Genomic DNA, 72089 nt, shown 5'->3' with positions numbered 1-72089 from the left:
AATTTAGGGGTCTCAGGGCATGAGCAGAAAAAGCAAAAGGTGTTGGCATGCAGGTCACTGGGAGCCTAGCACAGCGCCCCCTCTAGCCTGCAGCTCCTGGAAAGGGACTAACCCTAAACTGTAAGAACATGGCATGAAGCAGCAAATGGAACCTGCAGCCTCCTAGGATCCTAGGTCTCTGTATTTGTGTATGTTTAAGAAATAAATAGATTGGATTTTAGTTTAAAATAAACCTCTCTCCCCCCTTTAATTTGGAGAAAGTCCCTAGTGATTCACAAGGTTTAATTTTTGGGGTTTATGCAGCCCTGACTCAGGTCCTCAGTTTTGGGGTATCATTTCCATTTTAAGACAAACGGAAGGATTAGAAAATGAAAATGTGAATCCATTGAGAGTTGCTGACACTTCATTTCTGACCCCTGGAACATTCCTTGTTCTCAATAAAGTCTGCTTAAAAAAATTTTTTTGAGGCCATCTAAATTTGGCGGTTCTCTGCAGGCCTCCAGCAGACCCGCATACAGTGGCTCATAGCAGCACACATGGGCAGGAATGCATCTCGTTTGAAGTCTTTTTCTTGTTCTACGCCTGTATGGGAGATGCAATTATGTATTTTTTATATATATTTAAACTGAAGTCAAATTGAGTAAGACTTGGCAAAAACACCCAAATAAAAGAATTGTAGATTGGACTTGGAAGAAAACATCTTTATTAGGTATTAAAACTGTCATAATTGTTATTGACATACTCAGCACCGTGAATCAGCCAGGCAAGTCACAAACACAAGCCACCAGCACATCCCTCAGCCCCTATTGACTCACTAAACCCACCCACAGAGTAGCTGAGGAAGGGTGGTTCCATCTGTCCTAGGAAGAAGGCTTTACAGCTGCCCCCGGAGGACTCTCTTCTAAGGTTGGAACAAGGGGTGGGGATATTATGTAAGTTCGGTAGAAGGAAAGAGAAAATTATTTCTCTCCAGAGATAGGATAGGTGGATGGATTGTGTGTGTATGTGTTTGTGTGATTCAATACTTTCCGATAAATACCAGCAATAGATATAACTGTGTGAGAAAAATCTCCATTTATGTGTATATGAGCATATGCCTGCTGAGATATTACCCCTACTCCTAAATATTTATTTCTCTGGCTAAGGCTCAAGAGCCCACAAAAACTGTCCCCTTTCCCCACCCTGTGGGCAACAGGAATGTAGTGGTGATGGTCGGAATTTACCTTTGCCTTTGTTAAAAGTTCAGTTGCTTTTCTGCTTAGAGTTCTGGGCCTGGGCGGTCTCTGGCAGGGGAAAGAAGAATGTTACCAATTTTTCCTTTGATACATTTCTAAATCCATCTTAAAGCATCTGATACTGACTCCTTGAGAAACCTATGAGCGGCCATCACGATGAGGACCATAATGATGCTTTTCACAATGAGGACCATAATAATGGTGGTGTGTGTGAACGATGGCATGGGTCTTCAGAGCATATTCAGTCGGCAAACTGCCTCAAACATGTCCCATATTTTTTTTAAAAAATAGTTTTTCCTTTATTTAAGCCGTAGGTTGTAATTAGAGGGGCTCAATGGGTAGAGGTGAAGATATATCGAGAGTTAAAAGAAGACTTCACCTTCCAATACAGGGGGTGTAGGTTCCATCCCCAGTGGGGAGCCAAGATCCCATATGCCTCCCGGCCAAAAAACCCAAACAAAACAAAAGCAGTATTGTAACAAATACAGACTAAAAAAAAAATGCTTTGAAAGAGCAGAAATTGTTAGGTTTCTTACCTAGGTATCGCTAGGCATAAACAAGCCTCTAACAGAGCTGAAAGATGCCAGGACTGACCTTCACCCCACACCTCTATTTGGTGCACACAGAAGGGGCCTTGAAATTACCCAGGGGAAAGAGTGGTGTATTCATCGCTGCCATTTCAGCCATTAAAGCCCCCTCCATACAAACACATTTCATAATGAGACCTGGTGAATACTGGAAAAGCCCCAACAAACCCAGAACACTCCCCACACATAAGAGCTTTCTGGAACAAGAGTTTACATAAGTAATAAAATAAAGCATGCCCCTCCCTCCTAATGATCTGCAGCAGGAAGCCGGAAGGCCTGGTCCATGGTGCCTGCGGTTTAAACTCTCAGGGAGAAGCGTGTTAGGTTTCCACCTCAGAGGGACATTACTTGGGAAAGGCGTCTGGAGATGCTGGCAGCAGGCACATCAGCAGAGGGCACGGCCACATCTGATGGAATTACAGGGAAGCAATTAGGGAGATAAAGCTCATTTATGTGAACAACTGTGGGGTCGAGGGTTGGTCATCAGAGGCTTAAGATCAGCCCCAAAGAACTGTCAGAGCAGCCCTCAGAGGAAGGAGAGGAGAACCAAAGAGGGACTGTTTAGAGGGAGGACTATTTTGAAGGCAGTGGCTGCGGGCGCCTCTTAAGACAGCACTGGCTAAGGCTCAGGGGCCAGAGAAGCTGCTTTCTCTTCTGTCCTCCAGCCAGGCTGGCCTTCCGGGATCTGAAGGACAGCATTGCGCTTGCAGTTTGCATGATGTGGACTGCAGTCTCCTCTCTGCAGGGGTGAGCAGGTTCTGGTGCATTTCTGTCGGACCCAGAGAAGGTTCTGGAAGTGTCTAGATGGGGCACAGTGAACTTAATCTCACCTGACTCCAGACACTCCCTTAGGAGGGCAAAGGAAGAATCTAAGATACAACAATTACCCAATGATTGGCACATAGTAGGTACTACAAAAATATTCGGGAGGAAATAAGGCTAGGGGTCCATGAATACTAATTGACTGAGTGGGCTAGGCTGAGGCTTTGGCGATGAAAGAGCTCCTCAGCAAGTTTCAGCGGAGACTCTTAGGTTTTGCTTACTGTGTCAGGAATCAAATAAAATCCTCAGCATCCCTTATGGCCTTGGCCTTGTAGAGACAGGCCCCTGCCCAGGGCGGGGAAAAGGGATGATCATAGCAGCCTTCCTAGGTAGGAAGATCCAGTTCTTGGCCTCCTTTCTCTGCAGGGACCTGCCCCGCCTCCATTTTCTCCACCTGGAAATTAATGAGTTTAGGTCTCCACCATCCACTGGAGCTCAAGGTGGGGGTGGAGGCGGTTAAAACAGAGTTAGAAGTGGGATGGGGCTGTGCCTGTGGAGAGCAGGGGGATCCGTAGGACCAACTGCTGCTCTAGGTCTGGTGATGTAGAGGAGGCTGATTTGGGTAGCAGGTTCTTCAGGAGGAGGGCAGGTTAACCCTTTGCATTCCCTGAATGGCCTCTTTCAAAAATAATCTTTCCTCACGGCCCCTCCTGTACACATTCTGGTTTTCCTTCTGTTGAGATTTTTAAAAGGCATGAACCCTCCCCTCCTCAACCCTTGGGTCCAGGTAGGTTCCTGTACCTCTCCCCCTCATCATTTCCCGGATCTCTGCCTACAACTGCAATCACAGCCGCAAAGAGGAAGTGAGCGGCTCCCCAGAGTCCTGGCCAGACTTGCAGCTCTCCAGGAGTTTGATGCTTCCCCCCTCCCCCTGTATCTCGATGACTTCCTTAAGCTTGTAACTACAGCTCCACAGCAAAGGGGGACAAATCCCTTTCCTACTCCCTTCCAGCGGGCTCCCCTGCCCCCACCCCAAGAGCAAGCAGAACCCAATATATCTGCAGCCCCAGCCCTGGCACAATCTGCCAGTCTCCTGGATGCCCGGTTATTTGTTTAAAGGGTAAACCAAAAGCTAAAACCAGAGCAAAAAAGCAGCCGTGAAGGAAGGTGTCGACCCTCATACAATGCACCCGGAGCCCAGAGAAAAATCTGCACAGGAAGCACTCCGCAATGCGCTCACAGCATCCTCCCGCCCCATCTGTGCTTGCACAGAGCTGTGTTTCCGTCACAGAATCAGCTTCTGTTTCTCTGAGTTTGTTTGCATCTCTAAGCCCCTGTCTGTCACAAGCTACACACCTCCCCACCCCAAAGGCTTCGGTTGGGGCAGCCCAGCCGGCGCGAGCCCGCGACCCCCGCCCCCCCATTCACCCCCACCCCCTCCCGAAGCCGCGGCGCTGAGCTCTGCGGAGGACGACTGGGCTCTGTGGATCCTTCCTCGCAGGGCCCTCGCGGACCGACGGGTGCTCAGCCAGCCCCATTCTTGGCATTCACCGCGTGCCTTAATTGTATGGACATTTAAATCAAGGTCCGCTGTGAACACGGAGAGAGAGGCCTTTCTCCTGAGGAAGGAGAGGAGGAAGGAAGGAAAGGTGGAAGAAAGCAGGGGGGCGGGTGGGGAGAAGATGGAATGAGAAAACGGGAAAAACAAGTAAAAAGCGGCGCGTGTGCGTGCGCACTGACAGCGGGGAAAGGCGTGGGGGTGGGGGAGCGCCGGGAGGAAAGGACCACAGCATCCTCTCTACCGCAGCTCCCCCAGTCACACAGACAATGAGATAACAGCGACGTCTTGCAAAGGCTCTTTGTTCTCCCCCATCCTTTCGGATCCAGGCTTTTTCCTGCAAAGCGGAGGGAGTGGTGGGTTGAGGGGTGTGGGTGTAAGTGGGAGACGGAGGGGTGCCTCCCCCCGCTTTAATTACCCGATTCCCCGCGCCCCTTCCCCGCACCTCGCCTCCCCTGTAGCCCCAGACAATGAAAAAAAAGAACCAAAAACACCCCCACCAACCCCACCTCGCCTTAACGCAGCAAATCCTACCCACCCACTTCGCCCTCAGCTTTGCCCAGGAAACTGAGGGGGGCCGGGAGGGGGAAGACGAGGGGAAGGAACCCGCAGGGCAGCAGGCGCTCCGCTGCCGCCTTTACCTAGCTTGCTGAGTCCAGGCGCTACCCGGCCGGGCGTGCCGCAGGGGCGAGCTGCCGGGGTCCGGGGCCAGAATCTGGGGAATCAGCCTTCCAGAACTCGGTTGCTGCAGTCCTCTCGCTCAGGTCCCAAGTGGTGGAGGGGAAAAAGGAAAAGAAAAAAAAAAGAAAAAGAGGGGAAAAAAAAAAAAAAACCACCCATAAGACCAAGGCCCATCTGGCCTCTCAACAGCTTTGTCAAGTCTTGCATACGCTAAAATGCTAATGACCTAGATAGCTCATGCAAAATGCAGCAGGGAGGGAGGGAGCGAGGGAGGTGGGAGGGAGGAAGAGAAAGACAGGGGGGGGGGCACAGCGAGGGAGGAGGAGACGCAGGGGAGGGGGGGGGGAGGGAAGAAGAGAGGGAGGAGGCAGAGAGAGAGCGAAGGGGAGAGAGACTATATGTCTTCGAAACACCCCTACCACTCTCCCCACTCCACCCCACCCCCCCCCACCCCACCCCACCCCAAACTGTCAACGGGCTTTACCAGGTGAAGGGTGGGCACAGATATAAAAGGTCACTCTTGTCTAATGCGCTGGATCCCTGGGTCCAAAAAAAAAAAAAAAGAGCGGGGGGAGAGGATCAGAGGATGAGAGTCCCCAAAACCAAAGGATAATAAGACATTTTCAGCCTTTCCCTCTATACCCTCCTCTACCTCTCCACTCTGTTTACACACTCCTTAAGTGTGTACATGGACATACCAATTTTCCATCAATTTCTCAGATCTCCTATCAACAGACACCAGTATTCTCATCCCCAGCAAAACTCATCCTGTGAATCCAGAGAGGGGTTCAAAAAGACTCCTTCTTTTCGCAACCCTCCTCCACCTGGCCCATCCCTACTCACACTATCCCCTCAGCCCTCCGGCATCATCTTTGGGCTTCGACTCAGCTAAGCCTCCTGTTCCACAGTCTCCTCTTCAACGCCCAGATCTCGAGAGGGTGAGGCAGGGAGCAGCAAAGCCAAGTTAAGTCTATCCGATCTCCCACAGTTCCGCTCCCATACCCAGACAAACCAGCAAATGGAACCCCTCCCCAACAATGACACCGTTCAATCATACCAAGAGGCTAAATAAAATTCGAGTCCCCTCGGAGGTCCGCACGCCGGGCGGACCGGAGATCCCTCGTATTCCCGAGCTAGCGCTCCGGCTCGTCCCTTCTCGCCGAGCCCAAAGTGCTTTGTCCGGGGCGGGGGTGGGTGGGGGGGTCCACTCAGGTCTTCGTCTTTTTGTTCTTCTTCTTGAGGGACTGGTCTCAGTCCGCGGCGTTCCAACGAAAGGCAGTACATCTACTGGAATAAAAAGGGATCAAGAAAATGTACATGCACATGAATGAAGGAGGGATGCGGAGAGGCGAAGGATGTCCGCATGTAGGGAGCGGCCGCCAGGGCCCGGCCCTAGTGGCTGCCTTCGCTGGGGAAGGGGCGGGCGGAGAGAAGGCGCTGGTGGTCGCTCTCCCTGGCAGGAGGAAATGATAACCATGATAAGAAGCATCATGGTGATGATCATGAGCACGATAAAAAAAAAAAAAAATTCAGAATCTCCCTTTGGTGAGCCAGAGCATGCGTGCAGGAAGGAAGGTCTGCACTGCTGGCGGAGGCGGCGGCCGGGGGGAAGGAGAGGCGAGCCGAGTAGGAGGCAAAGGTTGCGGCGGCAGCACCCTCAGATGAATAATAATAACGCGCAGCGCAAGTTGCGGTTCAGCCTGGAAATCCAGCCCTCCGCGTGAACTCGCGTCGAGCGCGGATTGCAGGGGATGGGGAAGAAGAGAGGGGGAGGGGAGGGAGGAGGACGGAGGGGGAGGAGGGGAGAGAGGAAGGCAGAGAGGGACAGAGAGAATTTGGAGCTTTTTCATTTATCCTTACCAAGCCCTAATCTCGCTCGCCGTCCTCTTTGGGTGAGGTCGATCCCCCTTTTAAAAATTATTATTCCTTTAACGGATTATTCAGCTAAAAGAAGCCACATCTGCTGACTGTACCGAAAACAAGAGGATTAGGAGCCGGTCCACAGAGCCGGGCCCGCAGCCCCCCACCCCCTCTCTGCACCAGCACACGTCATTCTCACTGCCCCCGGGTACCTCCCTCTCCTTCTTGCTTGGGGAGAGCTGTGCCAAGGAAAATGCGGATTTGGGGAAAGTGAGAAGTGGGAGCGCTCGGAAGAGCGGGAAAGCCAAGTCGGGAGGTGGCGATTCGCACCCCCACATTCACACGCGCTTCCGTTTATCCGTTTCTATGCTGGGAGAAGGGGGCGCTTTTGCCGTGCCCACACGCGCGGCACCTGCAGTGGGCCGTGCCCTCCGCCTCCTTCGCGTAACCCCGGCCGCACGGGTTCCGGGACCGGCAGCAATCCTACACCCGGTCCCCAGCGCGGCTCCCCTTCCTCCGCCCCGCTGGCCGCCGCCCCGCGGTTGGTCCACCCCATGTCTCTCTAGCTTTGGCAAATGGAGTAGGGGGCTCAGGGCACCGCACGCCCTCTGCTTCTAACCCCAGGCAGGGGTCGCGGGACGAGGGTTTCCGCCCGCCGCGGCGCGGGCGAGGCACGAGGTGGGGTGGCTGCGGGGTGGGGGGGCCCTATGGAGGATGCGGTTGACATCACTGCGGAGACCGCGAGGCTGTCCCACGGCTGCTGCGACTGCAGCGCCTTTGCGCCTCCCCCCTCCCCGCAGCCGGAGCCGGCGTCAGGGCAGGACAGCGGCGGGGGTGGGGAGAGGGGTTGTCATCCGGGGGGAGGGAGTCCCATCCCCGCCCCCCTGCAGTCAAGGTGAACATGAAGGAGAGCGGGCGCGCGTGCCCGCGCTTCTGGGTACGTGCGCGCGCCCTTCCTGGCTCCCCCCGCATCGCGGCCCGCTGCGCCCTCCAGCCAGCCCGCCAGCCCGCGCCGCCGGGGCCAGATGGACGCCCGAGATTAGAGCGCACAGAAGTGCGTCCCCACGTCCGGCCGCCACCCGTCCCGCGAACGTTTAGACTCACTTCGGGAGGCTCCTTTTGTTGTGCTGCTGTGCCCGTGTGGAGTGTTTTTCGGGAGCTCTGGGTTAGCTTGGCCTTAAGGAAGGGCTCACAATGAATCTGCCCGTGAGAACAAAACCCAAAGACACCCCCACCCCGACCCCCAACAAGAAACCCAGCGCCAGCAAGGAGGAAACTTCGGTCTTTTCCCGGGAGCCGGTTCAGCAGCCGCGGGAGTCAACCCTCACCCCGGCGATGTCCGCACACGCAGGTCCCATCTGCTTCCCCTACTCCGGCTTTTCTTCTTTGATGACTTTAAAAGAAAAGAAAAGAAAAATCTAAGTGTCCCTTGGGCAGCGCTGGATTCAGAGCAACGAGCGATGGGTAGCAAGAACAAGCCCCTGACAGCTAAAAGCAGCTCCTTAAATCAGATGGCCCGCGCGCGGCGGCCGGGAGCGGTCCTGCGGGGTCGCAGCAGATGCGCGCCCACCGCGCGGGCACTGTCCCAATGCGTGGTGACCCTGGGCTCTGCCCGGTTCTTGCCAACTATTGGGTATTTGCCCCATTAAAAGAAGAATAGCACAACCTCTTAGCACTGGCTTTTTGCCTCTAGAAGCATAAAAATAAGCAGTTTTTGTAAATTCTAAAAAGCGGAAAGTTTGCTTAAAATCGAGAGAGACGCGGACAGGGAGAGACAGAGACAGAGAGAGGAGCGGAAAAGAATATAAAACATTCCTGTAGTAGATTTCTAATTTCTGAGGACTGTAGTTTGTAGGAAAGAGCCGTCATCTGTTATGTCTCTCCGGGGAAACTTACCATTCCGATAACGTTGCCCGCAAACTAAAATACTTTCGTGGTGGAAAAACTATATTGGCGGTCGCTTGGCTCAAGACTTCCACCATTTTGATGAGGGTTTTAGATTCAGAACTATGTGTTTCCTATATATACTAAGAATTCCTTTAAGCAAGCAGTTCCTGAAGCCCTGCAACGTGGAGGGATGGGGGCCGAGTTCCAGGTAACCCTGACTGAAGGGCAGCGGGACACACTGCTGTTGCCCTTCCCTTGGCTTTTCTTAAAGGCCTGGTTTTGTTTTACTTGAGAACGGTTTCAGTGCGGTCTTTCTGCGCCCGTTGCTGTCATGCAGGATATTTGCTCTCTCATCTTGCGGCATGGGGGGAGGGGAGCAGAGAGATGGTTTTGTAACAGGCTCTGCAGGCCTGAGTGGGAACGCCTTAAACGGTGAGCCCTGGTTTTAAAAAGAAAAGGAAAAAGAAGGAAAAAAAGAAAAAGCAGCTGATGCTGAAATAATAGTTAGAGCATATCCCTGGGGCTTTCTCCAATGAGGGGGTCATGAATCCTTTCCCCTCCCCCAGTCACAGATTTCGTATCTGTTTTTAAACAGTCTCATCAGATGCTGGGACATTTGTGATGGCTTCTTAAAACCTAAACCCTTGGGCTTAAGAGCTGTCTGTTCTCCTGATCAAACTCACCCCAAATACTAACACGTTAAGAAATTACATTGTAAAACCTCCCCAAATCCGATTGACGGGGCTGTTTGGGGCCCATATGGCTGGACAGCTGTGCAACTCCACGTGAAAAGACACCATTGCCCCTCGGATGGTATAAAGCGGGGGTTCCCCAGAGAGCTCAGACATGACCTAAGTATTAGCTTAGCCTGGGGTGAAGACTGAGTTAAATCTCTCTCTTCTTGGAGGTTAAAATAAAGACAGCAACAAAAATTACAAGAGGTGTACTTTTGAATGCATTGTAAATTGCATGCCTCCCGCTGGTCCCTCCAAAGGAAGGAAGAAGACCCTGAGAAATAAACTGTCTTTCCAGCTTACCACAAGCATGATCTTAGGCAAACTGAAGGCACAGGAGGTTGGAAAGAAATATATTATTTGCCAAGCGTTCCGTGTGTCAGTGACATTTGTGGTTCCCTGTTCAGAGAAGTGGGGTTCTGACCTCAGCCAAAGCCTCAGTGCTACCCATAAAGAACGGCCATCAGAGCGCAATTTCCATGGTGAGAAGCTGAAACCGTGCTTTAGAAAGGAAAGCCCATTATGAAATGCAGCCGGATTTAATTTTTAATATGATGGCGGATCCTCTAACGCATTCTTTGCTGGTGTTTGCATTCAGGACGAGTGATTCATCCTGTGGCAGAAATCAAAATAACTCTCTGCAGTACTTTGAAACGGGCGCCTCGTTTTTAAAAGTGTCCTGAAATAGAATATTCTATAACCTTCAAGTTGTGGTGGCTGGAGAAATTGAATATAAGACTCTGTCCCTACAGAAGTGTGCAGGCTAGATAAGAAACAGGCCTGTTCTTATCTATGTGTGCGTTCGTGTGCTGCGTCTTCTTCAGGCCTTAAATATTTTAAAATAAGAGAAAGGAAAAAAAAAAACACAGAAAATGCTCACAAATCAAACTGGAGAGTGAAATGGGAGAAGGGATACTGGTTAGAGGATTAGATTAATAAACTCTGAGTCCAAAGTCAGTCAACATTGTTTTGGAGAAATTATTTCAGTAGTAAAACTACATCTTGTGAAAGCCTTACATAGATTTAACAGATACTGAAGTGTTCCTTTAGTGTCAGTTCCCATCTTTGGAAATAGACCCAGATAGTTCTGCAGTGACTGCGGCTTTAAAAAAATTAAGCAATTTTGGAGATATTATTTTAGTGGCATAACTAATGATGGAACCCTGGAGATCATTTGGTTTCTTTCTTACTCGAATAGAAGAGGAAAACATGGCCTAGAGAGAAGGAGAAATTGCTTCTAGATATCATATGGATGGCTTGTAGCAAATTCAGCGATAAAGTTAAGAACAAAACCAGCTCATGTTTTGCCTGGATGTTTTTCTCATATCATACTTGAACTTTAGGTTTTCTTAGGATTTTGTAAGTAACAGCCCACCGATCCTAGCAAGTACCTTTTGTGTGTGGGTGGGATTTAATTTTGAAATTCAAGTTTTTCTCTTTAGATTCTCGAGTTTGATGGATATTTCAGAACAAATTTAGGAACACACACACTGCCAACCTCTTATGGCCCCGGAAGGACAGGCTAGAGTCACACAAAAGTTTCCGAGCATGTGGGAGAGTGAATTAAGCGCCACAACAGGCCTAGAAGATAATGACATAAAGCCGGAGCTGGAGGTTTTGCAGAAGGACCCTGGGACAGAGGTCTGGCAAACGACGTCCTTTCATAAGTATTTTGGAGAAAGGATAAGGCGTGTGACAAGTTTCCTGATACAGACCTAGTTTATCAGGTGGCAGTTCTGAAGTCAGTTTGTTTTGTTTCTGCATTATTTAATAAATTATTCATATTGTACAAAAAAAGGGATCTTTGGGGGAAAAAAAACCCGAAAGTGAAAGAAACTGGGGCGTGGTAAACTATGACCTTGGGTGAGTGAGTCACTCTATCATAGAGGATATGAAACCTTCAACAGGAGATACTTGGAGTAGATGGTTTCTAAAGTCCCTTTCAACACAAATAACATTTGATTCTGTTGTTTAAAAAGCAGAAAATCCACATATTCCCCAGTCTGGAAAATATTGTTTCCCTTTTAAGATCTTCTCTTAGATACCGTTCTTAAGATATCTTAAGATACCATTCAGGTCCTGAAAAGTTGAACCTAGAAAGCTTTAAGGAGGGTTGTATGTGTGTTTCAATGACATTCATCTGAAAGTACAACGCTCTTTATTCTTGATGACTCTCTGGGTCGGGAGAAGGTCCCTTCAGCAGGTGAAAGCATTTTTCTATAGCTCTGAGAATCCCTTGCCACAGTGGAACTGTCTGCCTGCTGTGCCTGCACATAAGCAGATCCAAGCTGAGCCCTGTAGCAGATTTAAAAGCCCTTCCCTTTAGCTCCATCCTGACCTAGATTGCCGGATGAAGACTAATGATTCATTTGCAATGCTTATGATGGGCATCCAGGCAGGGTCTTCCCTCCCCCTTGTTCGGAAAGAAGCCCTGTTATCCTTATCATATGATATTACCACAAGTAAATATTTTTGTTCAAATTGCTACATAGGGCATGAGGCTATTTCCTAATGAATTATCTGCCCCAGGGAGATCTATAACTTGCCAGTGCTTCAGGCAATTTTTAGCATGTGTCAGATTGTGTTTGCATTAGAGAATTTGGACTGGTTTTTTTTTTTTTTTGGTGCAGTCAAACTATTCGGTTTTTTCTTTCTGTCTTCCTACAGAGATACACAATTCAACATACCTTTACAAAGAAGAAAGCCTTGTTTGTATTTAATAAGAGTCTGACGGGAGCACGCATGTAAACGGTGTTCTTATACATAAAGGATCTGGTCGTGAAGAGGAAAGAATGTTGGTATTCATATGCCGGATACTGTTTTAATGCAAACTGGACAAGGCTTTCTTTGGGTTTCATTTCAAGGCAGCTACCCAGTAAGTTATGAAACCAGCGCGTTACCCTTGGAAAAATGGTCCTGACTAATAATGAGATGCCAATTGGTGTGTTCATTGCATATACAGATTTGAAGCAGAATTAGTAGAAATTACTGAAATGGAAATCGTGTCAATCACAACTGAGACAGCTGACAAGTCAGAAGGAAAAAAAAAAAGCGCCAAATGTGATTCATATCTTGTAGGATTCTGTCTGAGGATGATTTAAATAAATTTGGACATTAGGTGGTGACAAGATGAAAATGAAAAATAACATCCAATTGGGCAAAAAGACTGTAGTAGGCCTGGGGGAATGTGAAAAAAAAAAAGGAAAGGGGAAAGGGAAGATCGAGGGGGTCGTTTGGAGGATGGCTTGTTTGTAATGAATGAATGAATAGATGAAATTTAGAATATTTATTTCCCAGTAGCTGACACTCAGTAGACATTCAACTGTTGTTCATAAAATAAAATCAGTGTCCCTTCTGTGTTGAGCAGCATCAAACAGATTATCTGCATATGTAACTCTGCTGTGAGGCCACCGTATCCGCAGTGAGCAGTGTAGCACGGGCAAAGTCAGTTTACTACCCATCTTTAATTTCCAAATGCGGTGGACAGGCATTTAAAAAACAGTGTACAGAAAACAAAGGGCCGCTGCGTGCCAGGCAGCTACGGGCCAGGCACAGTGCTGTTCAGGTGTTTTCCTTGTGTGATCTAAACCTCACAGCCTTACTAACCCCATTTTAAAAGAAGAGGTAACTGCTTTCCCGAGTGGTTAAATGACTTTGTCAAGTGCATAGACTGGAATTGGAATCCAGTTAAGACCAGCCTCTAAGACTCCATGCTGCAGGCTTCCCAGAAGAAACAGGAACGACGGTATATAATGTAAAGCTGATACAGAGCGTTTGTCCTGCTTCCTGTACCAAGTTGAAGCCAGTAGCACGAGACTGACAGAGCAGATGAGAAACACCACTTAAGATAATTTCTCCTGCTAAACTCTGTTGTACACTATGCAAATATGATTGCAAAAGTGGAACATGAGCAACACTTTCATGCTAGTTATCTTTCAAAGATGATACTTGGAGCAATCAACATAAACTTAGTATACTGTATCCTAAATAATAAAAATGTTGGCCTGCATCATTCTGACATCTTAGTACAACCTGGGAAAGCCTATCTGGATGATATGTAGTGATAATAACCTCCATCCAGACAGCATCTTCACAGCCACAGCTTTTTGTCACCTGGGGTAGGGTGGGGGAGGGGAGCTGGAAAATAGAAAAGGACTTAGGGGCTCCCAGAATACCTGGGGGAATTCTTGGGGTGGAGGACTATAAATCAAGATGAATGTACTTCCATTTGGTTCTGGGAGGTCTCCTGCATCCTGTCTCCCTCAAGGCAGGACTGAAAAGCAAGAGCCTTGCTCCGCAGAGATGTTTCCTGTTTTCTGTGCGTGACTAGATACCCTGAGCTGGTCCTAAACAGCCACCACCACCAAAAAAGAAAGAAAGAAAGAAAAAGAATTAAGAAGAAAAAGCCAAACAAGGGTTGAAGCAAGTGATGGAAAAGGCAGAAGGTAAAAATAAACAAAAAAAATAGAATAAATAAAAAAGAGAAAAGGTAGGAGGGAATAAAAAAAAGGAATGATGGGAATTTAGTTTTTATGGGATTTGTTTCTCTGTTTACTATTTATTTTAAAACTATTGAGCTGCCTGGAACAGGGGCATTGCATTTCAAATTCCTTAACTTGTCGTATGTCAACGATATTACAGATCGTTGTTACGATATTACCAAGAGTTCCTGGTCTGGTAGAGGAGCCAGAGTGCCCACAGAATGCTGTCTGCGTGGGGTGGGCTACTGGTCTGGGAGCCAGGAGGCCAGGTTTCTGGGTTTGCTGCAGTGACCTTGGACAAGGCACTTTCCCCAGTGGGGATGCAGGAGGAGGACCTAGGGCTCCAGCCTGCATTTGTTCTGTTCCCCACTTCTCAGGGCTCCCTCCTGATGCTTGCAGGACAACGTTCCAACTCTGAAACCCTCACCTCACTACGTTTCTTATCCTCATGTGTGCATGCTAAGTCACTGCAGTCGTGTCTGACTCTTTGCAACCCTGTGGACTGTAGCCCATCAGGCTGCTCTGTCCATGGGATTTTCCAGGCAAGGATACTGGAGTGGGTTGCCATTTCCTTCTCCAGGGGATCTTCCCGATCCAGGGATCAAACCTGTGTCTCATGTCTCCTGCCTTGGCAGGCGGGTTCTTTACCACTAGCACCACCTGGGAAGTCCTTCGTCTCCTCAGGAGATTTTAGGAACCCCTGAGCCACTGAAGGATGGCTAGGGGAGACAGAGGAGGCTTTACTGGCATTTCTGAAATTGTACCGGCTTTGCATGGGTCCTTGTCTTCTTCCACCGTAGAGGGTGGACTCTCTCTCGGAGAACAAGCAGGAGTCTGGGGGTCCAGACAGATGCAAGACCACATACCAGCTCCACCACCTACTTGCTCTGTTACTTTGGCTAGTTTTTCACATGGAATATGGGAATGATGCTAAGGCAGACCTCACAGGGCTAGTGTTCACTGAGAGAACATCCTGTAAATGCCAGTTTTAGACTTCACTTTCTGTGTTCTCTCTAAAAGACAGGAGGGGGCCAGTGATGATCTCCGCTCCTGTCACCCCCTGTGCCTCCCCAGTAAAAGAGGATGCAGGGACGTGGGCAGGGAAAAATGCCATGGCCTGTGCTATGAGGTCCGTGGCTGGCCCCAGTCTGAGCAGAAGGGGGACCTGGGGAGGGTTGAGTTCACGACTCACATTCTGTAGTTGATCCACCATGCTCTCACTGAACAAGCAATTTGAAAACAGCACATTATGAAATAGGGAGAAATACAGCTATGAACTCCTCCTGAATCCTGGTGGGAACGTTTTGGAATCCTGAGGGTCTCAGAAGCTGCCACGTGAATGGAGCTGGAGCAGGTGGGGGTCATTGCCTTCTTGAGATGACCAGCCATCTTGGCCCCCACCCCCATTTTGTGTGGAGTGGTCAGAGATGGAAGAGAAATTCAGAGCTGGAGGAGTGAAGCACCTTCCCTTGGCTCCCTAGTTATCATTAGGTGACTGGAATCAAGGGACAGGGCTGCACAAGTGTGGGAAGGGGCAGAGGAGGGTACAGATGAGAAGAGTAGAATTCTATGCAGGGGGCAGGGCGGAGGTGATGTGGAGACCTGGGGACTTGTTTCCTCCCTGGGCCTGAGCACACCTCTGCAGAACTGCAAGCTTCTGAGGGTCTCTTTCAGGTGGGTAACAGCTATTCCTACCTCAGAGAGTGGTAATCAGGATAAAACGGCACAGTGTATGACAGACGCTTAACACAACGCCTCGTCAGAGTACGTGCTCAATCACATTAGCTGAAGACATTTTTTTTAACTAAAAAAAAAAGAAAGAAAGGCAGCCATGTTGCTATTCACCAAGGAAGACTGTTAGGTTATCGGCTTTCTTCTTAATGAAAAAGCCAGGGAAGTTCCCCAACTGCCCGTGGTAATGACATCACCATTAATGGCAGAGAAGGCCAATTGTAACTCCATTTTCCAAGGGTCTAAGTGACCCTCTTTCTTTCGGAGACCTGACTCTTAAAGTTAAGGTCTGTTTTCAAGAAATAGAGAGGCCTACAGTATCTACTCTGTCATCATTTCACTTGTAGTACTGTCTATTAGCAGGAACACAAGGAGACTTGGAAGACTTTAGCTGTGGATGTGAAGTTCTTTGGGGATATATGAGAGACACAAGATAAAATTCAGGACTTGTTTGGTGTGATGGAACAGCACAGACTAAGTGAGAGAAAGAGTCAATTTTTAACATCCTAAGGGCGGCGTTGTAAAAAGACATCTTCTTACATAGCAGGGTCCTAGACCCTTAATTTCTGGCAATAAGAAACCTGAAAACTTCATGAAAATTAGCACCTAAAAATCTTAGATAAGATATATGAATATTCTTTTAATTGCCTAGTAGAGTTTGAAGGAAATAAATACAACTGGACCAGAGATAAAATCCGCTGCTGCTGCTGCTAAGTCGCTTCAGTCGTGTCCGACTCTGTGCGACCCCATAGACAGCAGCCCACCAGGCTCCCTGGTCCCTGGGATTCTCCAGGCAAGAACACTGGAGTGGGTTGCCATTTCCTTCTCCAAGAGATAAAATCTAGCTATATATTATTCATAACAGTTGCATCCGAAACATGAAACAAAAAAGCTAAAAGGAGAAAGATGAGAAAAGAAATAGTAGGTAACTAATAACCAAAAGAAAACAGACGTAGTTTATTAATGTAATATAAAATAGACTTGAAGACAGATATTACTAGTGATAAAGATGGTCTTCACATGATGAACAATTTAAAAAGGACAATTAAGTAGAAGAATAGTTCTAACATTGTATGCCCCTAGAAACATGCTTCAAAATATAAAAACAAAAAGTGAAGCAATTTCAGGGAGAAAGTGATGAATTGGAAATGATATGAAAGCTTGCTTAGTCATGCCTGTCTCTGCGACCCCAAGGACTGCAGCCCGCCAGGCTCCACTGTCCATGGAATTTTCCAGGTAAGAATACTGGCGTGGGTTGCCATTTCCTCTTCCAGTGGAAGTAATAGTAAGATACTTTAATGCACCTTTCTCCATAACTGATAAAAACAGAAAGGATCATCTAGAAGGTGTGAACAAAACATTCTCAAGCTTGCTTTAATGGATATGGTTGGAAACCCCTTATTAATAATTAGAAAAATCACATTCTTTTTGTGCATATGTGGGACACTTAGAAAATCTGATCATGTACTAGCTCAGAAATGAAGTCCCAACAAATGCTGTGATATAATGTCATACAGATTGTATTATTTGACCACAGTATCATGTAGTGAGAAATCTTGGCAAAAAAAAAAAAAATCCACCTGCTTCTCTTCATACATTTGGGAGCGAGGGGAAAGGCATTTCTAAATTACTCACTGGTTCAAGAAGAAATCATATGATAGTTAATTAATGAATTAAAATTCTACTTATCAAGATTTCATGTCTTTCAATCACAGAAATAAGTAAAGGATAACACATAGGCTGAAAATGCTTATATTAGTAAAGAAAAAACACCAAAATTAATGATCTATGTCAAGTGGAGGAGGTGAAAAAAAAAGAAGAAAAACAGAGTAAGACCAAAGAAAGGAGAAGAAAAAAAAAATAATGGAGGAAAAGGTGATGAGATTCAGACTCTGATGACATCTGGAATAGGTTCATGGCTACTTTATGGTCGAGAAACATCATTCCATTGAAAATACCTGTCCCTTTTAGGATCATATAATCTCTCCCCACAAAGACCCTTCCCACTGAATCTGCACCATCTTTGCAATGGAGGGACTAAAATCATGTTTTGTTCATCTCTGTAGGCTTTATGTCTAGCATAGGTGCTCAGAATTCTATTCGATGACTTTTCCTTTGGAGTTATTTATTTACTCTCTTGGCTGGATTATAAACTCTGTGAGGCTGAAACTAGATCTTTCTCAACTCTGCTCCTCCACAGCCTGTAAGCTAGGATTTGTGAAAAGGAGCCACCTGATATTTAAACGTGTTTGAAGTTGTATTGAATTTGTAGAGAGAGCATTAGCTTATAGGCTGGAAGAGAAATGGAAGGAGGAAGGTGGAGTGATTTCTGATTCGTTCAGACTTGGGAATCTGATCATATTCAGAATAGGCTACTGATGACTTTCAGCACAGAAAGAAATTTTCTGATGCCTGGGCATGATTTTATGTCTTCTTAAGGAACTTGGAAAAAAATTACTAAACTCTCCATTGGGGAAGGAATATATACCTTTCTGATTCCTGTCTGTGGTGGGGATGAATGAGTGATTAGGTATAGAATGTTTTAGAGTTGGATGCTACTTAGCTTTAAGTTTCCCTTTACTTTTATTATGATGAGTAGATATCCGTATAAAACTTATCCCTTTGGCCATGTTAAACTGTACCATTCAGTGGCATTAAGTACATTCATAATGCTGTGCAACTGCCACTGTTACGTATTTCCAGAACTTTTCCAATAATGATCTCAAACAGAAACTTCATCCCCATTCCTTTTTAACTGTGCAATTTTGCTAGTTTCTTCATCTGAGAATCAGGGCTAATCATATTATCTATTGAATAGGATATTGTCCGGATTAAATGATGTAATGCATGAAAACTGCTCAGCACAGTGCCTGGCACTGTGTTTCATTGGGTAAGCAGTCAACAAATGTTATTATAGAAAAGAGCAAGGGGAGAGGAAAGTCACGTCCTCAAGAGCTGGGAGGGTGGCTTGAGGTAAGCATAGTTCAGGAAAGCATGCTGGACAAGGTCTTGATGGGGCTGCTCTAGAATCACACAAGTACCCTCTCCAGTCTCAAAGCTGCGGGACTAGAGGAGGTTATCTCCAAAACTCCTTCCACCAGCGTCGCACCTGGAGTGTCGCAGGACCTCAAGAAACGCGCAAGTGAATGAATGAAACATAGGCAAACATTTCACTGCTCCCTGGGAAGTAGAACTCGCTTAGTCTTAGTTGTCAGGTTATAAATCAGAAGACTGAGGCTCAGAAAAGTAAAGTGACTTGTTTCCAGATCACACAGTTTGGGGGAGAGCTGCGTTAAAAAAAAAAAAAAGCCAAAGTTCCTAAGCATATGGTGTAATCTTAACTTGAACCAGAACCCAGAAAAATAGGAGGAAAACCTGAGAAAACCCGAAAGGTCCAGGCAATGCCTAATTTTAGAGGCAAAGTCTCCAAATGTTCGGTGACATTTTCCTGCTCTGACTACATATCTGATCCAGAATGTTGCAGATAATTGCTTTTTGTTCAGGGGAGAACATTTCCTACCATTTCAGGGGCCATGGTCATTCTGGTAAGGAAGACCACAGAAAATAACTATTTTTAAAACCGTAATTCTTGGAAGAGCTAGGAATTTTTAAAAGACCCAAAAATAGCCTGCACATTTTCATCTCATCCAGCCTCAGTTTTACTTGTCAGGTATAAATAATAATACTAGAGACGCAGCAGTGAGAATTAAATGAGATAAAGAATGTCACGGTCGCTTTTGCAGTGCCTGGCATATGGATGCTGTTCAGCAAATATTTGTTGATGAAGCATACCCTCCATTCCTATCAGCAGCCCACTTGACCCTGCTGGGAAGATTTGCTGGTGCTGTAGACACTTTGTTTGCAGTGTGACCCAAAGAACAACCTAGAGGGGAGGAGGTAGCCATTAGGACTGAAGCAATTTGTAGCAAACAAGTGCTGCGTTTTTGCTTTTCTGCCCCAGGCTGCAGTTAGTCGGAAACTGCTTCCCATGTTTCCTGGAAACATCCAGAAGGGTTTCCGGGACTTGAAGGCTGTGCCTGTAGGTTTTCAGTCCATTCTCAGGGACAGAGGTCACTTGGCATAGAGGGGAGTCCTCTTATACCCAGACAGAGTGGTGGGAAGACTCCTGTCTTGGGAGCCAGGATGCTGGCTTCTAGACCTGGCCGCTTACTAGCTCTGTGACCTCAGGCAAAGGGCTTCACCTCTCTGAACCTCAGGCTCCTCTTCTGTGAACCAAGGGGCTTGGAGTACATGATTTCTGTGTCTCTCTCCATCTTGACCACACTACATTCTATTTATTTATTCTACTCACAGCTTTCCAAGTATTGCTGCTCACTGAAAATATGAATGTCCATGCATGTGTACAGTCACACACACACACACACACACACACACACACATCCTCTTGCATCCAGAATCGTCACCTAGGGAAACAGAGCAAAAACCTAACTGCCCAGTGAATAGCCATGTTACTCACCACCTTCAGAGTGACAAAGCCCAGCAGCTTCTGGACTAGAACCTCATCTTCCTTGTGACCCGGTACTTCTGCTGCCAAATGAGGTAGAAATGCTGCGATCTGATTTCTAACCCCTAGAGCAACTGCTGCTGTGGCTGCTGCAGCCGCCCGCCTTTTCGACCATGGATGCAGCACCAGCACAGAAATGCTGAGCACAGCACATTTCTCAGCATTGGGAGGCGGACTGGGTTGCTGCAGAGGAAACTGGGTTGCCATTCCTCCAAGGGCTATTTCTACCCTGTGAGTTTTGGTGGTGGGAGGATATTTCCTTTTAAACCTTGCACTCCTCAAAGGGATGACTGTGAAAAACCTTGGCTTTTGCTAAGATCAAGCCTCCCTTGTGGAGTCAGATTCAGTCATCAGGAGATTGTGATCTTGCTTCCTGCCCCAGACTTAGACTTAGAGATCTTGGTGTTTGTGGACGAGGATGGTGACAGGGTCTTTAAGCATCCTTAAATGCTAGGGGAAATGCCTGGCTTTTTTTCTAAAAGGGTAATATTTCTGTGGGCTTCCAGGGTTCCAGGAGACCTCATTCAGTCTGATAGGATGAGATATGCTTTGTGGTGCAGGCTTTCTTGGCATAATCTTTTGGGAACAGAACAGGGCAGAGCCTGGAACTCATTCGCTCTGGGGGTGGAGTTTGCTTATTAATTTCCACATATGTCTCCCTGAATTCCTCACTCAGCTTTTGGGGTGCAAGTTTCACTAGTGGCTAGTCTTTTTCAAAAAAATTTTGTTTATTTTTAACTGGAGGATAATTGCTTTACGATGCTGTGTTGGTTTCTGCCACACATCAACATGGATCAGCCATGGATCTATATCTGTCGCCTTTCTCTTGAGCCTCCCTCCCACCCCCACCCCATCCCACCCATCCTGGTTGTCACAGAGCACCAAATGGAACTCCCTGCCTCACACAGCAAATTCCCACTGGCTATCTATTTTACATATGGTAATGTATATGTTTCCATGCTACTCTCTCTGTTCGTCCCACTCCCTCCTTCCCCTGCTGTGTTCACAAGTCTGTTCTCAATGTCTGTGTCTCTATGGCTGCCCTACAAATAGATTCATCGTTGTCAATGGTGACTAGTTTTTGCTTCCCCATACATTCTGTAGCTGATGGGCTCTGGGAGTTTTTGTCATCCTGAATTTCAGTCTTCTCATCTGCAAAATAACACCACCCACAGGGTGATCAGGAAGTATTTACATGATTTATGGCAATGGTCTCCAAATCTTGAGTGTGCTCTCCATCAGTAAAAATTTATTTGCGAGTGTACCCCCAGTGTAGGTATGTTTATGTATTTGTAAATTATATAACACACATGCCATTAGCTAACACCTCAAGTCAAAATATACACTAAAGATGATGTTCCTTACTAATGGTAGTGGATGTTAAATGGTATTTCAAATGCTTGTGATAATTTCAAAAAACCTTGGCCAACTTCTTTTTTGGACCTGGATAAGTCACCATTATTTTGATCTTATATTCTGGTTATGAATATGGTTGTAGCATGGTTGATCTCTTACTAGGACTGAAGGTGTCAGCTTCACCTTTTCTCATTGCTTGTGTTGTTAGTATTCATCTCCATTTGGGATTTCTTCATGGGCATATTTCTAAACCAAGCATCCACTGTATGTGTGTGGGGTTAGTTTAAAACTAAGATGGTTTGGGTAGCCAACAAGGCCCTACTGTACAGCACAAGGAACTCTGTGTTCTGCCAGGCTCCTCTGTCCAAGGGATTCTCCAGGCAAGGATACTGGAGGGGGTTGCCATTTCCTTCTCCAGGGGGATCTTCTCAACCCAGGGATTGAACCCAGGTCTCCTGCATTGCAGGCGGAATCTTTACTATCTAAGCCGCCAGGGAGGCCCCAAGGAACTCTGCTCAAGGTTATTTGATAACATGGATGGGAAGGGAGTTTAGGGGGAGACTGGATACATGTATGTGTACGATGGAGCACTTTACTATTCCCCTGAAACTATCATAACATTTTAAATTGGCTATCCACCAATATAAAATAAAAAGTTTTAAAAAACAAAACAACTAAAATGGTTTGCTCTGCAACTCCACTTAACTCTTCTACATATGGAACTCTCACTCTCATGGACTCTATACAGTCCATGGGGTTGCAGAGTCAGACACGACTGAGCAACTTTCACTTTGCTTTACTTTTAACTTCTTTCTGACATTTAAGACAAAATAGACGTTCTCATATTGAAGAAGGAATTCATGGGGCCTGGACTCCATCTTAGGCCTGTTCATGCTGACCATGTTCAGCCACCTTTCCAATGGACTCTGAACTCTGTGTTTAGTGCCTATGAAAACAACAACAGAAGGATAAGACCCCCTTCCGACAGGGGAACCTTGAAGATCGTACCTAGGTTACTCATCGCCTAAGAGAAAACATACACTAATCATCCCTTCCTCCAGACAGGCCATAAATTTTTCTGTATCTATTGGAGTGTAACCTCGGGTTTATTGATTATTGGCTAATTGTTTGACTGTTTGAGCACATGAGCACATAGCACGTGAATGATGGGGTTATTGGGATTGTATTTTCCTTGGTTTAGGTAAGTCTCAAGGAATTTGGAGTGGTGGGTTCAGACACGTACTCATGGGGTATAAAAGATTTTCACAAATGCTGGTCGGGGTCCTTGGCTAAGAGGAGACTCTGCCTTGGGCCCGCCGGTGTAATAAACTGCACTCCACTATCTGCATTGTCCTGAGTGAGTTTGTTTCCCGGAACGTGTGGCTACAACAATATTCTTTCTCCTGCACTTCAGTGAATGGCTCTGCGTGTCTCCTGCGTGCTGCTCAGTTACTTCAGCCTTGTCTGTAGCCCCCGGTGTACCTATTTGTATCCTTGTTTGGAAATTCCTGAGTTCATGGATGTAAATGTGCCTTGTAAGCTGCCAAGAACAGACTACCTGAAAGCAGCAGTGAGGAGGCATTCTCAGGGAAGAATGTCTTCATAGGTAGAACTGTTGTTACCTAAAGCCCTAAGGATTTCTGAACACTATTCCAAGAAGGATGAACCCACTGGTGCTCACCAGTGAGAACAGACACACCCGGATCTTCTTGACCTCAGCTATGCTTCCTGCACAGAAGCACCTTAGCATAGATCCCAATTCCTTATTCGTTGGACTAGAGACCTAAGAGAATGCTCGGAATTGACTTGTGGACACAACAGGGGAAGGAGAGGGTGGGAGTTGACAGAGTAGCATTGAAATATACATATTACCATACGTAAACTAGCCAGTGGGAAGTTGCTGTTACAATATGGGGAGCTCAGCTGGGTGCTCTGTGATGACCTAGAGGGGTGAGGTGGGGCATGGGATGGAGGTTCAAAGGGAGGGTATGTGGCTGATTCATGTTGGTATATGGCAGAAATCAACATAACATTGTAAATTATTCTCCAATTAAAAATAAATTTTAAAAGTATTTCATAAATGAAAAAAAAAAGAATGCTCTGGAAGAAGGAAGTTTAGGGTGGCTATAGGATTATATTCTTTAAGCCTTTCAGCAGTGTTGGGTTTATTTGTCGCAGCACCGCAAAGCTAACCTTAATTCAATTACTGCTCGTGTGTACGTGTGCTCAGCTGTATCTGACTCTTTGCACCCTCATAGATTGTAGCCTGCCAGACTTCTCTGTCCATGGGATTTTCCTAGCAAGAATACTGGAGCAGGTTGATATTTCCTACCCAGGGATCAAACTTGCATCTCTTGTGTTGGCAGGTGGATTCTTTACCACTGCGCCACCTGGGAAGCCCAATCTCATTGAGCAGTGAGAAACAAAACCTGACCTGAGAACTAGAAGACCTGAATCTTATTATTATTTTTTTTTTTCAGGAGCTCTCTCTTTTTTTTTTTTTTTACTTTGAACTTCACCTTTCTTGACCCTAATCTTATCTGTAAAATGAAAGTGTTGGATTAGATCATGATCATTTTAAAGGTTTATTCCAACATTAATAATCTGTGTTATCTTCTTTCTTAAAAGTATCTCTTTATGAAGCTCTAGCGATATCCCCTGGTGGTTGTATTCGATGAAAATTTCCACCCAAGCAAAAGATTTGGAATGTGACCTTCACCATGACCTCTGTTTTGCTTCTCCTCCTTTCCCTTCTGCCCACACCACCTGTCCTCTCTTCCTTCCTGATTCATCTCATCCACCAGCCAGAGAGTAGGTCCAGAAAACCTCAGTCATTTCTTTGAGCTTAGCTGCTGCTGTATGCTTCCAGCTGAAATTCCATCTGGAGCTAATGTTTTAGGCCAACTCCCCCTGTGAGAGCTGTCTTTTTTTCTGTTGCGCCTCTCTGCCCTGCACCCCAGGGGTGGTTTGGGCAGAACTGGCCACTAAGGACGAACACTGTATTTTTTCTTCCCCAAGTCAGAGCTCTTTTGGAATCAGGATGCTCTTGATAACTCCCTCTGGGAATGTGAATCTGTGCTAGGCGCTGTATTCGGCAAGAAGGACCCGGCCTTGCCTTCATGGCACTTACATGCAAGCTTAGGTACTGCCACTCAGTTAGAAAATGGTTAAGCTTTTTATTTCACGGTGCTTTGAAGTCTAGGAAGTGTGTTTTTATGGTAACTCAATTCATCTCTAAAATAACTCAGTAAGAGACCCCCTGCCAGTCCAGCGGGTAAGACTCTGCACTTCAGACGTAGAGAGCAGACTTGTGGACACAGTGGGAGAAGATAAGGGTGGGATGAATAGAGAGACTAGCCTTGAGAAATATACACTACCATGTGTAAAATAGATGGCTAGCGGGAAGGTGCTGTATAACACAGGGAGTTCAGCCCCGGTATTCTGTGACAAGCCAGAGGGGTGGGATGGGGGATTGGGGGAGGTCAGAGGGAGGCTCAAGAGGGAGGGGATATATATTTATATATATGTGTAATTATATGTATATGTATATATGTGTATATACATACATGTATATGTAAATGTATATTTATGGCTGATTCACATTATTGTAAGGCAGAAAACAACACACTCTTGCAAAGCAATTATCCTCCAATTAAAATTTTTTAAAAAAATTTAAAAAGGACTGTTTCCAATGCAGGGGGCAAGGGTTTGATCCCTGGTCAGGGAACTAAGATCCCTCTTGCCACATGGCCAGGCTAAAATAGAATAAAATAGCTCAGTAAGTCTGATATTTTTCTTCTCCTGTGACAGGTGATTCTCCTAAGAAAACATCATAATGGGCAGAATTAGGGCTGGAATCCACATCTTCTAACCATGAAATCTACACTTTTTTCCTTTTCCCTTTCATTAATCTAATAAATATCTTCTCTAGATCCATGCCTAGATCCTTCAGGCAGGACTCTGCACACCCATGAAACTTGGCTCATGTGTTGGTGTATAAATGATTGGTTTGTAATATGCCACCCATCCTCCCAATTGGATTGGAAATGCATTGAGAATAGAGTCTGTTTCTGAGCCATCCTTATGACTAAATAAGTCTGGTTTATAAGTTAAGTGTGTTTTTTTCTATAGCACCAAAACCCTTCACATTGTGTCATGATAATAGTAACCAGGACCGGCTATCTGTTGAGATAGTAAGAAGTTGCTTTTGGGTGTGAAAACCTGGAGGACTCCCCTTTTCTTACTGCCTCCCAAATACCTTTCTTCATGATTAAAAGAAAAAAATTCGGCTGTCATGGGTCTTTGTTGCTGCATGCGGGCTCTCTCTAGTTGCGGCGAGCGGGAGCTATGCTTTGTGGCGGCGTGCCAGCTTCTCTCTGTGGTGGCCTCTTTTGTTGGGGAGCATGGGCTCCAGAGAGCAGTAGAGGCTTCGGTAGTTGTAGCATGCAGGCTTTAGGAGTTGTGGTGCACAGGCTTAGTTGCCCCAATGCATGTAAAATCTCCCCAGACAAGGGATCAAACCCATGTCCCTTGCATGGCAGGTGGATTCTTAACCACTGGACCACCGGGGAAGTCCCCAAAATACCTTTCTTAAGTGGTAGTGTAAACTTTCATTTCTAGGCATGTAAGATTTCAAATTAAGTCCCACACAGATGTGAATTCACTACTTTGTGAAAGATTTCTCCCAGACTCTCTTTCAAGATCAGGCCTGGGAAGCAGTTTGTGGAAGAGCTGCACTTGAGACAGGGTGAGGGAGAACCACAGAAAGAGAGAATGAGGACATGAAAAGTGGACTCATGCACTCAGGAGGTGCATGATCTGACCTGGCTGTTTGCCTGGTACTAGTCTTAAAACTTCAAAAAGCCCTTTTCTGGGCTTGCGAGAAGCTGGCTTGAGTGGTGAGAGTAAAAGTAAAGGTGGGCATTTAAGGCACTCTGGCCCAGATCTGAAACAGGCAATTCAAGGGCCGCATGACTCCAGAGTGAAATCAGATGCACAGCCTGGGCTGTCACCCTTGCTGCCTCTGCGAGTTCCCTGCGCCAGGCTGTGCTACTTCAGCACCGAAGACAGCGCCTCGGGAGCCCCTTGACTCTGAGCTGGGACTCTGTGGCTGTTTACATTGGGGACTTCTGTCTGTTTGGTTCAGTGTTCTTGGCAAGCTGTGCTGAAGATTGGGACCTGGGGAAGGCTCAGAATCCTAGGAACTAACCCAGATTCCCTTAAAGTACATTCTTTGGGCTCTCTTTTCTTTTTCCAGCTGCTTGAGGCATTTATCTAATCTTTTCTTCCCCATTCTATCAGAAAGAAAGAAGATAGAGTCCTATGGCATCTCTTTCCCCATCCCCATAACTAATCTGGTTCCTTCTGGTCTAAGTATGCTCTTTTTTTCCTTGGACCCCTTGCTGTTTTCCATGCAAGAGTTGTCTAAACTACCCTGGATTTTGGGGAAAGTATGGATAGGCACTAAGGTATAACTGACAAGACAGCAGCATGCCTATTTCTTTTCCACTTTCCCAGGTGGTACATGGACATTTTGCAGCGCCTTAGATCAATGGATATTCTCCCACTAGTAGGAATTTCAGGTTCAATTTCAGGCCACGGTAGAAGATAGTCTCCAAGAATCTTCAGGGCCTCAGAGATGCCACAAAGCATGCAGTAAAAGGCACATTGATATTCTACCTCTACAAGAGGCTGCCCTGGTTATAGTTCTAATTCTTCACCAACTGTGAAGATTAGAACAGGTCACTTAACTTCCTGGAGCCTCAGTTTCCTCAACTATAAAAAGAGGGTAACAACAAAAACCCATCTTGAGTAAAAATTAATGGGATCATTCATGAGAAATCCTGTTGTTGACTGCAGAGTACTACCCAATAATTAATAATAACAGTCCCTGCAAAACCACTGATAGGAAGATATCGGCATTTCTGGTTTCCAAACCCCAATGTGGGCTGTGAGAGGGTCAAACAATGCCTGTCAGAGAGACACAGATAGTGATGCCAGGACAATTCAAAAGGACACTTGTCATCCTACCTTGAGTTGGCCATTGTCTCTGAGCTTGGCTTTAGTCCCTTCTGTATCTGAATTTTTTTTCTTTCATTAACTTAATAAGCCAGGGACACTCACACTGACACCCTTGATTTATCAGACAGTCACAGTGCTGCTGGAGACAGCTAGTGACACATCCCTGCCTCCACCTCACTTCCCACTGGCAGTTATACATCCCAGAATCTTGCAGAAACCTATGGGTTTTTATTTGTCATTGCCCACATGCTCTCATCCACCCCTCGGCTACCTTCATGTCACTTCCACTCATTGCTGCCACATCTTTTAGATAATTTGACCTTCCTATGGAGTTCCTAGGGAGAAGGCAATGGCACCCCACTCCAATACTCTTGCCTGGAAAATCCCATGGACGGAGGAGCCTGGTAGGCTGCAGTCCATGGGGTTGCTACGAGTCGGACACGACTGAGCAAATTCACTTTCACTTTTCACTTTCATGCACTGGAGAAGGAAATGACAACCCACTCCAGTGTTCTTGCCTAGAGAATCCCAGGGACGGGGGAGCCTGGTGGGCTGCCATCAATGGGGTCGCACAGAGTCGGACACGACTGAAGCGACTTAGCAGCAGCAGCATGGAGTTCCTAAGAAAGACTACTTTGTGTTTTCTCTAAGAGAGGGTAAGCCCTAAGGCTGTGGACAATGCAATTCCTGCCTCTATGCTCACAGAGGCGTTCAGGCTTTGCCAGTCCTAGGGTGGTCTGTACAATGATCATGCTTGGTTATCTACACCGACTCCACTTCCCCTTCTTTTCTAACAGAGCTGCAACTGGGTTCATGTATCCTCCATTCCCCACGTAGCCATGTACCTGCAGAAAGCTGACCTTGTCCCCCAGCTCCAGAGTAAGCCTCTGTTGTCTCCCCTGTGCCAGCGGTTAGTGCTGTGAGGTCTCTGGAAAAGGCTTCCTTACCTCTAAGAGACGGTGACGTCTGGATGAGATGCTGAGAACTGTTGCTGCCAAACTGCTACTGGCCTAATATTAAAGCCAACATCGTGGATGACAGAGAAGTGAAAAGAACCTAGGTTCTTGGTCACATTGCTATGCTACCAAATCAATCAAGTCTGAAGCCTGCATTTCTTCTGGCCTTCCAGTTTTGTGAGATAGTCAAGTTCCGTGTTGATTGAGCAGGGGTTTCTGTTACTTGCAGCTAAAAGCATTCTTTTCTAATACACTCAGTTGCTGGTCAGGAGATGAGTCTAGGTCATTTGTAAAAGATACAGTGCACACTTGACCTGCTGTTGAGCTCCACAAACAGTACTCCAGATGAATTTACTGAGCTTAAACCAACAGCATTTCACTTACTCCTGCCAATCTCAGCCACATGTTTCCAATGATGTAAGCTGGCAGTTGTTAGGAGACATATTCTGCGTTTATGGATTCTGTTTTCTTAGATATTCAGATTTGTTCTTAATCATAGCTGATTCTATTTCTTCTGGATGTTAATCCTCATCTTCTAACTCAATTGCTTGATGTACATAGTTTTTTTTTGTTTGGGTAGGAGAGATATCCTCTGGTTAAACAGAACAAGAAGCCTACCAGGGTAGGAGATATTTGTCAAGTAGCAAGACTCTTTTCTCCTTAGAAGCCAGTTTGGGAGCCCAAGATTCTATATATAAAGGGTTTCTGGAGGCCATATTTGTTAATCTTCCTTGAAGGACCATATTAAGAGGGTATCATGCCCACCCTTCTAGGCAAGACTCTTCAGCTGACAATCTGTCAGTTACAATAATGATTTCTTCCTCTCAGCTCTGTGTGTTGTCTGACTCACGGGGGTGGTAGAAAGTGGAGGAAGCCATTAAAAAAATTTTTTTTTTTTGGCCATGCCTTGCAGCATGAGGGATCCTAGTTCCCTGACCAGGGATCGAACCTACATCCCCTGCATTGAAAGTGCAGAGTCCTAACCACTGGATCACCACGGAAGTCCTGGAGGAAGCCATTTTTAAAGACTGATTCTTTACACTCATAGATAGATGACTGATGAGCCACTAGATGGAAATCAGAAAAGAAAGACAAATGGGGAAACAGGGGGACACAGGAAGCTGTAAGGAAATTAGTTTGTCCTCCCAACAGATGCCATAATATAACCCGGTCAAAAAATCATATTGAGGGCCTCCGAAGTGCAAGTGTTGTTGAGAGGGAGCATTGAGATACTTTCTCTATCCTTGGGGTTTCATAGTCTAGCTGAAAGATGATATAAACAAGCAAAAAGTTACTTTTAGCTGTAAAACTAGCTGAATAGAAAATAGGAATTAAAAAAAAAAAAGAAAATAGGAACAATTGTTCTGGACAACAGAGCCATCACAAAAAGATAGATCACTAATTTTTCAATTTTTCCAAATGAAGTGTATAGATATCAATTGAGAAGAAAGGGAATTTTGGGCTACAATGACTAAGAAACTATGAAGGATATGAGAATACTTTCAATATCATCCCTATCATAATCACTATGACTACTGCTGCTCCGACAATAAGATATTCTGTAACTTGAGCATCTACTGTAAGGCGATACTTGGCATTTCACTATAATCACTTAGTGTCTGCATTAGCATTTTAAGGTATTGTCCTCATTTTGTAATAATGAAACTGGGAATTAGATGCCTAGGAATTTTAAGAAAGTTTCATTGAGGTGTAGTTCACATTCCATACAATTCACTCATTTAAAGTATACAATTCAATGCTTTTTAGAATACTCACCATAATGCAACCATCACCACAATTTTTGAACATTTTCATCACTGCAAAAAGAAACCACAAGTCCATTCTCCCCAGATTCCTGAGACTTTTGCTTAAGGATTAAAAAAAAAAAAATCTTTTGGCCACACCCCATGGCATATGGGATCTTAGATCCTTAATCGGGAATCATGTGGTATCTTAGCTCCCCAATCAGGGATCGAACCCACAACCCCCTGCATTGGCAGCATGGAACTTTAGTCAATAGACTACCAGTGAAGTCTCTTGCTTAAGGATTTTGAACTCAGGCCTATTGGGCACTGAAGGATTTGTTAATGCTTGCAACTCTGGCATGAATAGAATATTACTTGGCCTCCCAAGTCCTACTAACTTTGAGACTAATTCTGACAAGACAAGGAAGTAGATAGTTCAGTTTAAATATGAGGATGAATTCCTGAATGAATGCTTTCTAAATAGTGCCTAGAGGGTTCGATTTTCCAATGTACTGAGATATTGGAAGTTCTAGAACTGCATTTTTGTCCATTTCTCTCTTCTATGTTTATGTGCTGCCCAAGGCTGAGACTGTTGGAAATTTCAAATAAAATTTCCTTGGCAGTGTGGGCTGAGAGCTGAGAAAGATGATTCATAGATGACTAAACAAACAGCGCTTAACACCCTTGGCCTTACCTTCAAGCAAGGAAATTGGTTACTGAATAGCATGCTCTACGAAGGCAAGGGCTCTGTCTCTTCTCTCATCCCTGAGTGGTTTAACCAAGTTAGAAATCTCTAACCAAGTTAGAAATTGATCTGTCGGGAGTTCTGAACTCCCGACAGATCGCTCTGTAGGAGAACGGGTCAACAAAACTTAAAGCATAGTGTGTAAGTATAAAATCCTGGAGGGCTGAGACATGGACTCCAGAACTGAATGTTAAAATATCTGAACTGCAAGGACTAGGATGTTGAAATATTAAGCAAGGACCTGGACTCTTTTTTCTTTTAGTTTAAGGGCTTTAACATTTTATTTCGTTTCATTGCACTTAAAAAAACCTCTCTGAGTATTCTGTCTTTTGCAGACTCTTTGCGACCCCATTGTAGCCCACCAGGCTCCTCTGTCCATGAAATTCTCCAGGCCAGCATACTGGAGGGGTAGCCTTTCCCTTCCCCAGGGGATCTTCCCAACCCAGGGATTGGACCCAGGTCTCCCGCATTGTGGGTGGATTCTTTACCAGGTGAGCCACCAGGGGAGCCCAAGAATACTGGAGTGGGTAGCCTTTCCCTTCTCCAGTGGATCTTCCCGAGCCAGGAATCAAACCAGGGTCTCCTGCATTGCAGGTGGATTCTTTACCAGCAGCTCTCAGGGAAACCTGTGTATTCTGTCAGATGCAATATAAGATGAGTAAAGAGAATATATTCTTGTTTCTAGAAATAGTGGTTCCTAGAAGTTCTCCTGTTCCTGCTATTTTTTTAATCTTAGAATGAACTTTCATTTATTTTAAAAATTTATTTATTTTTGATTGGAGGATAATTGCTTTACAATATTGTATTGGTTGGACTTCCCACATGGTGCAGTGGTAAAGAATCTGTCTGCTAATGCAGGAGATGCAAGAGATGTGGGTTTGATCCCTGGGTCAGGACGATCCCCTGGATGAGGAAATGGTAACACATTCCAGTATTCTTGCCTGGAGAATTCCATGGGCAGAGGAGTCTGATGGGTTACAGCCCATGGGTTTGCAAAGAGTCAGACATTACTGAGCACACAACACAACAACAGCATTGTGTTGGTTTCTGCCACACATCAACATGAATCAGCTATGTATACATATGAGGATCTGGACTCTTCTGATATCTTATTTGAGTAACCTAGAACAGAGAATCAGAGTGTTGGACTTCAAATGGGCCCGTCCAGACTGTTTTTGGCCCTGAGATGGAAAGAATATTAAGTAACTTGTCTAAAATCACAGTTTTTCAGTGGAGAAAGAGCTGAGCTTTAAACCCAAGTCTGTCTGATTCCAAAATGCATGTTCTTTCCACTACGAAAGTGTTAGTCACTCAGTTGTGTCTGACTCTTTGCAACCCCATTGACTGTAGCCCACCAGGTTCCTCTGTCCATGGAATTCTCCTGGCAAGAATACTGGAGTGTGTTGCCATTCCCTTCTCCAGGGAATCTTCCAGACCCAGGGATCGAACCCGGGCCTCCTCCATTGCAGGCAGATTCTTTACTGTCTGAGTCACCAGGGAAGCCCTCTTTCCACTATACCAATGTGCTAAAAGCAAGTAGTCAGGAAGGAAAACCAAAGACCCAGAAGAATGAGTGATGAACAAAACATACTCTGAGCATCCTGGAAGGGGTAGAAACTGCTTCTCTCCTGGCCACAGGAAAGGTAGTCCCAATCTCCAGAGGCTATTTTGAAGGTGAGGAGCTGAAGTTTGCTCCTTTCAGTTTGTTTCATCTCTCTGGGCTTCTGTTTGCACCTCTGGAAGATGCGAGGTAGGTTATGGAGAGGCGGGGAGGTCAGAATGGGGCTCAGAACAGTAAAGTCCCTCTCATCTCTAATAGTCTCCACACCTCGCAGCATATTTATTTCTTCATCTTTTAAACTTGATGGGGCAAACCATGGGCCTCACATAAATTCCCACTTTCATGTAACATTGCCAATGGTGTGACATCTTTATTTTCCATGCTGGTAGGAAAAAAATGAAGAGGAGCAAGTTCAGACACATGGGCGGGGGCCGTGAGCCTTCCTCTAGTCTCACCCCGCAGAGAACTGCCCCGGTCAATTCTCTGGTTTCTTTTCTGAGGTCCTGCAGAGAAGAATGAGATCATGTCTGAAAAGGGAACTAAGCTTCTTGGAGCAAGAAGCTAAATAACTCCAATGCCCACAAGTGCCATTATCTGGCTTCCATTTCGAATCCTGATTCAAGGACCTGATTGAGTTTATCTTTTGAAAGAACTGGTCAGCTCTTGAATCAGAGAGTTGAGTCCTTTTCTTTTCCTCTTCTGGGTTTTTGAATGGTGTTGAGAGCCCCTACTGCCATGGCAACAGGAGATGTGGAAAACTGAACCTGAAATCGTGGGATGGAAAGGACCCTGTGGAGAAGGCAGCCTCTGAGGGACCAGAGAGTCCTTATCCTGAAGGTGGATAGGAAGCTGGTTCTTTGCTTCATCCTGACATTGTCCTCTGTGGCTAAGATTTTAGGCACAAATGTTGACTGGTTCTGGTGTCATGCAAACCTCAGTCTGAATGCCAGCTCTGATATGCCAGCTCTGTCACACGGCTGTGCGACAGCTGGCAGGCTGATTAACCTCTCTGAGCCTGTGCTGTAGGACTGTTGTGTGGATTGTATCAGAGGATAAATCATTGGGTGCTTGGCACTTATTAGATGCTCAATAATTAGGAGTCCTTGTGGCCTATTTTAAGTGTTAGTTTCTTAGCTCTTGTTCCACGTGCTCTGCTGGCTGTCTCTAAAGATGTGGTTCCATCCATTCGGAAGCATATGGGTAAAATCAAGCTCCTCTATGTCAGGCTTACTTAGATCTGGGAGGATCAGGAAAAACCTGCCTGACATTCTCCTTGTACACCCGGCTCTTCTCTGCTCAAGTAGTGATGATGATGGAGGGGAGAGACATTTGCAGGCAGAGAACCAGGAACCAGAAAATCTGGATTCCTCCAGCCTCGGCACACACAGACACTCTGGGCCAGTCATTTCCTCTCACTGGCTTTGAACATCTGCTCTGTCACATGGGTTCCTGAGGCCTGTAACCTATTGCCCAAGCCTTCTCCCCTGGGCTAATCCAAGCTGGGTGTTGTCTGCCAGGCCAAGTGCAATCTCTAGTTGAATCACCATCTCTCCACAGCTCTGGAAAAGTTAGGAAAGGACAGCCGCGGGAAGGGGTGAGGAGGGACGAGTACATAGAAAACCAAAGCTGCTAGATGCCGTTGCATCCTCTGCCTCGGGCATTTTGTCAACAGTTGGGCCATTGGTCACCTACCAACAAATCCCCATGAATCAGGAGAGAGGCTAGAGGGACTCAGAAGCTCACTGCATGCATTTGGGCAGGTCGCTCCATCTCACTGGGTCCCAGAATCCGCATCTGTAAAATGAGAGGGTTTGATCCTTTCAACTCTGCTGCTCTGATAATGCACTTACATGGGAGGATGCTGCCTGGGTTCCAAGGGCCAGGGGCCAGCAGCCAGGAACTCCAAGGTGGGGCTCTCAGTTCTAGCTTCTCCGCTGCTAGAAGCCTGCTCAAAGGGAAGGGCAAAGGTCATGGCTTGAACTGAGGTTTTCTTTGCCTCTTGTGTGATATTCTTCTCCTCTCTTACAAGCCATGGAGGAGAGCTGATGGGGAGAGGAATTCTTAAGGAAGCAGGCGTGGTGCATTGAAGGGGACCCCCTCTCCCTTTCTCGTTTAGTATTACTGTTTTTTCTCAATAAATATTTATTGAGCACCTATGATGAACTCAGTACTTGTTCACATCAGTGTACAAAACAGACAAATCCATGTCTTTGTAAAGCATATGCTCTAGTGCAGGGAGACAGACAGTAAAAAATAAAGGTAGAAAATCATATCTTAACAATATTTTCTTGGCTATAAAGACTAGAAGAGATACGGAATCAAGGTTGTGACTGTGGGGTTTTGATAGAGGGCAGTGGTAATAATTAAAATAGTTGACTTTGAAGGAAGATTGATACAGGCTGGCCAAGGGGAGGACAATATTTAGAATATAACTACATTTAATATTCACAAAATGCTTTTTAATAATGATATTCATTAGTGCTACTTGTTAATAATTAATAAATGAGCCATCCTCCGTTCATCCGATTTTTTCTTTCATAAAGTCTTCCGCAGCTCTGGGGTGTCCCCGGCTGTCCAACTTTTATTCTTTTTGTCTCCCTCCCCTTATGGATGTTCTTGTTTCTTGCCTGGTCACCTGGGCTTTTTCCATCTCGAATCTTCCTCCGGCCTCGCCCCTCCTCCACCCGCCTCCCCCCATCCCGCTCTGCTCTAGCTCTCTGGCCAGCCTGTCAGTTTCAGTCCGATGAGGGCAAACCGAGTGGAACAAGCTGGTGGATGGGGGAGAAGAGGAAGGGCAAGCCTTCGAGCAGCCAGATCGCATAGCGAGATCCCCCGCCGCGGCTTGGGCGGAAGTTCCTTCGGCTCGCGTTTTAGAAGTGGCTGGGGCGCTGGGGACTGACCGTACTGCAGTTGAGCGGGGAGGGTGGGGCGGAACGATGATGATCTCCTCTCCTTTCCGAGGAAGAGGGCCACCTGGAGCATAGGCGCTCCACGGCGAACCCCTGCTTCTTCAGATTGAGAATAAGGGTAATGATGCTAGGCTAGTCATCATACTAGCTCAGGCTTCTTGTGAGAGATCAGTTTTAAAAGTAGAAGACAGGGCTTTGGTAGGTGCTGTGCTAAATCTCAAGAGATTCTTCCCGAGGCCGAGCAGGCGGCTCTGTGCTGGGTTCCCAGGGGAAGGGCGATGACGACACCACCTTATGACGTCCAGGAGTTTGTGTTTCCCCATGGGGGGAGGAGCGGGGAGGCGTGCCACTCCCTGTGGCAGAATGCAGGCTATTTTAAAGCCAAGGAGAGGGTCTGTCCTGGCTGGAGGACTAGTGACCACCCCTCTAGGTATTGCACTGGAGTATATGTAACTGTGACCACTATATGTTCACATTCCAATGATGACTTGGATTGAAAAGGTACAATTGAAGGACACGTTTAAGTATGGGATGGGTCTCAGTTTCACATAAGGAATTTGGTGACCTGAAGTGCTGGGTATCGCTCAGGATGCTGAGTCTGGTGTGATGAAGGCAAAAGGGCTGAGAATGTTGTTACCATGCTGGGAAGAAGCCCTTTCCGTACCAGAAGGTTCACGCCTCACTGATGATTTTTATAGATGCTGGTCCTTCAGACTCCTTGGTGAACTGCGTGTATTTTTACATTCTGTTCCAGCAAAACACTTAGAGGCAAGCATGTTTGTCATTTGTTTTTGTTTCTGAATCACCTACTTGTGCTCTGTACCCATTTTCCATTGTTTTATTTTTTGTATATTTTTTCTTTGTTGGGGCTTTTAATATGTTATGACTAATACTCTTTTTCTGACTTGCTGCCAATAATTTTTCAAGTTGGTTTGTCGTATTTTTTTTTTCTTATACCTTTAGGGGGTATAGTTGTGTACTATAAAGTGCACATAGTTAAAATGTTCAATTTTGTTTGAAATAGTATTTCAAAACTGGTATAAACCAGTGGTATAAACTGGTGGTATAAACTGGTTATACCAGTGGTATAAACCAGTGAAGCCATCATCATAATCAGATTAACATGCATTTTATTCACCCTTCAAAGAGTTTTCAGACTTCCCTAGTGGCTCAGATAGTGAAGAAAATGAAAACCAAAGTGAAGGTGGTTCAGTCATGTCTGACTCTTTGAGACATCATGACTGTATAGTCCATGGAATTCTCCAGGCCAGAATACTAGAGTGGGTAGCCGTTCCCTTCTCCAGGGGATCTTCCCAACCCGGGGATCGAATCCATGTCTCCCTCATTGCAGGCGGATTCTTTACCAGCTGAGCCACAAGGGAAGCCAGTAAAAAATCTGCCTGCAATGCGAAAAGACTGGGTTTGATCCCTGGAAAAGGAAGATCCCCTGGAGAAGGGAATGGCAACCTACTTTGGTATTCTTGCCTGGAGAATTCCATGGACAGAGGAGCCTGGTGGGCTACAGTCCATGGGGTTAAAAAGAGTAGGACACGACTGAGCGACTACACTTTCATTGTCAAAGAGTTCTCGAGGCCCTTGGTAACCCCTTATTTCTCTGTCTTCATCCCCAGGCAGCCTCTTGATCCCCTTCCTGCCACTATAAATTAATTTACAATTGCTAGAATTTTATATAAATGAAATTATACAGTATATGCTCTTTTTCATCTGGCTTCTTTCACTCAGTGTAATGATTTGAAGATTCACCCCTGTTGCTGCTTGGGTCAAGAGTGTGTTCTTTGTTGCTGAGTAGAGTCCATTGTATGGATATACCACAGTTTGTGTATCCATTCACCTGTTGATGGACATTTGGATTGTTTCCAGTTTGTGGCTATTAAAAGTTGAGCTTCTGTGAAGATTTATGTATAAGTCTTTGCATTTCAAGTAGGTTTTGACAGCTGGAGGTGAAAATATATTTCAGACAAAAGGTCACAGAGAAGCAAAGGCAAGAGGTGGACAGGGAACAGGGTTGTAGCAGTCTGGGGTAGATAGCATGAAGGATATTCACTTGGAGAGCAAAGTGAGAAGAGAACAGTTTGGGGGTGGATCTCAAAGGGCTTTGGAGCGTATGCCTTGGGCTTTATTTCATTCTATACACAATGGAGAGCCATGTAATTTTTTTAATTGAAATATGGTTGTTTTACAGTGTTGTGTTAATTTCTGCTGTACAAAAAGTGGTTTAATTATACATATACTATACATTTTTTTTTAACCATTATGGTTTAATTTTTTTTTTAAGGCAGGAAAGACACAATTGGAATTCCAGCTCTTCAGATTAACAGCTCCTCAATCCATATTTTGCTGAATGTGTGTGTGTGTGTGCTAAGTTGCTTCAGTCGTGTCCGACTTTGTGCAACCCTATGGACTGTAGCCTGCCAAGGTCCTCTGTCCATGGGGTTCTCTCCTCAAGAATTCTGGAGTGGGTTGCCATTTCCTTCTTCAGAGGATCTTCCAGAACCAGGGATCAAACCCGTGTCTCTTAAGTCTCATGCATTGGCAGGTAGGTTCTTTACCACTAGCACCACCCAGGAAGCCCACATTTTGCTGAATAGTTAAGCTAAATGGTCAGTTTGCTTTTCATGTTAGCATGGGGAGAGATTTTCTTATGCTGAAGTTCAGAACCAGCAGTAGCAGAGTCTCAAGGTCATGGAGGAAAGGAAAGTCCTCCTCTCTTATGTTCCCCACTTGTATAAGAAAATAATTCTATTGAACTCTTCCTTGTCCAGGTATCCCGTAAGTAGTGGGATGTATACACTCTGAAAGGGTTTGTAAAATGTAAAAATGGATTTCTGGTAAATAAATTCAAATTTCTCATTACTTTCTATTAAAAAATTGGAGCTGTATGACTATAGAAAAATCCCACCTTAGAAAGATCATCCTTATAAAGTGAATTCGTCAGGGTCCCAACAGGAAAGAGGCAACACACTAGAATTGGGTAAGTCAAAGGGACATAAAAAAAAAAAGAAAAAGCTCTTTACAAAGGTGTGGGGCTGTAGGGTGGCCACAGGAGACAGTGACATAATCAGAAAGGACAAGTGGAGAGAGTGTTACCGGAGCCTGAAGGGAAAGCTGTGTAGAGTCAGCCTCCCTTTGTGGAGGGACACACTTAGCCTGAGATGACCAGAAAAATAAATACTGTGTTCACATCCTTGTCTTTGCTAATGGCTAACCCCAGCTAGAAGCCCGAGATCATGGGAAGCCTTCGATATGGTCCATGCAAGTAGAAAGTAGGAGGAAGGGTGAGAATACTTTTGGGAGGCGTGTGAAATTAACTTGTTACATTTGCCCCCACCCCTTGTCCCCCATCCTGATCCACTCTCCATCCTTCACTCTGCTTTGGGCCTCAGGACCACCCTTGCCCTCTGGCTTCAGGATGCACCACCTGGAGGAGTGGCGGGGTGTCTATTTCCCTGGCTTCTTCCTTGCTGCCTTGCTACAGATGGCTGTGTCCCTGTACCAAAGGCCACAGCTCCTATTAGGGACCATCTCTTTATATAGTTACTGTCCTGGAGGCAGCAGTATTATACTTCTTCTCCTTTTGGGTCCAGGAATGGTAATGGGTTCCCAGTGTTGCTAGCCCTGGGGTACCACGCCATCTCTGGTTAGTTTCTTCTTATCCCGACCACTCCATTATAAATAGTCTCTTATTATTGTCTCTCCTCTTTTACTTGGCTTGAGTTGCCATCTGTATCCTGCCAGGACTCTGGTTGATACAGAAGTCAAATACATGTAAAATTCCACTTGGCTGACCTACTCTATCAGGTTGATTCTGTGAACCTGGATGAACAAACAGGCACCTAGACCAGCTGGCCCATTCCATCATCTCTCCTGGCCGCTGGAGTCCTCAAATCTTCCTGCAGATTGTTCTAGAGCCCCAGGAACCCTTTGCCATTTCAGCCTCCTGCATCTGACTGCTCCATCTTACCTGATCACTGTTGGGAGCCCTAGGTAGATGCTTGCCACATGGTATCTGATTATGTGCATAACCCTATGACTCTATGGTCTCTCCTTGGGTAACAGTACACTTTGCATCTCCTCTATCAGATTGCATGTACCTTGTCTTAAACCCTTTGAGCTGCTACAACAGAATACCATCGACTGGGTGGCTTATATAAAAAAAGGAAATTATTTCTCACTGTTCTAGAGCCTGAGAAGCTCAAAACTGAGTTTTATCAGAAGACTCAGTGTCTGGTGAGAGCCCACTTTCTGGTTCACAGATGGCCATCTTCTTGCTATGTCCTTACAAGGCAGAAAGGGAGAGGGAGTTCTCTGGAGTCTCTTATAAGGACACTAATCCCACTCATGAGGGCTCCACCTTCATGACCTAATCACCTCTCCAAGACTCCACCCCCTAAGACCATCAGGCTGAGGGGTAGGTTTCAACATATGAATTTTGGAGGGACACAAACATTCAGTCCAGAACATACCTCTAGGGCAACTCTGTATTTTTCATGGTGCTTAACATAGGTACTTTCGATTGGTGATTATTGAAAAATGTGGAGTAGTTGCTCTTGTTGTTTAGTCATTAAGTCATGTCTGATTCTTTGCGACCCCATGTACTGTAGGCTGCCGGGCTCCTCTGTCCATGGGATTTCCCAGGCAAGAATACAGGAGTGGGTTGCCATTCCCCTCTCCAGGGGATCTTTCTGAACCAGGGATTGAACCCAAGTCTCTTGCATTGGCAGGCGGATTCTTTACCATTGAGCCACCAGGGAAGCCAAAAATAGTTGCTAACACTTACCAAATATTTACTACCTGTTAGGCAGCACTGTCCTGACTCTTGGGCAAAAGCTCTGTGAAGGAAGAGGTACTACTACTCCAGTTTTATAGTTGAGAGAATGGAGGTACAGAGAGCATTAAGTAAATTGACTAAGATCATAGAGATTAAAAACAAAAAATCAGAGTCACGGTTTGAACCCAGGAATCTGGTTCTAAAGCCCAGATGCTCTAACTACTGCACTAAACTGACTCCAGAGAGGTCTTTAATGGGGTCGTATATCCAGACAACACAGTCAGGACACAGGGATGGATAAAGATGGTCACACAAGATCTCATGTTCTCGACATGGGGGGAGGGCTCAACTTTCTGATGTCACTAAGGCATTTCATTCATTTGGCTCCAGGGCTGCTTTAATGGCTCACATCTGCATTTGAAGAAGTTGCTACAGAGTCCTTAGAGTACATTTGCTTGTTCTTTTCCTTGCAGTCTGCAGATCTTTCCAGGCTCTTTTACATAGTATCCATTATGCTTTTGCAAAACTTCAGAGCTTCCATTATACAGTGGAACAGAGTGAGTCAAACTAACTGAATTACATACCTGTGATCTTCTAAGTTTTTGTCAACTTCTAGTCCATTCCCGGAAGTTGGCCAACTCAAGAGGCAGTGGTCCAAAACTGTGGGCTGGAGCCTAGACATTGTATTTGGCCTTCTCTTTGGCCAAGGGCTGTGCACAAGGAATTCAACTTCTGTGAATTTCATCAGCTGTTGGTATTGGGTTGGCCAAAAAGTCTGTTCAGGCTTTTCTATACAATGTCATGGAAAAATCCAAATGAACTTTTTGGCCAACCCAATATAATGGAAAGACCTTTCCCAGCTTGACACTTTCTGATTTCCTGTCATTTCTGCCCTACCTGTCAGACTTTGTTCTCCAAACATTTATTTGTGGATTATGTCTTAAGCCCAGCTAAGTGTAAGAGAGAGATGATTTTTTCTTTTTTTTACCTTGAAGAACTCCTGGTCTGGTGGACCTAGAGAATTAATATGCCAGAGAGGGGATCATCAGGCGCCAGAACAAGCTGTGTGCTGTGCTTAGTCGCTCAGTCATATCCGACTCTTTGTGACCCCATGGACTGTAGCCTGCCAGGCTCCTCTGTCCATGGGGATTCTCCAGGAAAGAATACTGAAGTGGGTTGCCATGCCCTCCTCCAGGGGATCTTCCCAACCCACGGATCAAACCCAGGTCTCCCACATTGGAGGCAGATTCTTTACCATCTGAGCCACCAGGGAAGCCCTGGTGAATAAGCTGAGAGTAAGCTGAGGAGCCAGTTATGAATTCAGATTCCTGGGCTCCACCTCCAATGTACTGAATTAGAGTCTCTGGTTCTTATGCAGAATCAGGTGGAGAACTCTTGCTGGGCTGCATTTGGATGATGTTGGTGATGGACCACAGATGGGATGCCCAGCAAGAGGTTCCATGGAGGATGGCATTCATCCCTGGACCACCTTCATGTTCTTGGCCATAACTGTGTGAGTCTGCTGTATTATTTACTTCATCATTTTCTTTAAATTTATTCACTTGGAGACCTGAAATATATTTATTGAAAAATGAAAACCTTATGCCAGAAATGGAGAAGTAAATATTGCCACAATAGAAGGCAACTGTAGAGGGAACATGACGGAGGAAAGAAAAAAGGTTATGCAATGCCAGCTAGATACAGCTAAGGGCTCTAGCCCACAATTTCTCAGCTAAAGTGGGAAATTTGCAAGTGTCAGAGAGATGGGAGTCTGGGCTCAGAAAGAGGAAGCCTGGTTACTGAAACAGAGGTCAGCTTGATGTTCAATTTGATGTCATTGATGCTAAACATTTCAAGGTTGAACAAGAAAAGAGACTTTCAAATTGATTTTCTTGACCTTTCTTCAGAAAACATCTTACATAGAGATCAGTGTGTAAGACAGATTAAAAGCAACAACAACAACAAAATAAAAAACAAAGCAGCTGCTCTGAAAAAAGTCAGGGGAGGGGTCCATTTCCTGCTGTGTCAGACCCCAAAGCATTCAGTCTGCACTTTGAGAAGTAGTGGCCTTGGGGAACCACGGGGTTCTGGAGGCTGGTGGAGTAAGTGAAGGTTGAGGACCCGGGCACAGCGACAGGACCCCGCAATCTTTGTGGCAGCAGGGACTGAAGGAGGAGCATGGGGGTAGGTCATGGAGAATTGAAAGGTTGGCTATACCTGCGGTGGGGGAGGGTTATGAGATTTCTGAGCTAGGAGTGAGTTTCTATTTTATTTTACTAGTTTCTTTGAGTCTAAGGAGGCAAAAGGACAGTGGTTTCTTCGTCTGGAGTGCATATCTGGGTTTATCCTTTGGTCAGGAGGGACAAGGAAGTCTCGGCATGGTGATGAAGAAAGGTACATTTGTATTTCAGAGTATTTGCAAAGGCAAATCTTCCTGGAATTTGGGGTTACCTGTGGCCTGGCTCCTGTCCCTGTCACTCTGATGAATCCAGGAATCATCTGATGCTGGAAAGAAACATCATGTGGTCATTCTCAACACGTCTTGAGAATATCTTATGACAACTAATGGGAAGCCTTTTTGACTCCTGAGAAAAGTCTAAGGTGAATCAGTGTGCTCATTTTGGGAGGAAAACCAGAGATGGCTAAGTTGTAATTCTTATCATGTGAAGGTTAGTCAAGACAGTAGCCAACTCTCATGGATATGCTGGCATCCCACCTAGATACCACCCCCCTTTTTAAGATTTTTTTTTTTTGATGTGGGCCATTTTTAAAGCCTGTATTGAATTTGTTACAGTATTGTTTCTGTTTTTTTTTTTTTTGCCTCGAGGCATCTTGGATCCACCTCGAGGCATGCGGGATCTTAGCTTCCCGACCAGAGGTTGAACCCATTGAAAGGTGAAGTCTTAACCACTGGACCTCTAGAGAAGTCCCTAGAGCCCCTTTTGGGGGCTGAAATTCCCAACCCTGGTCACCAGCAACACTGGCCTTGAAGGGTTCAAGATTGTGTCTCTTGTTGCTGTTGGCTCTGGCAGCAGGTGTCCAAGGTTCCAATCCCCTCAAGGAGTGATCTGCTCCATGCCTCGCTAATGTAGGGACACAAAGGCTGGGCCCCTGTCTTCACACTGGGGCAACTCTGCAGGGCCGTCTTAGCTCCAGAGCTCTGTGTAGGATTGATTTGGGTTTTAGTTGCAATCTCATCCTGGGTCAGCTCCCATCTTCCTGTGTTCTTGGTGACATCATGATATGAAACCAGACAATGGAATTACATAATATTAAGTTTCCAGGAAAGTGGAATTCTCCAGAGGAATAAGGATGTCTCCATGAAATGAAACTGCTCAGAGCCACAGGAGCTCCTCCTAAGCCTCCTATATGGGGTGGCTCTTTCCTGGGGACAAATAAAGTCTGAGTCAATAAGATAATACCTGAATGTGTATGTCTACATATACATTAGATATATTTAATGTGTATATATACATATATGTGTATTATGTGTTTTATATATAAATATATATATATATATATATATATATAATGTGTAACCTCTTTCTCCCAGGTGGCGCTAGTGGTAAAGAACCCACCTGCCAGTGTAGGAGATGCAAGAGATGTGGGTTTGATCCCTGGGTCAGGAAGATCCCCTGGAGGAGGAAATGGCAACCCACTCCAGTATTCTTGTCTGGGAAATTCCATGGACAGAGGAGCCTGGTGGGCCACGGTCCACGGGGTTGGAAAGAGTCAGATGCTACTGAGCACACAGCACACAGCGCGTGTGCGCTCACACACACCCGCAACCTTTCCCCTAAGCCTCCTGTATAGGGTGGGCTCTTCCTCAGGGACAAATAATAACATCTGAGTCAATACAAGTAACACTTGAATGTATGTACATATATTATATATAAAATGTATATATTTTATATAGCATTATATATATATACACATTATATAATGTATACATACTATATATACTATATATTTTATATAGCATGTGTATATTATGTAATGTATATGCACATTCTATATAATGTATATATTATATATATATATACACAGTTCAGATATAAAAGTAGCATCTTCATGAGTAGGTGTTCATCTGTGTGTACATCTGTTCCAAACCCAGTTTATATTCCTGCCTGATTTGCTCAGCCTCACCTACTCTCCAGTTCTTGGCTGCCTGATCAACGAAGAACCCCAGCTGCTTCCTCTGTCACCTCGTCTCCTAACACTGCCATCTGTCCCAGCTCCCCAGAGTGAAGGCCAGACTTTGGCAAAGCCTCATTGCATCTGCCGTGGTTGTAGCCACCACAGATCTGGTGCCCAAGGGTGACCAGATGCACCTATAGAGGCTTTGGTTTCAGGGGAAGCCCCAGGTCCCTGCAAGAGACGTGGTTTCCCCAGAGGAGCTGGCTAACATAACTTGCAGGTTTAGGGAGGTTATAATGTCCCATTGGATGAAGTTTGACCACAGGGAGAGACAGGAAGGAACCAACAAATAAATGACTCCCTTTTTCTCCCCCTCCTAGACCGTTCCAGGTGCCCTGACTCCATATGGTCTTTCTGGAGACTTCCGGTGTGAATGAGCGGCTGGCTGTGTTGTCTGATGAAGTTGAAGCCAGCTTGGTAATTACCACCTTGCATTTGTCTCCATCCTTTCCCTCATCTTTTCCCTCCCCTACCTAACCCTGGTGGTCCTGGGATTGCACTGCTGGTAACATGTTGGCACCTAAGATCTGCTTCAGAGGGCTTTCTCTTGGAGACCCACCAAGGTAACGCAGTATCCGAGAGCTTTTCTATGCATTGAAATGAATATTTTGTATTTCAGTGCTGTGTTTAGCATCCAAATATATGAAATGAAAGAAATGAAATACCAACATGTACCTAACAACTGAGCTGGACATATGTGTCACAACTGAATGTGAGTGTTAACATTCAAACAACAGTGGGAAACGGCTAGATTGGTGTCCATAGCTGTGGGGTCCATCCTTGTTAAAGTTGGTGCATTAGTTCTCATCTACCGCTGTGTTATAAGTCACCCCAAAACGTTGTTGTTGTTCAGTTGCTAAGCTGTGTCTGACACTTTGTGACCCCGTGGACTGCAGCACACCAGGCTCATCTGTTCTCAACTGTCTACCAGAGTTTGCTCAAATTTACGTCTACTGAGTCAGTGAGGCTATCTGACCGTCTCATCCTCTGCCACCCCTTCTCCTCTTGCCCTCAACCTTTCCCAGCATTAGGGTCTTTTCTAATGAACCAGCTCTTCATATCAGGTGGTCAAAGGATTGGAGCTTAAGTTTCAGCAACAGTCCTTCTAATGAATATTCAGGGTTGATTTCCTTTAGGACTGACTGGCTTGATCTCTTTGCAGTCCAAGGAACTCTCAAGAGTCTTCTCCAGCACCACAGTTTGAAAGCATCAGTTCTTCAGTGCTCAGCCTTCTTTATGGTCCAACTTTCACATCCATACATGACTACAGGAAAAACCATAGCTTTGACTAGATGAACCTTGGTCAGCAAAGTGATGTCTCTGCTTTCTAATACATGTACAGCAGCTGAGAACAGCGAATGTTTATTATCTGACAGTTCTAAGTGGGTCAGGAATCTGGGAGCAGCTTAAACAGCAGTTCTGGCTCAAGCTCCCTGACGATGCAGTCAGGTTGTCAGCTGGGGCTCCAGGTTCAACTGGCGGAGACTCTGCCTTCACGCTCACTCACGCGGCTATTGGCTGGCCTCAGGTCCTCTCCACGTGTGCCTTTTTGTGGGGCTGCCTCGAGCGTGGCAGCTGCCTTCTTCTGAAGAGAGCAGAAACAGCCTCCAAAGGAAGCCATAGTCTTTTTATAGCTAAATCTTGGAAGTGGTGTACCATTATTTCTGCCATATTCTATTCATTTGAAGTGAGTCAATATATACAGCCCACATTCAAAGGGAGGGGATTACACAAACGTGTGAATACCGAGGGTGGGGATGCTTGGGGGTTATTTTAGAGGCTACCTACCAACCACATGGGTATACTATTCCAGTGGTAACTTGCATCAACTGTCTCTGCTGAGTCTCAGAGAAATTCCCTTCTGTCTTATTCCAGGAGCCTCTTGGGTTTATTCTGGAAATTTTTCTGATTGGGCTGAATAATTTCTGCTGTTTTCGTCTCCAGTTGTGTGGGAGCTGAAAAATCTGTGTTGGTGTTGGTATTTTGGTCAAGCCTGGGAGAAGTGTGGCGTTCATGTAGGAGTGAAGATGGACAGACCCCTGGAATGCCACAGGGACAAGTCACCCTCAAGCGTCCTGACAGTGGAACCACGGGCCTGAGCCATGAGGACTGGACTGTCCAGGCTGCATGACCAATCTCACCTCTGTATTTGGGAAGCAGAGAATGTCGTGCAGCATCTCTCACCCACACCGGCTGCCTCAGTATTGCCGCAGGTACCATGAGGGATGATGGACAGTTGAATGAAGACAGTCTCTGTCCTCACGGCATTTATTTATATGAGCTTAGAGCTCAGAGTGGGAGTTCAAGGCTACACGCATAAATTTGGGACGCATCAAGCAATAGAAACACTTTTCGGCAGTGGTCCTTAACTTTTTTGGCACAGGGACCAATTTCGTGGAAGACAGTTTTCCCACAGATATGGCAAGGGGGTGGTTTGGAGATGATTCAAGTGCATTGCATTTATAGTACACTTTATTTCTTTTATTATTACATCAGGTCCACTTCAAATCATCAGGCATTAGATCCTGGAGGCTGGGGATCCTTGCTTTAGGGGAGTGAGTATAGATAGAGTCCAAAGAGGCTAAAAGCCTCCTGGGCACTCCAATTTTAGTGATTAGGAAGAGGTGGAGCTGCCAGCACAGAAGACAGAGAAGTCCCATCTTATTTGTCCCTAAGCAACGTTTTACCCAGCAGACCAGTGGTTGACCTGGTTAATCCCTGCTTATGAGACTGCCTGTGGGTCCTCACAGCGGCTCCAGGCTCCCAGACCTCCAGATGAGGATAAGCACAGAATAAGGGAGTTCTCGGGCTTCTCTGGGAGTTCAGATGGTAAAGAATTTGCCTGCAGTGTGGGAGACCTGGTTTTGATCCCTGGGCTAGGAAGATCCCTGGAGGAGGGCATGGCAACCCACTCCAGTATTCTTGCCTGGAGAATACTGAGGAGCCTGGTGGGCTACAGTCCATGGGGTGGCAAAGAGTCGGACATGACTGAGTGACTAAGCATGGCACAAGGGAGTTCTCAGCCTCAGGTATTGTTTCTTTTTTTTACATAGGCCTTTTTTTTTTTTTTTGGAGCAGTCTTAGGTTCACAGCAAACTGAGCAGAAGCTCAGACTTCAGAACTCAGAAACCGAAGTTTCTCACAGACTCCCTGCCTCCACCCCCAGGCATGCCTCCCCTATTATCAACACCCCACTCCAGAGGGGCGCACTTGTTAAAACTGATGAAGGTACACGGACACATCATTATGCCTCAAAGTCCGGTGAGTTATGTTAAGGTTCACTAGGGACTTTTCTTGGCGTTGTATATTCTGTGACTTTGGAAAAATGTCTAAGGACAGGTAGCCACCACACAGTACTTTTGGTGCCCTAAAAATCTTTGTTCAGCAGTGTTTTTTAAAACCTCTTTTTAAGAGCAAAGTGGAAGGGGTTGGGGAAGTAAAGGAGCACCATGCTGCTTGTGGCTTCTAGAATAATCCCAGATGTGGTCCTCTGTCTCACTCACAATTGGACCAATGTCTACTGGAGCGGAGTTTCCCGACCCTGGACACTGGAACCAGCAGCTGCGGCTTCAATCCTGCTCACACTTGCCCTCATTTTTCTGTTCCATCTATAATACATGGGAATATTTGTTGACTTCTGAGTCAAGCTATCCATTTTAATTTTCCCCCTAAGATCATGTTCTCTATTAACACTATATAGATGGAGCAGAAAGGTCCACCAGATTTTGAACTTATTGCATCATTTTGAATCCAAGTCTTTTTTGGAGTCAGATGTGCTTCCTTTTGGGTATGAATGATCCCCAAATCTCATATCCCAAGAGTTGAGTCTGATAACAGGCGCAAGAAGGCTAAATTTTATTTAGGTTATTATACCTGAGGCAGGTGAGAGAACATTGATTCTTGATTGTGAAATAAGAAAAATAATATCTTATTTTGCATCAAGTGTCAGTGAAATGATAATGTGGCAGTGTTTCATAAACTGTCAAATGCCCTGTGAATTATAACTGTTACTAAAGAAGGGCCATCAAACAGGGAGGGGGCCCTTTCCATAGATTTGGCTCATGGAAACCTAGTATACCCACTCTACTTTCTTCCAGCAAAGTGCAGTCAGCAAAACTGTGGGTTTAAGAAAAGAATGCACATTCGTTTCTCATTCATCCTTCCTGTAGGCTCTAGTGCTGTAACCAGATATGGACCTGAGGCCATGCCAGAATGAAGGGGAAACATGTGGCCAATTTAATCAATTCAATAAAAGCATCCTTTCAAGCTGGTCCAGAAATTTGGAGCCCAGAGCTCTAGGTAAATGACTGGCAAAATCTTCTGATTCAACTGATAAGATGTTTTGGGGTTGTGTAGATACTACTTAAGAGATCAAAGGTCAAGCAGTAAATGGAGAATCTAATTGGGATTAAAACCTGGAGTCCTTAGGCGGTGCCACTGCAGGGTAGACGCTGGGGAGAGATGGATGAGTCCTGGAAGGGACACATCTAGTTCATTCTTCTGGGCATTAGTCAGGGAACTCCTTTCTGTGGGTCCCTGTCCGCTGGCTCTTCCCAGATTCATTTTAAATGTCACGAGTGATGAATCACTTCCTGGGGATGCCCTTTCCTTAATGCACCATCCTCCGGGAACTGTTCTTTCCTGCTCTTCTCCATGGAAGTCTCCATTTGGGTCAAGGTCACACTGGGGATCTCAGCCTATTGAGACCAGTCTCTTCTCTTTCCCAGAATCATTTTATGACTAAGACCAAAGACAGGCTCAGAGGCCCTGCACAGCAGGAAGGAAGCTCAGGAAACAGAAGCCAGGATGGTTAGGGGAAAACTAAGCAAGGTGGAGAGGGGAATGAAGAGACTTTTCCATAGCATATTATGTCTATAATGACTATTATTATCATCATGGTCATTTGCATCTCTCATGGCAATTTGTTTCTTGCCACTTTGTAATGGTGAGAGAATGGATGCAAACTTCCTAGCATTGGACTTGACACGAATTGGTGCTCAAGGAAAGTTTTCTTCTCTGTATGTGTCTTCTTTCAGCCTTCTCTGTATCACTCACAGTGCCTTGCAGGAAGCTGATGCTGCATTCAATCTCTTGACTGAATAGAGATACTTCATTCTATTTGACTTAACCAGCAAGCAAGCTGTTCAAAAATGTTTCTCAGTTAGGAGCACTCTTTGTCGAGGAAGGGAAACCATGGCCACTCACATCACCGCATGCAAGGGTAGCGGGGCCTGGATGTCTGCAAAGATAAGGACAGCCCTCTCCCCTCACAGGTGAGGGGGAAGCCACGTGAATTTAGTCTTCCTGAATTTCTCAGGGGGTGTTGATAGTTGCTCCCTGCATTACATATTCATCCACTTACTTCTACCCCTAATTGGCTGCCCTAAAAAATTTCACTTAGGACTCAGGACTTTCACTTAGGACTTTCCTGGTGGCTCAGATGGTAAAATGCCTACAATGTGGGAGACCCAGGTTCAATCCCTGGGTCAGGAAGATCTCCTGGAGAAGGAAATGGCAACCCACTCCAGTATTCTTGCCTGGAGAATCTCATGGATGGAGGAGCCTAGTAGGCTACAGTCCATGGGGTTGCAAAGAGTCAGACAGGACTGAGCAACTTCACTTTCACTTTCAAAAAATTTCACTCAGAGACCTCATAATACCTCGTGGCTAAGCAAGGTCCTGACCCCCCTTTTTTCAGAAAGCTGCCTTTCTAGACCTGCTTCCTGCTGTTACCGGAAACACTGAAATGACCCACTCTGGCCAGGTACTATAGTAACCATCTGCATTAGTTATTTTACAACAGGAGGTCCTCGTAAGGAACATGAAACCAACAAGCCACCACCAACCAGAAGAATTCGGGAAAGGTCAAAAGGAGATACCACATGTCCTGCCCTCCGAGAATCCTCCTCGCTGGAATCCATCTTGGTTGAGCAATGCCTGTGTCACCAGGAAGGACCCTGAGTCAGAATGATTGGCCAGAGACAACCTGAAAACTAATCCCATCACCATAAAAACCTGAAACTGCAAGCCACATGGCAGAGCAGTCCTGCTGGATCCATTTATCCTCCTGCTCTCCCCGTGGACAGTCCTTCCCAACAAAGTCTCTGCCTTTGTCGGTACATGTGTCTCCTTAGACAGTTAATTTCTGAGTGTTAGATAAGAGCCCACTCTTGGGCCCTGTAAGAGGTCCCCTTTCCTGCAACATTGCCACTCCAGGACCTGAGATATAAAAAACCTGAAGCTCATGCAGCTGAAAAGAGAAAAGTAATCCACAGAGAAGCACAGCTGCAATCAGAACCCAGGGCTTTGGACTCTCCACCCAGTGCTCTTCCGATTTTACTTAAGCTAGTGCCCCTCTTCTTTTAAAAATATGCAACCCATGAAAGGTTCCATTTCTTTGTGTTCTTAGATGATCATTTCTTAAAAAGGGAATGAATCAAATTAATTTCTAATGAACTCAGCATAAATGACATCCCCCAGAGACATGGCCACTTTTCAAGGTCCCCTCTATGGGGTATCTCAGGTGCTACACTAGGTTGGACGTGGCAGGAGGGGGTGTCTTTTAAGTAGGAGGATTCTTCCTGAGGGGTGAGAAGAAGCTGCAGGACACTTGGGAAGTTGGCTAAGCATCGGTGGTGGGTGGATGGGCTCCAGATTTGAAAGCCCGGCTCGTTTGTCAGTGGGCTACCAGACAAGTGAAAGTGAAAGTTGCTCAGTCGTTTCTGACTCTTTGCAACCCCATGAACTATACAGTCCATGGAATTCTCCAGGCCAGAATACTGGAGTGGGTAGCCTTTCCCTTCTCCAGGGGATCTTCCCAACCCAGGGATTGAACCCAGGGCTCCTGCATTGCAGGTGGATTCTTTACCAGCTAAGCCACAAGGGAAGCCCAAGAATACTGGAGTGGGTAGCCTAACCCTTCTCCAGTGGATCTTCCTGACCCAGGAATCAAACCAGGGTCTCCTGCATTGTGGGTGGATTCTTTACTAACTAACCTAGGCAAGGGTGTATAAAAGTTTTTCCTCATCATAATTTAGGCTGAATAGCCCTCTTGGCTCAGCTGCACTAGTTTGATCTGTTTATTGAAAGTGCAAGTCCCAAAACTGACCTGGTTGAACATTATTTTTGATCATTCCTCAAGTCCCATCTCTAGAAGTAGAAGTCCCCTGTATAGACCACATTAAAGTGGGACAGGAAGAGCTTGAAACCAGACAGCCCTTGGTTCCCAGTCTGGCTCTCCTGACCTACCAGCCAGATTAGCTTAGTAGGGATAATGACAGCAGTCTTGAGGGGTTATTGTTGTGTGATTACATGTAATGTATGTATATACTAGGTATTCCATTGGAGAAGGAAATGGCTACCCACTCCAATATTTTTGCCTGGGAAATCCCATAGACAGAGGAGACTGGCAGGCTACAGTTCATGGGCTTGCAAAGTGTCAGTCATGACTGTGCGACTGAGCATGCATGCCCTAGGTATTCCATGCGTGATAGCTACTATTGTCATGAATATTGTTAATTATGTAATCTTGGGCAAGTTACTTAACCTCTTTGAGATTCTCCTCTGCAAATTAGGGATAATGTTAATTTTATTGTAGTCAAATTTATCAACCTTTTGAAAAAGAAATTGTTTTGTACTCTGAGGCCTTGAAGATTCAAGCTCCCTATTACTTTTTTTAAATGGGGGTTTTGTTTTTAAAGAACATCTGTTTTTTTAAAAAAGGTTTATTTGTTGATATTTTTATTTTTGTCTGCATTGGTCTTCATTGCTGCCTGAGGGCTTTCTCTAGTTGCAGCAAGAGGGACCTACTTTTTTGGAGCACAGGCTCTAGGTGCATGGGCTCAGGAGTTGTGGTGCCTGGGCTTAATTGTCCTGAAGCACATGGACCTTCCCAGATCAGGGAGTGAACCCACGTCCCCTGGATTGGAAGGCGGATTCTTAATCACTTGACCACCAGTGTGTGCTTAGTCACTCAGCCATGTCCAACTCTTTACAACCCAAAGGACTGCAGCCCACCAGGCTCCTCTGTTCATGGAGATTCTCGAGGCAAGAATACTGGAATGGGTTGCCATGTCCTTCTCCAGGGGATCTTCCCAACCCAGGGGCCGAACCCAGGTCTCCTGCATTGCTGGTGGATTCTTTACTGTCTGAGCCACCAGGGAAGCCTAAGATTACTGGAGTGAGTAACTCAAGAATACTGGAGTGAGACCACCAGGGAAGATGTGTACCTTTCTTGTCTTAAAAGTTCTTTATAGACATCAGCGTCCCTTAGTAACCCAGAGTTTTGCTTGCATGCCTCCTATGATGACTGTGAAATATCTAGTGCCTGTCCTGGAATGGGCTGTGTCTGTTTGTCCTGTATTCTGTGGGAACCATGCCATATAGCTTCATACTATCTCTATGAAATAGGTGTTAGAATTATTCCATTTTATAGGTGAGGAAGTTGCCTTATATGATTATGTTTTTTGTTTACAGCAGACATGTTAACTTCTGTCCTGCCTCCTTTGACTATAAAAGGGTGAGAAAGCTAAGTACTCATTCTCCCAGACTCCTCTGCAGCTAGAAGTGTCATCTGACAGTACTGGTCAACCTAAATGAGAATCTCTAAATGCTTCAAGGAAAACCCTGTTTTCCTAATAAAGTGAACTGGAGTCACATCCCTTCTCCCTTCTGTCTTTCTGGAATGCAGATGTGATGCCTGGAGCAGGTGCAGTTATCCTGAGACCGTTAGATGACAAAAACCCAACAAGCTAAGGATGGCAGAATGGAAAGATGGACTCAGAATTGCTGGTGGCATCACTGAAGTCTAACCCAGTAGAAAAATAACTACCTACCTCCAGGTGTCTAACTCTAAAATGAAGAGCTCTGTGGACATCTTGGAGGGAGTTGCAAGAGCCCTCCTTAAGCCAAGAGGGGATCACAGAACTTCTTGGCTCTGTCTCAGGGCAGACAGAAAGGGGCAGCTGAGCATATGAGGACATTTGCTTTCTTTGCCTTATTGGGAATTTTGAATGCATTACTAAAACAAGCTCCACAGAGGGACCTGCTTTGAGCTGTCCACCAGGGTGGTGCTGATACTTCATGTTATGCAGCTGAGCTAGTGAGAAACCTGGGTGCTGTGCCTGCAACTGCCACAGCATGGCAGCAGCAAAAAGAGAGGACAAGGGGTGTGTGTGTGTGTGTGTGTGTGTGTGTGTGTGTGTACCATTCCAGTAATTTATGCCTGACAGCTGGGAGAACTCACTGGCCATGACATTTCCAAATATTCTTTGCTAAGAAGGGAGAACAGGAATCTGGTGGGGATGGAAGGCTAAGAATTCTTGTGGGACCCCAGATCAACTGTGAGAGAGCTTAACTTATTTTCCAGTCCACTTGGTTCAATGTGGGACACCACAGGGGATCTAGGAAGACTGATCACGTGATTTGGTTCTGCTCTTTCAGGTAAGTGAGGAATAAAATTCTGAAGTATCCCAAGGAACTGTCCCACCAAGGGTCTTCTGGGGCAGTTCACCCGAGAGCACATCTGGATGTCAGAGATGCCTCCAGGCTTTGATTTTTCTTTTCAGGACTCCAAGAATTAGACCTTTTACTCAACTTTTTTGCTCTCCTGTCTTGTCACATATTTTTTCCCCTTACCTCTCATCCCTCAGTAAATGGACAATCCTAAACACCTTTTTTTTTTCTTTCTGATATTAACTACAGAGAAACTGACTTGGATAAAAACAAAACAAAAAACAAACATAGGTCAGTTGCTAAGTTACACGAAGTCTTAAAAGCTTTTGAGAAATAGCTGGTACTGATCTTGGTTGAAATCTAAATGGAACTTCTTTTGACGCCACTTAACCCCTTTCTGACCCTTTCACTGGCCCATCTCTTGAATTTCTTTTTCATCCCAGGAATTCTTTTTTGATTCACTGGACTGGTGCTTCTGTATCTCCCAACCTCCTGCTTATTCAGCCTTCGCCTATAGGAAGGGGGCATTCTACTTTATAGAAAGTGTGAGGTTCTGAGGTTGATCCTAGATGACTTTTGGGAAGAGGAGTGTACTTGGTTCTTATCTGCTCATCCTGGGCTCTGTCTTGGAGTCCTATACCATGCTTATAAATGGATATATCTTTCTATTTGGGAGGTCATGACTTATGCTTGATAACTTAAAGAGAGTTTTAAAGAACTATATATTTAATTGTTTCATTTTTCCTATTATCAAATTACCAAACTTTGCCCACCTTTTATTTTTTGCCTATTTTTCAATTTGTCATTCAACTTCCTTCTGTGAAGACATTCCAAGAAGTCTAATACAGAAGAACATCTCCTTTCATCCCTTAGACTCAGGATATGTGAGATCACTTGATAAAATTGCTTCTCTATTACACTGCTCTCACCCAGAATGTCTCTCTAGCTAATTAGGAATTCACAGATACTCCTCAGGTAGTTGTGTTAAGAGAATTTTGAAACGTTCTAGATACCAGCACTATAAATCTTGAGATGAGTAAAAGAAATATTTAATCATAATTTAGGTACAACCCCCAGACTTTTTGTGTTCACTCATCCTTTCTTCTGTTGCCTCCAATATACTGTCTACTAATCCATCTGCTCTTATCAGTCTTCCACCTACTTCGCTTGACCCTCGAGTCTTAGATTTTCTTCTAGTCACCAAGTTATGTGTTATTATATCTACAGATCCACTTGCCTCAGGGATAGTACTCTCCTTTCCTTTCAAGGGTGGGTTCCCTAGGCTTTCTTTATAGAATTCATTTCTGTGGCATACAGACAAGCTGTCCTCCACTGGACGTCCGTGGGGGTGATTTTCCAATCACGGTCTGTTTGGGAACTTCACCTTCATAGAACTCCAGATTGAACAAAAGCTTCATTAGTGAGTGATTATCTACTTTACAAAGGATTCCTTTAAATAGCAAATTCCCAGAGTGGATTTGAAATAGGTTTAATTTAACCCCAGTCCAAAGGTATACCCCATTCAATAACACACTGATTGTTAAGGATAAGGTACACTTGTGCTTATATATAGACTAATTGCTTGTTTGTCCTTCTGACCCCCCTACTTCTTACCTAGTAGAGCACACTTCTTCTTTCAAATTCTTCAAGATTCACTTCTGCGGGAAGGCTATTTTCCGATGAAAAGGAGTGCCTTGGGGAAGACCCAGCTTAGTCCCGTTGTCACTACTTCCCATAATGAAAGAGAGGAAGTTATCTCTATCAAAGGCCACCTCGTCAAGACCCGCAGCCTCTCACATCTCTTTTCAGATTCTCTGACTCTGTCTCTATATATCTCTCAGCATAGCCAATCAGCAATTTTAAAGTTCACAACTGATTTTCATCTAGGTCTCTGATTCCCCACTACCGAGATAGTGTTCACCTTACACATAGTGTTTGAAATAAAGAGAGAAAGACTACGGTCTCATTGCTACACCTATTATCAAAACTAGATTAAAGGAACTTTTCTTCCCTTCTGCTGAAACTTTACCTGAAATTCCACAATGAGCAGCACTGCATATTCCAGTGTATACAACCTGTGGTTCTCATGCTGTAGTAGTGTCTTTAGGATTCTGGCTAATCTGGTGAGAAATGAAAAAAAAATTCAGATTGTCTATACAAGTGTTGCTTGAGTGTTTCATTACCGACTGGATGTTTCGGATGAGGGTCTATCCGTAGGTGTTTGTTAAAGAACTGTTTCAAAGGGTGGTATAACGAATCATTACCAAAGCCTCCTAACTGGTCTTTCTAAAGTTTTACCTTTCTTTTTCATGAAAATTTCTCCTTTTAGCTATGCATCTCCAACTTTAATTTGTGTATGAATCATCTGCGGAGCTTGTTAAAATGCAGATTCTGATTTAGTACATTTGGGATGGGAATGGAATTTTTTTTTTTTTAATTTCTAACAAGCTCCCATGTGATCTTGATGTCGACCTGCGGACCACGCTTTGAGGGGTAAGGCTCTATAAACTGCTGGATGAACATTCTAACTGTGAACCTGATCCTGTCACTTTCCTACTTGAAATCCATCCATAAACTCCATCACTTCCAAAGTTAAACCCCAAATCCTTAGATGACATACAGGTCTTTATCTTCTGCTCCTTGCCTATCTTTCCAGCTTTATTTATCACTCTTGCTGTTTCCAGAAGTGGTCATGCACCTCCTCACTTGGGCACAGCTCGTGGACCCCACTGATCTAGCAGACGTCCACCCACCCTTTTAGAGTCATCTCATGTTTACCTGTTCTAGGAGTCCTCATCTGTTACCTCAAGGCTTCTTTGCTCCTCAATGCTCCCCAGGCACTGACTGTGAACTTCAGTTACATATTGTATGCCAGCAAAGTTTTGTCTCCAATTCTTCCTTCCTGTTAGCCTGTCAGTTCCTATAGGGGCATCATTTTCTATTCTCTTAATCTCAGACTCTCTCTACCCTAGCATAGTGTTGGGCACATTTAATAAATACTTGAGTGAAGGTAGACATGAGTTTGTAGTTCTGTCTTGTTTCTTTCATGGTCCTTGCTCAGCCAAGGTCAGCCTGTCTCTGGTTCTTGTCTGCCAAGCTCTAGGTCTCGGAAATCCGTGTTCAACCCTCTCTCTGGGGAGATGAATCTGATGCCTTACAAGTCATGTCTAATTCCATGGTCTGAACATTAGCAGCAGTTTAAGTCATTGCTGTTGCTTGGAAAATGCTAATTAATCAACATGATTTGTCTGGTGCTCAAGGGAAAAAGTCAAACTTTTAAAAGCAGCATTTACCTCAGGTAAGTGACTTCTGTTAACTAAGGCGGGAGGTCTCAACCCAGGCTGCCCACTGGAACCACTTGGGAATCTTTTAAAAAACACTGTTGCCTTGGCCCAGCCCCTAGGAATTCTGATTTAATTGGCCTGGAGGTAAGGTGTGGCATCAATAGTTTAAAGAACTACCCGTAAAAATCACTGTACCAAATTAGGCATCATAACTCTTCTCTTTTTAAAAAAATTTTTGTATTGGAGTATATTTGCTTTACAAAATTGTGTTAGCTTTTGCTATACAGCAAAGTGAATCAGTCACACATACATATATCCCTCTTTTGTGGATTTCCTTCCCATTTAGGTCACCACAGAGCACTGCTATAACTCTCCTCTAAAAGAGTTGCCACTTATCTGATGGATTATCCAACCATTGTTCTCCCTCCTTGTAGTTGTTCAGTCACTAAGTTGCTTCCAACTCTTTGTGACTCCATGGACTGTAGTTAGACTGCATGCTACACTCCATGGGGTTCTCCAGGCAAGAATACTGGAGTGGGTTGCCATTTCCTTCTCCAGGGGATCTTTCTGGACCAGGGTTCAAACCTACGTCTCCTGCATTAGCAGGCGGATTCTTTACTACTGAGCCACCAGGGAAGCCCCTTGTTCCTCCTTAGAAACTCTTGATGTAAATTTCTTCTCGACATAGTTAGCAAAGGTGATTAAGTTCTTATTTCAGCTTATTCAGTAGCTCTCACTTACAGTTATGCTCTATGAAGTCTGTAATCTTACTAAGAGGACTTTTGAATGAAAACTCTTGCTCATCAACTCCAATTGACTTCGAATCAGAAAGAGGGGAAATTGGTTTTGGGATGTTTTATATCAACTATGGAAGTATTCTCTGCTTATCTCTAGAATGGACACAGGTAAAGGAGAAGTTCAGCTGAGGGCAGGGGTAAAGCTTTTAAGTTTTCCCTGGCTTAGTTTGGATGGAGTGATTTCTCTGAGGCATTGTGCAGTTGGAGCCCCAAGATATGACTTTGGAATCAGCTATAATTCTGAAAAACAGCTGCTCATGATATTCCTCCCTTGGCACAGAGAATGGATAAGAAACCTTATAGAATCAGAGGTGCTTTTATAGTGGGTGGGCTTCCCTGATGGCTCAGATGGTAAAGAATTCACCTGCAACGCAGGAGACCTGGATTTGATCCCTGCGTTGGGAAGATCCTTTTTTCTTCAGAGGGGATGGGGTTTTTGTTTCTGTTCTTTTTTTGTTTTGTTTTTTGGCCACACCACACAGCGTAAGGGATCTTAGTTTCCTGACCAGGGATTGCACCCCGTGCCCCCTGCATCCCTGCATTGGAAGCAGGGAATCTTAACTATTGGATCCCCAGGGAAGTCCCAAGGGGATGGGTTTTGATGGGGCCTGGTCTGAGAAGGTCCTTTTTACCCCTGCTCTCCTATAGTTGGCATATATACAGGGTCCTGGGAGCCACCATCCCATAAAGGGGAATTTGAAGACCATCCATAAACAGTAGCCAAGAGCACCCTTGTATGTTTCCTAAGGCTGTAATGCTTTCAGATATCAAACACACTGGTGCAAAAGCTCAGTGTGAGGGGTAGGACAAAGGCTGATAAACTCTTGGTCAGCACTTGGTAGTTGAAAGTCACTCATGTTACCTAGTCTGGTTCAAAGGAGAATTAGCTTTTGGGCTCATATATATTCCAAGAAGATTTCCCACCTCTGGCTTATAAAGGTGACTTCTGAATAAGATCAAGGGTTTTGATGTGGTTTTGACTCAGGCTGGTAGCACCTTCATGACCCCAGAAAGAAAGTTGAGATTTTTTTCCTGAGCAGTTTATAGGAAAAATTGAAATGTAACCTCACTAGATGTAATTTGCTTGAAAGTAGGGGGCTATTTTGTTCTTTTCCCTGTTCTTTTTTTCACCCCTTCCCCACTTTGCTTTGTATATTATGGATTCCCATAAATGATAGTAAATAATTACAGCTAAAATTTCTGAGCACTTATTAGTTTTTGGCCTCACTGTGTGGCACATGGGATCTTAGTACCCCAACCTCATCTGTCCTGTGCGTCCCCGCACCGGGCATTGGAAGGGTGGTGTCTTAACCACTGGACCTCCGGGGAAGTCCTGCCTGGTATATCTTAAATGGCCCTAGGAATATCTCAACTAGCGTCATGGGGTGGGGAAGGTGATTTGTGGAAATTCAGATTTCTGGGCTTGATTCCCATGAGATTCAGGTTCAGCTGATTTGGTGTCAGACCCACTCGTCTTTAGCATCTCAGTCACAAGCTTTTTGAGTTGTTTGGCACGACAACCCAGCTCTCTTGGTGAGTAGGTATCCTCATCTTTGTCTCATGTGACGCTTGTCAGGACACCTTGAATGGTTCAAACCTCATGAGTCCAGACTTTCCGTAGCAACATTAAGCCCTCTACGCATCAAGGGGAGTTCTTGTATAACACAAATCCATTTCACCTCAGTCTCCTATGAGGCAACTAGCTTCACCTGTTTACTGACGCGGCCCACCCCACCTCACTCACATCAGTATTAATGTATAATTCACATACAATGAGTGAAAGCTCTTGGAATATATCAAGTTCCTCCACCACTGTAAACTGGGCTCTTGTTCATATGCTCCAAGTGTGGCATTTCCATCAGCCTTAAATATTTATCCTGCATCACTTCGTAAAGGTGTTGGTCCAGATTCTCAGGTAATGTGAGCTTCTTCTTTCCTGCAAGTTCTAGAATATGACTTAAGGAAGAATCTGAGACTTGGAGCAATGGAAGGAAACTCTGGAATCCTTTTCTGACCTCCCACCTGCCCTGTGCCTGATGGAGGGGAATGTCTGTAATTGTTTGCTCCGTTAGGGGGCGCTCATCCTCTCCAGCGACAGCTGGATGCAGCTGGTTGACCGCTGTAGTTATTCCTTAAAATATATATATTTATATAAATATATAAAATATATAATATATATGTTCAGGAGATGTGGCTTTGATCCCTGGATTGGGAAGATCCTCTGGAGACGAAAAGTGCAACCACTCTAGTATTCTTGCCTGGGAAATCTTGCCTGGTGGGCTATGTCCATGAGGTCTCAAAGAACCGGACACGACTTAGCAACTAAACTACCACCACAACAGCAATGGGCTTAGCTGCTCCTCAGCATGTGTGATCCCTCAGTCAGGGATCAAACTCGAGTCTCCTGCATTGGCGGGTGGATTCTTTACCACTGAGCCACCTGGGAAGCCCAATTCTTTCTTTCTTCCTTGTATTATTTTTCATTGAAGTATAGTTGATTTATTAAAAGGTTTCAGGTGTGAGCAAAGTGATTCAGTTATACATATAAACATATCTATTCTTTTTTCCGGTTATTTTCATTATAAGTTATTACTAGATATTGAATATAGTTCCCTGTGCTCTTACAGGAGGTAGGTCCTTGTTGTTTATTGCACATATAGTGTCATGTATCTATTAATCTCCAATTCCTCATTTATCCCTTCCATTGTTTTTCTTATAGATGGCTTTCACCTGCCAGAAATAGAAATGATTTAAAAAATAAACAAACATACTTAATAAGTGAAAATTACCACTAGACACCACCATTTTCTTCTTTTCTTAAATCAAGATATAACTTCTAGTGTTAAGAAAACTTCCCTGTAAAATCAGCAGCTATAGGGGAAATATAGATCTGCATTCTGAGTTTTCTAACTGAGGAGTAAGGCAAGAGCAAACTCAGTTTTCTGAACCCTGAATTTGATTTTAAGCCCTTTGACGCCATCTGTGTCCTCTTCCTTCCCTCTCCTAAGACATGCCTTGAGTCCTTGAAAACCCAGTGTGTATTCACAGTGAGCTATTAAGAGACTCAAGACAGCTATGATGTTGAACCCAGGAACTTGCCAACTTTCTACCATTTTTTATTATAAGGTCATTTCATATGGTCCAATGTACCATTTCGGAGAAGGCAATGGCACCCCACTCCAGTACTCTTGCCTGGAAAATTCAATGGACGGAGGAGCCTGGTAGGCTGCAGTCCAGGGGGTCGCTAAGAGTCGGGCACGACTGAGCGACTTCACTTTCATTTTTCACTTTCATGCATTGGAGAAGGAAATGGCAACCTACTCCAGTGTTCTTGCCTGGAGAATCCTGGGGACAGAGGAGCCTAATGGGCTGCCATCTATGGGGTCGCACAGAGTCGGACACGACTGAAGCAACTTAGCAGCAATGTACCATTTAGTTTTCCAGATCTGACCCATTTCTTCTCGGGCCTCTCCCAGCAGATCTGTTGAGTGATCCTTTCCCAGAAATGGAATCTTTCCATTTCGAGGGGCTCAGAGAAGTCTCGAGTCCTAGATAGGGAAGTGTGTGTGTGTGTGTGTCTGTGTGTGCTCAGCCATGTCTAACTCTTTGTGGCCCCATGGACTGTAGCCCACCAGGCTCCTCTGTCCATGGAATTTTCCAGGCAAGAATACTGGAGTGGGTTGCCATTTTTTACTTCAGGGGATCTTCCTGACCCAGGGATCAAACCCACATCCCTTGCATCTCCTGCATTGGCAGGCGGATGCTTTACCACTGAGCCACCAGGGAAGCCCGGGTAGAGAAGCGTGGCCTCATCTTATCTCCACAGCCAAGCTTTTCATAGTTGTTACCAGAACCTAAGTCCAAGGGCCAGGCCTCCTCCCCACCCCAGGTATCCATCAAGGAAGAGCCTGTTTCATTCACAATGGATAAATCATGACTGACATGTGAACTGTTAAAGAAAAATTATTCATGACACTTGTTGGTGACGATAAGGAAGCCTTTATTCAAAGGGGTTATTACAGTGGGGTTTTTTAAAATTCCATTTATATATTTATTTTTTAACCCCCAAAACATTTTGTATTGTGGTACAGCTGATTAACAGTGGGGTTTTGCAGGATGAGAGAGAGACTGGGTTCAGCTCTGAAAACAAGAAGGAGAAGTAGGGATTTCTAACCAAGGAGGAGGGTTGATGGGGGAGGTCAGTGGAAGGAAAATTACTAAAAGAAAACATCAGGAAGAGCTGGGTTCTTGCTAAACTGACCTCACAGGGTCATTGCTGAAGGCAGGCCGGGGTAAGGGGATATCACTCAGGGGCTTGGTGGGGACAAGGAAATTTGATCAGATATTGAAGGTAGGGATTCACTCTAAACTGATGGAGCAGGATTCCTGCTAAAACTGGATCTATAAGGACAGAGATGGAAGCCCAAGTTTGGGCCTAGCTGAGCAGAGGGCTCAGGGAAACCTGGTTAAATTTGGTCAAAGAGAGATTCTTTGAATGTAAGTAGGTAACCGCGTTTATTACAGCCAGGGGTCCAGGTTCTCTCTCAAGCACTGTTGTGAATTTGCAGCCCGAGCCATCCTTTGTCCTGAATACACTTCTACGGCCACCCCAATACATCAGTTGTTGTTGCTTATTCTCTAAGTCATGTCCCGCTCTTTGCGACCTCATAGACTGTAGCCCACCATGCTCCTCTGTCCATAGGATTTCCCAGGCAAGAGTACTGGAGTGGGTTATCATTTCCCTTTCCAGGGGATCTTCCCAACCCAGGAACTGAATCCACATCTCCCGCACTGGCAGGTGGGTTCTTTACCGCTGAGCCACCAGGGAAGCCCCTCTGCCCCAATACATCTATGCTTGACTGAAATCAGGATTTAAATTGGACAATGGTTCAGCACTTCTTCTGACCTAAAAAAACTGATACATATAATTTTTGGAGTAGAGAAAGGTTTATTGCAGGGCCAAGCAAGGAGAACTGGTGGTCCATGCCCCAAATCTGATTTTTATTTTCAAACTATTAATGTTCACACAAGACTAGGGGCCAGGGGCTCTGTCCACCCAATGTAAAAATAACTGTTTTTCATTCTAGCAATTGATCAGTTCTGTGAGGGAAAAAAATCACAAAGGCTGTTTGAATTTCAGTCAAAAGTAGTCAATCTATTGACCCTGGATTAACATATGTGTTTCCTGGAAGGCCAAGAGATGAATTTTCATTGTCATCCCATTTGAAAGAAGGGACATATCAGTTTCTGCCTGCTGAAGTCTGCCTTAGAAAATTCACGCCTGCCACTGGCCCTCAAACTGCAGGACAAGCTGCCAGAGGCTGTCACAGGTTACTGATCCTGTGCTCAGAGACGGGGGCCTGAGAGCCCTAGCCGGGCCACTTGATGGGAACCTTACCCTGTCTCCTTTGTGGACTTCTGCACACACACAGGGCTGGCACACATGTAGACACAAACATAGAGATCACCTGCAAACCTACACAGGCCCACACTCACACCATGGGCGCTGCCACAGACCCCTACTGCTAGCTGCAGGGGAGTTGCGACAGAAAAGCAGTGGAATCCAATCTCAGCTTAATCAATAGGCAATCTCTCAAATGGAGTAAGTAAAGGTCTGGGCAGCAGCAGATCTGAATCTATAGTAGATCTGAATCTGAATCTACAGTGCGTGACTTTGGGGCGGTAACGTCACCTCTCCGTGTCTCAGTGTTTCTATCTGTACAGGGTGAGTGTTGAAATAGCACAGCAGTTCTCGAACTTTAACGTGGAGTCCTGTCCCGAGGCTGGGGCTTCCCAGGTGGTGCTAGTGGTAAAGAACCCGCCTGCCAACGCAGGAGATGTAAGAGGTTCGATCCCTGGGTCAAGAAGATCCCCTGGAGAAGAAAATGGCAACCCATTTCAGTATTCCTGCCTGGAGAATCCCATGGGCAGAGGAGCTAGAGTCCATGGAGTCGCAAAGAGCTGGATATGAGTGAAGTGACTGAGCCAAGGCCACAAGTGTGAGGCCTTGCTCTAGGGCCACAGAAGCTGAGCCCAGAAAGAAGGTCATCTCCGGAACTGACAACCCCTTTGTAACTGTTGCCAAAAGCCCCCCTGATTATCACCAGCAGGTTTCCTGATCCCATATTAGTCAAAAATGCCTGCCCCCAGTACTCACCCTATAGCATCCTAACCTGTCACCTAAGGCCACTCTTTCAGCAGGAATTTTCTCTGTCTTGAGGCTATAAAAACTGGCTGCTGCTAAGTCACTCCAGTCGTGTCCAACTCTGTGACACCATAGACGGCACCCCACCAGGCTCCTCCTCCCCACCAGGATTCTCCTGGAGAATCCCAGGTAAGAATACTGGAGTGGGTTGCCATTTCCTGGCTACTAACCCATGAAAAGTGTCGGCTCTTCCATGAGCCACCCGCTGTCCTAACAGTGTCCTGTTGACTCTCCCTGATCTCTCAGGAGTTCGACCCACTGGGCTCTCAGCGCCCAAATTATCTCTGCTCTCTGTTCTTAGTAAACTCACTCCTTTCTGCAATACTCCATGTCTGGGAATTCTTTTCCAGCTCATGTTCAGACTGCCACGACATTTAACTCTAGTCCGAATCACCTGGAAGGCTTATTAAAACAGAATGCTTGGGCCTCATCCTAGGGTTTTTGACTCAATCTGGGTGGGGCTCCCTAATTTGCATTTTTAACAAGTTTCTAGCTGGTGCTGGTCAGGAGCACCACACTTTAAGAATCAGAGGAGTAGAGGAACGCTCTTGTTTTTATTAGGTCTGAAAAATTTCAACTTTGGACAGAAGTCAGGACTAAATGTAAGTTGTCTCAGTTCTCAACCAAAGCTGATTCTGCCTGCAGGGGCCATTTGGCAAGGTCTAGAAACATTTTTGATTGTCTTGGAATCAGGATGTGTTGCTCCCTGCCTCTAGTAAGTAGATGCCTGAGACGCTGTTCAACATTTGAAAATGCCCAGGACAGTCCTCACTACAAAGAATTATCTTGTTTAGAATATCACTGGAAAGAGCCGAGGCTCTTTCAAAGATTTTTTTTTTTGATGTGGACCATTTTTAAAGTCTTTATTGAACTTATTATGATATTGCTTCTGTTTCTAGGTTTTGATTTTTTTGGATCTGAACCCACCCCTGCTGCACTGGGAGGCAAGGTCCCAAGCACTGGACTGCCAGGGAAGTCCAGAGAAACCCTGCTCTAAGTGATCCAACTGGGCAAGACTTGGATTTGTACAAAAGTGGTGGACGTTGGAGTACGCCTCAGGGGATGATTGATGTTGACTTTTCATTTCCTGGAAGGAAAAGATCCTCAAAAACTACCTAACATTCTCTGAAGCTAGATTCTGCTCCTTGCTGCTGGGCCTCACTCAAGGATGAGCAAGACAGTTACGCCTCTCAGGAAGCTTGCAGATTTCAGATCCCAGGGCAGCCGCCCAACAAAGCACCAGAGCTGGCTCCCAGCGGGGCATATTCCCAGAGCAGCATCCATCCGGGATCCGCATCCGGCAGGCCTTGCTCTGCTCTGCATCCTAGCTTAGGATGGCATAGGTGTTGATTACACCGTGTTCCCATTCTCTGCTTCCAACCCATGGGCTAACGAATGAGGGCAGTCCTCGTGGGTTCTGATTAGAATCTTCACATATCCGTCCCTAAATTTGCAGAATATCATAAGCCAGAAAGACTGTGTGTGTGTGTGTGTGTGTGTGTGTGTGGGGTGAGAACCACATATTCGAACCATTCCCTATTTCTGCACCTCATCCTGCCAATTACAATCTGCTTGGTGGTGTGAAACTGACAGCCCGCAGCAGTGATGGAGACAGGAGAACGATGAACAAGGGCTTTGTGCATTCTCAGCTTTAGAGAGAATGTTCAGTGGGGCGGACAGGCATGTAACTGGCAGGTTTAGGAATCAGTAAAAACCAAGAACTGGAAGTCCTAATTTATCGTCTGTTTCAGTACAAGGCTAGACACAGGCTATTTAATATAATGCATTGTTTACAAGTGGAGGAGAGTGGAAGTTATTGATGCATTACAAATGCAGGCAAATGCATCTCATAAGCCAAGGGGTAGGTAATAACAATTGCAGGAGACTAAATTTGACTTTAATCCCCTGAAGAATGGCATGCATACAGCTTAAAATGATAAAAGCTGGAGGGGGTGTGGGGAGAGGGAAGGAGGGAGGGAGGAGATCAAGGGAGACAGAAGGAGACAGAGTGGGTGGGTGGGGGGAGAGAGACAGAAAAAGAGAAATGAGAGCTGGCTTTCTCCTGGGATTATGCATTTCTCGATTAGGAAATAGAGTGGAAATTGAAGGAAAGATTTTTTTTAAACCTTGTTTGGATAAACAAGCATCACGCTTGGCAGAGTGTTTTCAGTAGCAGGTCTGGCGTCATGGTCAAGCAGCTTGGAGTGATTTAAAGACCTGCCAATCCCTTAGATAACCCCCAAAGGCAGAAACAGAAAACAAGTCTTCGTTTGATCAGTGGATGTAGGCTGTTCTGCGTCCCCCATCCCGGGGTCATTAGCACCTCAGCCACACTGGCTGGGTGTAAACAAACTTGCCCAGCCTTTGTGGTTAAAATTCCCCACTGTTGACACTTAGTGCCCAATGCTTTGGACATGGTTGATGTCCCGTGAACGTTGGCTGAGTGGACTTGGGGTGATGCAGACGCCCATAAAGAAGTGATATAGCTAGCCTCCATATTTCAGAGTCCCTGCAGGGAATGTGACTTTGGAGTCAGTAAAATTGAGTCTGCCCCCCACCCACACTGAAATCTCCTCTGCCACATTATTGACTGCAGCTGCTGCTGCTTAGTCACTCAGTCGTGTCCAACTCTTTGAGATCCCATGGACTGTAGCCTGTCAGGCTCCTCTGTCCATGGGATTCTCCAGGCAAGAACACTGGCGTGGGTTGCCATTTCCTTCTCCAGGGGATCTTTCCGACCCAGGCATCGAACCCACGTCTCCTGCATTGGCAGGCAGATTGTTTACCACAGAGCCATCCAGGAAGCCCACTGTGTGGCAAGCACTGTGCTAAAACATCCATGTAGCGTTTCTTTATGCTCCTCTCCAACTTAGGAGGCAGCAAGCATCATTTATTTTTAAAGATGTGGAGATTGAGGCATGGAGAGTTTTCACAGCTGGTGCTGCTGGGGGAGGCTGGCTCTGCGGGGCGTCCTTGTCACTGCTGAGGATGTTCTTCGTGTGGACCTGAAGCTGGCCTCCCATTCCCACCCAGCAGTCCCCACGGGCTAGTGTGCCCGATGCCGGATTTCCACTATCAACACGGTTCACATTTGCCTAGTTTGTGGATGCGTTTGCAGTGCACCATCTGCCTTTTCTGGTGATCCAGGGGCAAACAGAGGGAGAAAGAAGACTGGCACTGAAGATCTTTCTATGAGAGCTCTCTGAGTGTGGAGCCAAGTGCGTCCAGCCTGGGTCATGGAGCACGGAGGCCCTGCTCATCACTGCGAGAAGCCAGTGTTTGTGGATCAGTCCGGGAGAAAGAAATGAACTTACTCTGGAGAACAAACAGTGGTGTCAGTGACCCATCTGTGTGCTTAAGCCGGTTGAATCCTAAAGAGAGCCAGTAATGTCACCTCTCTAGGCGAACGCCAATCTGGTAGGTCCTCAGTGAACATTCGTTGAGTATCTCATCAGACAGCATTCTGGCTGATGGTTGTGCTGCCAGCCCGTGTCCTCAGAAAGGCTAAGCCTGGAGAGAGAAAACATTTTTTTATTTGGAAGAATGATCTTGACCACTTGCCTCAGACTTTGGGTAATTAGACCTCACCATCTGAAGTACTATTTCCTTGCAGCTGGTTTGTATTTTGGGGCTATGTGTCTTCTGGGTGTTTGCCCTTGAGGCACGATGGGGCTCATCCCTAGTTTTCTGTGGGAACCTGTGGGCAAGTCAGCTCCTCTCTCTGGGATGTGTAAGACTTCCCTGGATATTCCAAAGAGAGAAGCTGAACTATTCCGTGGTTGGCAAGCCCTGTCCATTTTGATTATTTCCTTTCCTTTCTGAGAGCCAGTTCTTTTTCTGTTTGTTTGTTTTTTTTTTAAAATCTATTGGACTACAGTTGATTCATAATGTGTTAGTTTCTGCTGCACACCAAAGTGAATCATATATATATGTATATACACACATATATCCACGTTTTTTTTTAGATTCTTTCCTCATGTAGATCATTGCAGAGTACTGAGCAGAGTTCCCTGTGCTATTGACATATGTCTGTGAGCAGTCAGTCAAGTTCGACTTTTTGCAACCCCAGGGACTATAGTCTGCCAGGCTCCTCTCTTCATGAAATCTTCAAGGCAAGAATATTGGAGTGGGTTGCCATTTCTTTCTCCAGGGGATCTTCCCAACCCAGGGATTGAACTTGCGTTTCTTGCATCACCTGTGTTGGCAGGAGGGTTCTTTACCAGCTGAGCCAGTGGGGAAATGCTGTTGACATATGTGTGTATGTGTTAGTCACTTAGTCATGTACGACTCTTTGCGACCCCATAGGCTGGAGCCCACCAGGCTCCTCTGTCGGTGGAATTCTCTAGGCAAGAATACTGCAGTGGGTTGCAATTCCCTTCACCAGGGGATCTTCCCGACCCAGGAATGAACCCAGGTCTCTTGCATTGCAGGCAGATTCTTTACTGTCTGAGCCACCAGGGAAACCCCTATTGACATATACATACTACTATATATATATATGTAAAATAGATAACTAATAAGGACCTACTGTACAGCCAGTTCTTCTAATGGCACCTTTTCACAGTCTAACAGGCTTGAAAAATTAGAGGCATCTTTGTCCTCGCTCCTGACTCTTATATCCAACCAACTGTCCTTTCTAGTGACTTTATCTCGGAAGTGTCTCCTACCTAGGCCAGTCTGGCCTTCATGATTGCTCACTCATGCAATGGCAGGAAGCTCTGAACTGGTTTTGTTGCCCCCAGCTCTCAATCCAGTTTGCCCCTGCACAGGCAGAGAGCTTCCAAATGCAGTGTTTACTGGTGACAATGAGCAGAACACCTTTTACCAAGGAACGATGAGGGAGGTGCGATGGAGCTTTGTGATGGTATTGGTGCATGATAAGGGATGCAGACATCGTGGTAGCTGGATCATTTAATGAGCACCTACTCTGTGTCAGACTGCTTCAAATGCTAGTCAAACATAATTTTTTTTTTAAATTTCTTGATAGGGATCATTTTCAAAGTCTTTAGGTACTTGTTACAACATCGTTTCTGTTTTATGCTTTGGTTTTCTGGCCACAAGGCATGCAGGATACCTGACCAGGGAATGAACCCTCACCTCCCACATTGGAAGGCAAAGTCTTAACCACTGGACTGCCAGGGAAGTCCCCACAATTTCTAATCTTTGTTAACAGGCTTGATGCCTCTATTATCATCTCAGTGGTAAAGAAGCCTCCTGCCAATGCAGGAGACATGGGTTTGATCCCTGGGTGGGGAAGATCCCCTGGAGAAGGCAATGGCACCCATCCCAGTATTCGTGCCTGGAGAATTCCATGGACAGAGGAGACTGGTGGGCTACAGTCCATGGGGTTGCAAAGAGCTGGACACAACTGAACGACCAACACTTTCACCTTTTTATGGGACCATCAGATGTATTTTGTTTTTCTCTTTTTTAAAAATATTTTTTGGCCACATCACATAGCATATGGGATCTTAGTTCCCTGACCAGGGATAGGATCTACCCCCCTTGCCTTGGCAGCACAGAATCTTAACCACTGAACTTCCAGGGAAATCCCCATCATGTGTATTTTAATACAAATACTGTTTTATAGACTCAGGGTCCAAACTTTCCTGTAGGATTATAACAAGGTTGCTCAGATTGAGATCTAAACCAAATCAGGGGGGAAATATTCTTTTATTTACATATATTTGATCATTAAATACAGTTTCCACCTATGGTAACCCACCCTCAACCAATCCTTAGAAAGTGAAAGTCTATAAAGGCAAAAAAATATGATTCGTTTTTTAAAGCTCATGTATCCTTGAAATGTTTCAGTTCTTAATTGAGTTCTTGATACAATAGCAGTGTTTTACTATGGTCAGAATGCAAGGAGAATCCAGTTTGGTTGGGGGCAAATCTGGTAAATTTGTTCTCACACAACAGAGAATGTGAAATGGTCAAAGACTCAAATCGAGCGGACTTCCCTGGTGGTCCAGTGGTTAAGAATCCACCTGCTAATGCAAGGAACACAGGTCTGATCCCTGGTCTATGAAGATTCCACGTGCTGTGGGGCAACTAAGCCTATGCACCCAAACTACTGAGCCCGAGCACCCTAGAGCCTGTGCTCTGCAACAAGAGAAGCCACCGCCGTGATAAGACCGTGCACCGCACCTAGGGAGTAACCCCACCCGCCACAGCTAGAGAAAACCCACTCAGCAACGAAGACCCAGCACGACCGAATAGGAAATGAATACATAACATTTAAATTTTTTTAAAAAAAGAATCAAATCTAGGGCTACTGTTGGCAGAGAGGGTGTGCCAGAAGTAGCAAGCCAGTAATGATTTTGCAGAGGTGGGGAAGAGAAACATTTCTATATGGATTTGCAAAAGTTATTATTCCTATCAAAAGGAGCAAGCTTCTAAATGTCCTATCTTTCTTGAGGATTTTTTTGGGGGCAACCCAGAGGTTTCAGACGGGTATTCAGGGAGAGACAGAAAGCCACAGTCATGGAGGAGAAAAGGCCAGTCCCATGGTGATAAATGGCTGGCAAATAGGCATTCAACAGAGAGCCCTGGGAGAAAAGCAAGCACTCTTCTGTAAGTACAATACATGAAGACTCTTTAGAAAACCTGAGGCTAAGAGACAGACATTTTCTGAAATTAGTGGTAATGATGCTGATATCAGGAAATAACCATTCCGGCACAGAATGGCCTGGAACAAGAACAGCCTGAGATGCAGAGGATTGGCCGAACCGGGATCACACGAGAAGAAAATCCCCACAGGACCAGACAGAGGCAGTTCCCGTCACCTTTGAAGAAGGCTTTTCACCCATTCTCCAATGAGGGGAGATTGGAAGTGAGCATCAGAACCCTGCTGTACACTTCTTATCGTTGTCCCTTGTATAATTATATTTAAGTTAACTGTACAGGAAACTCTTCAGCTCTTATTCCATGGGTCGGACTCCATTCAACTTTTTGTTGTCTTCATTAATGCCCCGAGTGAGACAGCCACTTCAGGTGTCCTTGTACACTGATTTGTGGACCAGCTGGAACCTTCTGACTTCTGCACGTGAAATTCTGGTCCAAGCATGGTCCTCATGGAAGTTGGACTTAGCCTGGAGTATTCCTGTCTGAGTGTGCTGCACCTCCCCAGATCACTGTTTAAAAAATGGCAATTTACTTGCAATTTCCTGCCTTGATGGATTCCTTTTTTTTTTTAAAAGTTGTTGATTTACAGTGTTTTGCCAATCTCTTCTGTATAGCAAAGAGACTCAGTTGTACACATATATACATTCTTTTTTAATATTCTTTTCCGTTATGGTTTATCAGAGAATGCTGAGTGATAATTCCCTGTTATTAAAATCCCCGTACGGTAGGACTTTGCTGTTTATCCATTCTAAATGTAATAGTCTGTTCGTAACTCCCGATCCAGAGAGTCTGTTGTCTCCCTCTATGAGTCTGTCTCTGTTTTGTCTTTGAGTTCATTTGTGTTAGATTCCACATGTAAGTGATATCATATGGTATTTGTCGTTCTCTTTCTGACTTCACATACTCTGGCTGTACCCATGTTGCTGCAAACAGCATTCTTTTTATGGCTGAGTCTTATTCCATTTGTATATAGGCACCACATCTTCTTTATCCATTCATCTGTTGATGGACATTTAGGTCGTTCCCATGTCTTGGCTATTCTGAAAAGTGCTGCTAACGAACATAGAGGTGCATGTATCTTATTGAATTGTAGTTTTGTCCAGGTATATTTCCAGGAGTGGAATTGCTGGATCATACGGTAATTCAATTTTTAGTTTTCTGAGAAACCTCCATACTGTTTTCCATAGTGGCTGCACAAATTTACATTCCTGCCAACAGTGTAGGAGGGTTGCCTTTACTTCACAGCTTTTCTAGGATTTGTTATTTGTAGACTTTTTATTGATGGCCATTCTGACTGGTGTGAGGTGGTACCTCATTGTAGTTTTCATTTGCTTTTGTTTAATAATTAGTGATGCTGAGCATCTTTTCCTGTGCCTACTGGCCATTTGTATGTCTTCTTTAGA

The 72089-nt window shown here is 45.3% G+C and overlaps 2 long non-coding RNA genes across 4 annotated transcripts; one reads left to right on the top strand and one right to left on the bottom strand.

Annotated features, from left to right (window-relative positions):
• Positions 1-686: 686 nt before the first annotated feature.
• LOC133252442 (uncharacterized) lies at positions 687-7189 on the bottom strand. Of its 2 annotated transcripts, XR_009737932.1 has the most exons (5): positions 6684-7189; positions 5881-6110; positions 5308-5363; positions 4784-4901; positions 687-4479 (listed from the first exon to the last, which is right to left on the bottom strand). It is a non-coding gene; the product is annotated as an uncharacterized LOC133252442 (long non-coding RNA). The 2 variants fall into 2 exon arrangements; XR_009737931.1 differs by lacking the exon at positions 6684-7189 and having other exon boundaries at positions 5881-6673.
• A 27603-nt stretch (positions 7190-34792) lies between these two features.
• Positions 34793-65127, top strand: LOC133252441 (uncharacterized). Of its 2 annotated transcripts, none has more exons than XR_009737929.1 (5): positions 34793-35835; positions 44641-44737; positions 44940-45032; positions 46265-46533; positions 64959-65127. It is a non-coding gene; the product is annotated as an uncharacterized LOC133252441 (long non-coding RNA). The 2 variants fall into 2 exon arrangements; XR_009737930.1 differs by lacking the exon at positions 34793-35835 and adding an exon at positions 42527-42724.
• The last annotated feature ends 6962 nt before the right edge of the window (positions 65128-72089 follow it).

This window comes from Bos javanicus, chromosome 8 (genome assembly GCF_032452875.1).
Source record: "Bos javanicus breed banteng chromosome 8, ARS-OSU_banteng_1.0, whole genome shotgun sequence".
NCBI lineage: Eukaryota > Metazoa > Chordata > Mammalia > Artiodactyla > Bovidae > Bos > Bos javanicus.
The sequence above is the reverse complement of the archived record's forward strand: the minus strand, read 5'-3'. Positions and strand labels throughout refer to the sequence as shown.